The 62140-nt window shown below is 40.5% G+C and overlaps 3 protein-coding genes across 5 annotated transcripts in view; 2 read left to right on the forward strand and 1 right to left on the reverse strand.

The window, feature by feature from the left end:
- Positions 1 to 5637, forward strand: part of pax5 (paired box 5) — a 43508-nt gene extending 37871 nt beyond the window's left edge. For both annotated transcript variants that reach the window (XM_076294215.1, XM_076294216.1), the window contains exon 11: positions 2338 to 5637. In XM_076294215.1, coding sequence (XP_076150330.1) covers positions 2338 to 2420 — 83 coding nt within the window. In that variant the 3' untranslated portion in view covers positions 2421 to 5637. The remainder of the gene's footprint in view (positions 1 to 2337) is intronic.
- A 20877-nt stretch (positions 5638 to 26514) lies between these two features.
- On the reverse strand, positions 26515 to 35794 carry melk (maternal embryonic leucine zipper kinase). The gene is made up of 18 exons (XM_076295857.1): positions 35753 to 35794; positions 35198 to 35277; positions 35028 to 35113; positions 34757 to 34873; positions 34231 to 34374; positions 34082 to 34150; positions 33724 to 33816; positions 33102 to 33200; positions 32433 to 32501; positions 32198 to 32296; positions 31855 to 31941; positions 31565 to 31693; positions 31220 to 31351; positions 30737 to 30977; positions 29338 to 29431; positions 28664 to 28823; positions 28443 to 28546; positions 26515 to 27105 (listed from the first exon to the last, which is right to left on the reverse strand). Exons 2-18 carry the CDS (start codon positions 35271 to 35273, stop codon positions 26928 to 26930), a joined length of 1977 nt encoding a protein of 658 aa, XP_076151972.1. The 5' UTR covers positions 35274 to 35277; positions 35753 to 35794; the 3' UTR covers positions 26515 to 26927.
- A 448-nt stretch (positions 35795 to 36242) lies between these two features.
- mmaa (metabolism of cobalamin associated A) lies at positions 36243 to 59388 on the forward strand. Of its 2 annotated transcripts, none has more exons than XM_076294218.1 (7): positions 36243 to 36696; positions 36870 to 37273; positions 41484 to 41606; positions 43318 to 43488; positions 46983 to 47068; positions 52216 to 52365; positions 57201 to 59388. In XM_076294218.1, the coding sequence occupies exons 2-7, from the start codon at positions 36892 to 36894 to the stop codon at positions 57489 to 57491; spliced, it is 1203 nt and encodes a 400-aa protein (XP_076150333.1). In that variant the 5' UTR covers positions 36243 to 36696; positions 36870 to 36891; the 3' UTR covers positions 57492 to 59388. The 2 variants fall into 2 exon arrangements, with proteins under 2 accessions (XP_076150333.1, XP_076150334.1); XM_076294219.1 differs by having other exon boundaries at positions 36873 to 37273.
- The last annotated feature ends 2752 nt before the right edge of the window (positions 59389 to 62140 follow it).

The raw sequence follows: 62140 nt of genomic DNA on the forward strand, positions 1-62140 counted from the left end.
AGGAGATATCCGCTGAATGTAACAAAAAATGTTACGGGTTAGAAATCGCTTAGAATCACTTACAGTACCTTAAATGGATAGAAAGAGCATACACAGCTAACAATAAAAGTCCCTAATCTTACTATGGTAGTGGCCAATGGCAGTCTAAACCTCTGACATACAGTACTTGTCATTCTTAAAGAACTGCGTGTTGAACTTGAATGGTGTTGAACTTTAGCTGGTCATGATCACATAACTGTAACTCATTCTATTTGAATGTTTGTATGGGCTCTTGCGTTCCTTCAGAGCATAAATGTATCTCTGGAACATCTTCTCAATTCTGGTGTTTGGCCTCATAGGACTCCCTGTGTCCTCCATGTAATGTGCTGCTCTCACCTCTCATTGGTCCATTCTCATCATCACTTCTCTACTCTCTCCCCCTCCTCTTCCTGTTCTTGGCCTTAATGAAGAAAAATGATGTGCTTCTGGTTTGCTGTGATACTTAAAAGCCTTTTCATCTAAAGAGACCCATAGGCGGTAAACACCAAGATGCTATGATCAAGATTAATCTTTGTGTTTGCGTGAAAATATGTGTGTGTTTGTGTGTGTGTGTGTGTGTGTGTGTGTGTGTGTGTGTGTGTGTGTGTGTGTGTGTGAGATACATCGCAAATGGCCAGCTCAAGCTGAGAGACGGTGAAAGAGAATTACAAATGGCACCTGGATCATTGTCAACTAAGATAGCCCAGGTCAATAAAATGATATCATTATCCCGCTCTGCTGTAACACATCTCCACATCCCTAACCCACCATCCTCAATGACTCCCTTTCTCCTCCGCATCACAGACAGGGCACAGTTTCATTCATAAAATCCATCACCAGTAAAATAACTGTACACTGAAACTGTCTGATTTGCACTGCTCCTAAAACCACAGCACAGGGGGGAATTATCACACATGTAAGTTGTTTTGTGTGATAATTGGCTGCTGAGTCAATACTGCATGCATTCAACATTGCTGTGCTGACAAAAGTGAAGTAAAATGGAACTAAACTTAAATGCTTTTGGAATTGGAAGATGAATGCAATGTAATTTTCTCACAGATCTGTGCATTTGTTATCCTTTTTTAAAACTGCAAAAGCTTAACAGAGTGAATAATTATTTGAATTATGCTTATTGTGGTGAGCAGGTGTTCTTCCATCAGAAAAGAAGATCAGATGTTATTATCTCCGTAGTTGCTCCTAGGCAACAATAAGATTACAGTTTTTCTCAGTCGCTTTGGTGCATTTCTCAAATCATATAGAACATGTGCACAACAGTTAGTGCATTTCTCAAAACAATTAGTACAAACTGCACCACATAGCAGAAAACCTGCAAAATGTGTATCTTGCTCAAAATGCTTAGTTTATGCCTCAAAAGCAAATATGTATGCCATTGAAATGGTTAGTGCAATCAAAATGACATGTCATGATGCCATTGTTTATGTAAAGATAGTCAAACTGTTTTTTTTTGTTGTCAATATGACAGTTTACTCTGTAAGTATTTACAGTAATGCGCAAGGCAGCACTATTTTCTATTTCAAAACTGCAAAGTTATATGCATTATTGTGTGTGGAGGGGGTTGATTGCAAGATAGTGGATATGTTTCAACGTTTTTTTTCTGTTGACAAGACATTGTGACAATATAAAGAAAACAAAGGCTTTTACGGCATTGTGCAAATGAAAAATGGCCCATATACAGTAAAACACCCCTTGGTCAGCTGTGCACCACTGTACATCTTTCTATACATCCTGACGTTCCTGTCTGTCAAGTCACATACAGTATGCTAGACAGATTATGACAACTAGTTATGACAGCCAGTCCAACACATTTACTGTACATGTAATGACACAAGCGATGAAATAAGGCCAAATTGTTTTATGGGGTAGGACTATTCAACAGGGAACCAGTATAGTGCATTTTGACCAACATGCCATTGATTAGCAAGTGAAAATAATAATAATTTGTACAAAATCAGGTGCATGGACTTAAGAGCTTTATTATTTGTTCAAGATGGGGAGAAACTGCTTTAATGATGTGCACAAGTGATACGATTATTGAGAATTACAATTCTGATCTGAGAACTATGTGCTAAAAGTACATAGCCTGTGATGAGAACTTAGACTTAGACTTATACCTATTTGGGCTGCTTAGACTATGATAATTTTTATCACACAAGGTAGATTTTTATGATAAAGTGGCTCACTTCATTGTTAGGAGAAGTATATGTAATTGAATTGATATAAATGAAACCATAATGACAGTCACATCTACAGTATGTATTGAATTGATCCATCAGTAATATGGTCTTCTCCTCTTCCTAGGGTCTCCATACTACTACAGTGCTGCCACAAGAGGGACAGGCCCTGCTGCCACAGCTACTGCCAGCTCCTATGACCGCCATTAACTGCCAGTGAGGAGGATGAGGAGGAGGAGGAAGAGGAGGAGGAGGAGGGATTGAGGGTGATAACACCAGCGTTACTCCACGAGTACAGAGGATTGGAGAGGAGAGAGAGAGGAGAGTGAAGACACTGTTTGTACGTCCAAACTTACTTCTATGCCATTCTTCATGTTCTGCCAATAGCTCTATTCATGACTTTGTGCTGCCATGTTGAAAGGGTGAGAAACGCAGATGTTTCTTTGCTCTGCATCTTTCTCTCTTCCTCTGGTCTTTCAGCCTTTTGCATTGACCTCCCTGAGATGTGAACTCTGGGGTTTTAGTCTAAATAATAATGAATCTTTCATTGCAAACTCCTCCAGCGTTCAGTCATTGTTTTGTTTACAGTAGAACCTTTATTACTTGAGTTAAGTAATGAATTGAAGAAGCCCTGAAAAAGGTTTATGATTGATTTTGTTCTTTTGTCATGTCTTTTTATTTGATGTGTTGGGAAAAGAAAATTGCAAAATGTTCTCTATAGTTTACAACATAAGGAGAGCTGAGTTTTGATTTGGCTGAATGGACAATCTACCACTGGCTAGATTTAGGTTCACTCCCACTCGGGCAGTGATAATGGGGATGATGTGTTCATTGTCTCATCCGGTGCCTGTTCTTTAGTTTGTTAAAACCTGCATTTTTAAAACTCTTTACTTTTGTTCATTAATTCCAATCTTCCCGCTCTTTCCTTTTGTTGTTGTTTTGTAATATACTCTTTTAAAGAATATATGTTTGAGTGGTTGTTCATATAATATTTTTCTCAGGTTAGTAAACTGGCACTATTGAAAAGACGGCCTATAGACTTGATTAATTCTGATTCCAAGCTGAGAGAGAGGGAAGGTCATCACTGAATGCAAATTTAGAGTGCCTATGAAATGAAAGCACAACATCAGTACAAATCCTAAACGGAGACGTCAGCATGGACTACAGCGGAATGCTGAACTTCTTCCTCTCGATGTCTACCCAGTTTTCATCTGAAAGGCATGCTTTCCAGAGTGTGCTTGAAAGTCTAACACACTCATATGGGATATACAATAGCATAGGTGTACATTATGTGAAACATGTTCGTGTGTGTTTATGTGTGACTTTCTAATGCTGCACACACACGTAGCAATGTAGGTACAATAATCACCCACACTGAAGCACAGTAAACACATCCGGCCAGTAAATAGTGTACAGACACATCTCCCTCTCCCTGTGTACATAGAGGTGATCGGTGTGTGATGTGTATATGTGTGTGTATGCTGGACCTACGACCCAGCCCTCATATTGGGAATGTTGAAATAATTTAAAGATATTTATTGCTGGAGAGGCAGACTAATATATATGCTCTATAGGAGACTTGTTGCCAGTATCCAGTGCCAGTGGCTACATTTGAGCACTGCTCAGTTTTTAAAGGAATAACAGACTCTCATCAGACTTAGCCAGGGTTTGGTAGTGTGTTGTCAAAAGACGTGCCAGTCTCAGCCTCTGTACCCATTCCCAATGACGTTATCAAGCAGACTTACTAGACGTGAAATCATTGTGTGACAAAAACCTCCCCAAAGAAACTGACTCTCCTATAAAGCACAATGACACAATGAGTCAACACTGTTTTTTTTTTTCAATCAATCAACATTTCTATTTCTCTCTTTTTTATAACACTCTCTCTCTTTCTCTTCTTCAAGTATGTGTACTTTATTTCTGAGTAACTCCTTTCATCTGCAATGCGCTGAGACAATGCACGAAGTGGTGGAGGCCTTACCAAACCCTTTCTGTGTGTCAAAACTGTGTGTCAAAACTGTGAGTGTCTACCACTGTGTGTGTGTGTGTGTGTGTGTACAATTGATGCTGTACAGTATCCATTTCCAACAAAATATCCCCAATCAGAATTGATTGAGAATTCATATTTATTGTAGATGCTAGTGAATGAACACAGAGAAAATGGTGTGATTTATTTAGCTATTGTCCACCCGTGTAAAAACCTTTTTATGTCCGTTTGTTTTTGATACGCTGTGGTCTGCTCAGACTAGCTTTGAACTGAAGGAGTACTGTGTAGTTTCAATAGCCAATCAGAAGCACCAAAACTGCAATGGAAAGGTTAACAAAAGAAGAAGAAAATAAAAATATATGAGTATATCTTCAGAAAGTGTTAGTTTGATTATTAATCTGTAAAGTAGTTATAGAATGACTTCTTGTGTTTGTAGGCCTAAGTTGCTGCTTGGGCAACTCTAAAGAAACCCTTAATAAAAAATTCACCATAGTGCTACTGGTGAACTTTGTCCTTATCTAACCTTGTAGTTTGAGGCATTATGAACCTGAGGTGCACCAGCTGATATTAAGGACAGTGCCTTTATTTTTTCTACTGAGTCATCCAGTCTTGACCATGTGTCCCTAAAGCAACTGTCTACTCTGTCTACAGAAGGTCACTTATCTATAGACCAATCAATGCCGAGTGAACCACAGCAAACTAATTTGAATTCACAGGATTTGTATTTCTCTCTTACAAACCAAGGAAACCAGGTTGTTTAAAAGCCTAAACATATGTACACGAGATATTTATATGTTGTCATTATCAAGTTATCATGATATTAATTTGATGCCGTTCAGTTAGTATATCACCACATTTTAGTGGAATGATTAGATGTTGAACAAAGGCATGACTAGGGCCTACCACAGCTAAGATCTGGCCATATACACAATAAAAAAAAAAACAATAATTCTTAAATCTACCCTAGTCTCCAAAATATACACATTTGTATGACCACTTGTACAACTCAACTATCCCACATTAATATACTATATACCTTAGAATATCTGACAAATATCTTTTTTCAGACCATGTAGAATTATCAATGAGGTTACCAATGCCATTGAGAAGACCTTATTGGTTGAATAAGGTAGATGTGACTATCATTGGCTTAGAAACTTGGCTTGAAACGGACAGCGGTGATTAGCACCCGCCCCTCAGACACTCCCCCACTCGGTTCCTTTGTCCTCTGTGGGTCACGAGTCCCCCCTCCGTTCCCTCAGGGGGAATCAAACCTGCTGTGCCATCAAAACCCAACCTTGCCCTGTCTCACCCCCATCACTCTCTCTCATTCACTCTATCTTAATCTCATCAGAGCGCCAGCCTCTGTTCTCTCCTCACCTCTCACGTCTGCCATTTCACATCCAGAGGAACTGTTCCATTGATCACATTTCTTGGGGGTGGGGGGGGGGGGGGATCTCTCTTTGCCAATCGGAGGCAAAGGTGCTATTCCCAATACTCCACTTCCTTGGTAAATGCCGGTGATGTCATCTCAATGGCAAAGGAATGTCCTCTTCCTTGATACCCTGTAAAGTCATGTTTGATGTTTGTGCAGAAAGCAAAATCATCATTTCATTGACAAATGGAATATGATATTTGACATCATTATTTAACAATTCTTATCTTCATATGTCATATACGTATATTTTCAATGATCCTTGTATTTGGCCAGATGTTCTTGCATGCCTAAGGCAATGTACATTTCCTATTTTATGACGCACTAAATTCCTGTGGGGAAATTTGTACCACAGTGTGCTAAACTTTACAAACGGAAAGTAATTTATAAGAATTTCTAAAGCATACTTTTATACTGAGGTTTGCCCTCAATTGAAGCTCAGCAAGCAATTCTCCCAGTCTGACCATCATGTAGCAATTGAGTCCCTCCACCTAGGTTGGAGGGGCACATAAAAATAACAAAATCAAAGCAAATATATAAATAAACAAGCTTTCATGAACAATCAATCAAAGTATCTGTTTGCAAGCTTCTCATTGACAGTCAGTGTCTGTATATGAAAATATTATATTTGTCAGCTTCTAGACAAATGGTTCAAAAAGAGTTTGAGGTCAGATTCAAGATTAAGGTGAAAATCCACAGCATGTCAAATAGACTCAAATAGACTGCGCTGGTTGCTGGGCATAACATAAGTGCCATTACTAATTTCCATTTAGTTGTATTTAGACACACAGACTGTACTGCAACCTGTACAGAGACCCTCTTCAGAGGATCCCCCCTGAGTGCAACATCTGATCTACCCCTGGATGAGGATTAACAGATCAGAGACTGATCAGTCTACAGGAACACTTTCTGGTCCCAAAATAAACATGCAAAGATGTCTGCCATTATAGCGAGGGCTTTACTGTCTTAAACTCTGTAGTTACCCTCTACGACTCCTAATATTTTGAAATGACATGCTCATCTGCCAAGGGTTCCAAAAGCAAAAGAAAAGTGTGAGTATTTGGTAATGACCTTATAGTGGCCTTTTGCATACAATCTGAGAATCCGTGTGGATTACAACACTCCTTCACCCCTTGGTGTTGGTATTCTTTCTTTTCTACTTTCTTTTTTTAACAAACAGTGAAGTTTTTGGTATTAGTGGTTTGAAAAGTGGAAATAGTGCATTATTGCCAAGAGAATTTTAACAAATTACAGAAATAAACAACATATCTACTGTATAGCATCCACCAAAGCCTGACATGGCCATTTAACAAATTCAGTACAAGTAAAAAGCTAAAATCAACTAACCAATAATGCCAGGTGTCAAATGCTGAAATGCCTTCAAACAGATGGAGGAATGAAGAAACTATAAAATAAACAGGAGTAAATGAAAGAATGCTTCTTCGAGAATTGTGTATGTTTTTTATTCAATTTTCTAGTGGTTATGAAAAAGAAAAAAAATCATTGGTGTGTTTTTGCTCTCTTGTGTGTTGTGTCTTGTCTTAATATTTGAATGTATCGACTGCAGTGCCAATTTGCCAAAGATACCATTTCCTTTGAGTTCATTTTAAATTTCTTTGTTCATTTTTAGTTTATGTTTCTGGGATTTATTTTTTTCACACATGGTAAACAATTGTGACTTTGATATTATGCTTTTAATTTTTGTAAGCTTATTGTTACTGTTAATATTCTTCTTGTTATTATTACTGTTGTTGATGATAATTATTATGGTTTGTCACGTTTACAGGATGGCATCTCTCCACAGCTCTGTTCATAGCAGGGTGTGTTGACTAATCAGTGTATGTGCATCTGTCCCCCAGAGTGACTGTCCCCCAGTGAATTATCTTTCTCTGTACTTGTCAAGTGAATCTTAAGGAGTAATTATTTGTAAATATTTACCATAATTTTATTGGTTCTCCAGAATAAAAGTAATTTTTTAAGTTCACAGAGATTCGTGTAGTTATTTTAATATGCTTTTATGCTCCACCACCACACTTGAACCACACTAGCTTTTGATTTTGGATCTAGTGTCACTTGCTTCATCATGACATTATTGAATGTCTTGTTAGACATCAGTCTGTAGAGCCTGGAGTGTCACACCATATGAAAATAAATATCAGAAGGTGACTAAATTCCCTTGTATCTTCCTGTTAAGCTTGACTTGAACACTGCCCCATAGGAGCCAGAAGTTGAAACACATTTCTTGCCATAGAAAGATAATTGCATTCTTTCCCCAAAAGATAACCAAAGTTACAAGTACTTTATGAGTTATTTGGTGTTAGTGATTCTTATCCTGAGCACAATAGACTTATTGCTATTCAAAGCAGTTCATAATTTTGTAAGCTCTAATTATGGCATTCTACATTTTTGAACTTTAGAACTGTTGTCTGAAATTCAACATGTTCATAATTTTTGTTCTTACAAAAGTAACTCCCTATTAATTATCTGGATCCTATGTACACAGGCAATGGGCCTTCCAAATCGTGCACGCACGCACACATGCACTCACGCCTCACACACACACATGCTCACTAGTTTTGGACCAAATGTTTGCCTTAAATTAAGCTTATTGATTTTGTGGGGTTTTGTGTTGCAGAATCTGAGCCATTAGAGAGTGACAAACATCACTTTGTTCTGAATAATGTAGAGACAACAGGTGAAGAACACATGCAACTATAAAACAAATCATTTCAGTCGTCATAATCCCCAGTGCAAAGGTTACAGTTCATATGGAATGAGCAGATAGTGGCAACAAACACAATCACCCAAAGGACTTGCTGAGACTTCACTAATGGGGAGACGTTGGTGTTTTAGCCAGCTGGCGAGGATGTCACACGTGGGAAGAGCAGCTAAATTGAACTGATTAACAGCAGAAAGAAGTCTGACTTGGACCTGACACAATGCAATGTCTCATCACAATGATGATGAAAGTCTATAGTTTTGAACTGTGTGTAAAACTGCCACAGCATTCACTATGAACATCCGACTTGTTTACAAATCTCTCTAATATCCCTCAAACACAAACGGAACACATTTCCCCACTAAGGAGTTATATTGATGTGAGACAGCAGATACAGTATTGAGTGGTGTAAACCTGGGGCATACAACCCTCCTTTGACCACACTAGCCTCCAACTGCACTGCGACAGCCCTGTGCCTGCTGCCCTGTGCCCTGTGCCCTGCCCTGCGTCTTCATCCTCAGAGACAGACTGATCTGCTGCCCTGTGCCCTGCCCTGCATCTTCATCCTCAGAGACAGACTGATCTGCTGGCCGGCCCTGGGGCCCCCTCAGCCCCCTGCCTCGCTGCAGGAGAACGGCCCAGGCCTTGGCAGGGCTCTTGGCTTGTGGCCCAGGCCTTGGGGAGCAGGGGTGAAAAGGACATGATAATGGACCACAAGCAGCAACACAACTCTCATACACCATACATACATGGAAAACAGTTCACACCCAGCTTGATACATGAGCAGCCCCAGCCAGTGTTTGGATGGGTGCCAGGGTTTCCAAACACACACATGCACACTCCCTCTGCTCTGGGTCTTTGCCCAGACTCCCAGGTTGGTAGCGCTGTGCAGACAGGCGATAGTGCCAGTGTTTCAGTGCGTGCCCAGTCAAGTGTGGCACAGCCTGTGGCATAACGAGGGTAGTCCGCAGAGTTTGGGTCAGTGCCCACTACATGTCACCTGCCGATGGCATAAACTGATGGGTGGAGGGGGGAGGGGAGGGCTGCCTGCCCCTGGAGATGACCAGAGGAGGACAGTGGGCAAAAGGAAGCAGCAGTGGTGGGTATTCTGGTGCATATTCATCATTTAAAGATCATACAGATGTTCAGATGGTGTCTTCCAGCTATTTACAGTACTGGCATTCACAGACATTATTTTACATGGGCTTTTGGTGGTATTCTTTGTAGTGATATTTCATTATGGCTGGCACTGCCAGACAGCACAGACTCCGATTCTCCACAGGGGTTGGTAAACAATGAAGACTACAGCTAATGAACACACATGCTGGTGAGACAGTAGAGGTGCTCAAAAACGTCAAGAGGTTTGAGGTTATGATAAAACTCCACAAGAAGGAAGCAATTCTTTTCTGTAGATCAATTAATTCTGTATTTTAAAGTGACTAGTGTAGGTCATTCAGTTCATCTCTCAAGGTCTTGCACACAAAGTTGACTAAGACCAATCTACTATCAATGTATTTATTAATTATAACTAACTTTTATCCTCTGCCTCTGCTTACATGTCTGATGGAGAAAGAAGAAGACAACTGTAGTTAGAGGGCAGGAAGTCATACAAATTAGCGTCACTCACAGCAATACCGATTTTAGCCTGTGTGCCTTTATGTATGTATGTGCACGCGCACACACACGCGCACACACACACACACACACACACACACACACACACACACACAATAAATATGTTCTCATACAGAATCAGGGTAATTGCTCAAGGGGGTCTAGAGAAGGGGGCAGAGAGTCAAAGAGTTAAAAAACAAATGGCAAACATAATATGTATATGTTCATAATGGATGTGCATCAACACATGTGCATTAACATGGTAAATATAAAAATACTGTTTTCACAAAACACACGCACACACACACACACACACAGCACTCTTCTTACCAGAGACCTGAGGAGCAAGAGAGGTTCTCTTGAGACAGAACATCAAACTTTAATTAGTTTCAAAAAGAAAGGGAGAGAGAGGAGAAAAGTGGAAGAGAGAGAAAGTTTTTCCTTCCAGCACATGGACATCTGAAACACTAAATATGGCCCCACAGCCTTATTAAATGATTCAATCATTTGTTGAAGCTCACATACCAGTTAAATAAAATAATTTATTCATAGCCTATTTTTGTTAGTGGTTGTATTCTGTGTAAACACAGTAATTACTCAAACAATTCCCTTGTGGAAATTGCAGTAAATCGCAAGAGACAATTTCTCACGTTGAGCACACAAATGCATGTGTCGTTTATTTTATAGGAAAAACACTGAAATCAAAAATGGCGCTGTCCAGCAACAAAACAGGCATGGGGCTACACGTCATCACACATTTATAACATTTAAAGGGCCCGCGATCCCTGAACTGTCATACTTACATGAAGTAACTACAGAAAGAACAAAGTGCTGTGTTTAATATGAACGGTGTGTAGAACCACACTTAATAACAAAGGTGAATTATGCCTGTCACATTCACTACACACGTCCCCCCAGAATTCACCATATCAGAAGTCAAATCAACAGTCAACAGGGAGGTGGGCGTATTAACCGTCCACAACGACTGTGCTGTAGCGGAGGTCGATGAGACCACTGGCGCCTTAATGCAGGGGCTTACCTGGGCTTCAGCCCAGGGGCCTCGACCAATGAGGGGCCTCCTAATAATAATAATGATAATCAATAATAATAAACGGCGTGTCCGTATTCGCGGCGTCATTATACTCTGGAGCTAGCCTAAATAATTGAGCACATCGTACTGCTCTTACATCCATGCAGAGGCCCCCTTTGTCTTCTCCAATTCTAAAGTGTAACAAAATGTAACAAAACGTAATAAATTCCAACGGGTGTAGAGGAGCTAGAGGAGAGGCTGAAACTGACTGACAAACTTATCATACAAACTCTGGAGATAACGTGGGTAGGATTGAAGCAACGATAAACGAATGACGTGGATTCCTGTAACTGTCCATGAAAACAGAAGGCATAGCAGGTAAATATCGTAGCAAATAGCCTGGAAATGAAACGGCTTTAAAAACATGTATTTCACTTGTCTCATTGGAGTGAACGCAGAACATGGGCTGTGGCGCAAAGACATGAATTAGTGATCTGCATCTCCGTTCACCAACAGCTAAGTTTGTGCTAACCCATTCGCACATATAATAGTCTATGTTATGTTGTCTCCCTTGTTAACGTGAGATATGTCTCCATGTAGTGTAGTGATAATGCATAAGGTAGCCATGTTCACGTCACATGAGCCAGCTTGTTATAGGCTAAAAGTATTTCTGTCCCTCCCAAACTGCGTTAAACTGGTGTGTTAAGTAGACAGCATTTAAAAAAAAAACTCCTGGGGAACCCCCCGACACGACAAACGCATGCACTTTTGAAAAGCTTTTAAACGTCCATATGTGTAGCCTACCCATCTTAACTTAGCCTACAACATGTGTTGTAAAAGTTCAACACTTGTTTTCGTGCAGTAGGCTAGCCTTTTTGATAAGCGATGTCATGGGTAGGCTGACGTGATTCGAGGGCATTCTGTTCCTGTTTATGTAAAGGTTTTACATAGGCTGAATAATAGGTTACACTGCATATTATTAACCAAAAGCGCACGCTATGTGTCGGGTCAGATCGCGGGCCGGGTATCATTTAATCATAATTAATATTTGCGGTTGGGGGGGGGGGGGGGCCTTAAAAAACATATAGCCCAGGGGCCTCAGGTGGTATTAAGGCGCCCCTGGATGAGACCCAACTGCGGCAGGTGTTCTGTCATGACACGGGTGCGGGGCATGGAGTGTGAGGGGCTTGGGAGAGAGGGGAGTAGGGGGTGGGGGCAGAGCTGGAGGTCGTCCGCGTCGTAGGGGCTGAGCCAGGTCAACGGGCCTGGCCACATCCAAGTGAGCCGGTTTGAGGCGGTCAATGGAGAGTCGCTCAGGTTTGCCGTCCATGTCCACCACAAAATGTTTGTCTCCTGCGTCCAAAACACGGAATGGGCCCTCGTAGGGCGGGCGTTGCGGTCCTCTGTGGGCATCGTGGCGAATGAAATTATAGTCAGCCGTCTGAAGCCCAGTGGGAATGTGCGACTGAGGGAGGCCGTGACGGGTGGTAGGGACAGGTGCGCAGGGCAGCCTTCATTGACCTATGTAAACGTTCACAGAGTCCGTTAGCCTGCGGGTGATATGCAGTCGTGCGGTGGAGTTTCACTCCGAGGCTCTGTGCGACAGCATTCCACAGCTCAGAAGTGAACTGCGCGCCTCGGTCAGAGGATATATCCGAAGAGGGGTGCTGAAACGGGCAACCCAGGTTCCGATAAATGCCCGTGTCATCTCAACAGTCGCCACCGACGTCAGTGGCACAGCCTCAGGCCAGCAGGTGGTCCTGTCAACCATGGTTAACAGGTATGTGAAACCGTGAGAGGATGGCAGAGGGCCGACCAGATCTACATTCACATGGTCAAAACGTCTCTCTGGAACCGGGAACAGCTCTAGCGGGGCTTTAGTGTGACGGTGTACTTTGGCCCGTTGGCACTCAACACAGGTGTTAGTCTAATCCCTAACGTCCTTCTTGAGGCCGTGCCAGACAAACTTTGCTGCAACCAGTCTCTGTGACGCTTTCGAACCTGGGTGGGAGAGACCATGGATGGCATCAAAAACTTGCGCTGGGACGCAACTGGCCAATCGCAAGAGACAATTTCTCACTTTGAGCACACAAATGTGTGTGTCGTTTATTTTATAGGAAAAACACTGTCCAGCAACAAAACAGGCATGGGCCTACACGTCATCACACATTCATAACATTTAAAGGCCCCGCGATCCCTGAACTGTCATACTTACATGAAGTAACTACAGAAAGAACAAAGTGCTGCGTTTAATATGAACGGTGTGTAGAACCACACTTAAAGGGACACCAGGCAACATTTTCGTGTTAATTACTCATCTTCGCAAGTCGGTATATGGTTAAATGACTCATTACAGGGCGAATGAAGACTCTCTCGCCCGCCCCTACTGCCTGTAGGAAGAATATCCCGCTTGCAAGTTCAGTGTATCGTACCCGCCGACCGAAGCAGGATCAGTTTACATCCTGCATCCACAGCACAGAGGCAGGCTAACGAAACACTAGCGATTGTTGCAAACATGTGTATAATGGCAGAGCCGGCGAAGAAGCAGCGAAAATCCTTGACGGAAGATGCGAAGAAAAGGAAAAGAGCTTCAGACCGAGCTAGGGGGAGTTTCGTAGAGAAAAAGCATCAGGCTTGCCTGGTGTCCCTTTAATAACAAAGGTGAATTATGCATGTCACATTCATTACACCCTCTTGGTTTACACATGGATTTAAGCTTATGGACACTTGAATCCCTTATTTTGAGTCATATAAACCAGTGTTTCCCAAACTTTTTTTCTGGGGACCCACTTTTTAAAAATGACAGACCATCGCGACCCATTTCACTTCAAATCTACCCTTCAACCACCAATATTGTTTTAGGCCACAGGTTCTCCAACTTTTCTATGCCTTCCCCAACCATACATTGCTATAGGATCTAGATAGATAAATCCTGCTTTGAACACGGTTGTGTTGCATTTTGAGCACCATCAGCGTGAAAAGTTGGAAATGACTACTGAAAAGATACGTTTTAATGCACATCCGAGAGTTTTGGGAAATTCTCGCATGTCGTCATTCATCAGCATATAAGCTGTTCCTGTATTTCAAAAAAAAAAAAAAATGTTGTAGGCTACGTTGCGTTGCAGACAAATGGGTCCATAACACTGTGGACGTCAATTCCGATGTAAACAGCAAATAACTCAAGTCGTTATATTGAATTGTTGTATATAATATTATTACAATATTATATTCTATAGTCGTAGAACAAGAGGCTTTTGCGCAATATAGCCGGAAGAATGCGCCTTTACTTTGGAGTTAGCGAGGTAGAAAACGAGAGGAATAGTGTGTAAAATGTCCATTTAAATTGTAGCCTAATATAATGCACTGTTGTGCATTTTAAATCAGAAATAAGAATGTGAGGAGTTGCTATTAACTTTAAAGATTGCATCTACAATCGAAACTATCTACATGCAAATTGAATGGCCTTAATTATGTCCGGTCTATGAATGTCTGCTTTAGTTGACAGCACGGTCACTAGATTTGAATCGGTAAAGTTGAGGAGCTGGTATCTATTAATGTTCGTGCAAATAGGCGGATTCATGTCCCTTGCAGTTTGCAACTGCGAGGTACAGGTCATGGCAGGCGCCCCACAGAACGGTTTCATTTTGAGAGGTAGATATCCATGCTCTGGCTCCCCCTCTGCGATGCGTTCGTCCCCCAGTTCCATGCGCCAGTTTCATGAGCTTTTATGACAAAACCGTGACTGTGGTAGTTAACAAACTACATCCTAATAGAAAACTGTTAGCTTTCCTGGTATCAAATGACAAATGGTATCAGTAGGCCTATAACACAACATAGATTGTGCTGGCGACCCAAATAAAATCTCCTGCGACCCACCCGTGGGTCGTGACCCAGACTTTGGGAAACACTGATATAAACCATATTATGAGGGTTTTTTTCTGTGAATTTCCGTCAACGATTCTCGGGACACTGAAAGACTGGGCTGCACCGGACCCACCAAAAGGAGGGTAGGCTGGATACAGTCTTCTGTATATATCTCGAGAACCATAGGGCCTAGGACGACCAACTTTTTTTCACATATGTTGGTCTCAAGGGGCCATGTCAATCCATCCCATATCCACTCATTTGAGGCATAGCGCCCCCTAGTTAATTATGAAAAAGCAAAAACGAGGCGTTGTAATCACAGGTAGCTTTGGCTCACAAAATTTGAAAGGTAGGATCATTATGACACCCTCTGAATACATGCCAAGTTTTGTGGAATTCCGTTCATGGGGGGCCATACAATAAATTAATATATCTGTACATTTAGTGACTCAATCGGCCTGTAGATGGCCAGGTACAGTTTTCAGTGAATACCTCAAGAACCGTAGTGCCTAGGATGACCAAATTATTTTGTATGTTGGTCTCTACGGGTCATGTCAACACATTCCATATCCACTCATTTGAGGGATAGCGCCACCTAGTTAGAAATGAAAAGGCAAAAGTGAGGCAGTGTAATTGCAGGTATCTTTGGCTGACACACTCACACACACAGGCACGCACACACACACACAAACACACCTACACGCATACATACGCACTCACACACACACACACACCGACGCACACACACACACACATGCAAGCAGGCACACAGACACACACACACTCACAAGCAAACCCACACACACACACACACACACACACACAGAAGCACACATATACACAAAAACACACACACATATACACACACTATGCACACACTCATTTACATACACAAAAGTAGGAGATGGAGACAAATTGACAAGTGTGATTTATTTTTGCGGAGAGAATGTGCAGGACTGGGCAGCGGTAATATTTTGTACCGCTTTGCGGTACATCTCATTTAAATAGTTTCTATTCTGTCTTTCTAAAAATTCTTTCTTTCACTGTTTTCAAGCATAACCAAGTCTTTGGATTTATCAAACATGCAGGTCAAATGAAAACAATCTGAATGAATTTGTAATAAACTGTATCATTTAAAAAAGGTGGTGAACAAGTTGAACTTCTCAAAGAATGGCCACTCAATGTTCTCACACATGTTTTCACACAATTGGCATGGGGTGCTTTCCATTAGATCATTTCTCAATGCAAGTCAAACCAGCTATTAGGCTAACTGAAATAAAACCATGCCAATCTCTATCAGAAATGTTCATAGAGCAAATCATGTTTTTTTAAATCATGAAATGTTGCTTTCACCCAATACAGTGGATGCTGTAAACCTACGTATTCTTGTTTGATTTGTTCTTGTTTTTCTTTGATAATCATATTTATTAACACATTTAGGTTTAGTAGGTTTAGTTTGCTTGGTGCAGTTTAGTTTAGGTTTAGTAGGTTTAGTTTGCTTGGTGCCGTTTAGTTTAGGTTTAGTACAGTAGGTTTAGTTTGTGGTGCTTGGAGCAGTGGCACATGTAGTGCACAGTTGTTGGCCTGCTTTATGTGAGTACCAGGTAGACTCATCAGGTAGCGCATTCTACTGTAACCGACAGAGTGGAAGCCTGCGGTTGTGAATTGAGGTGAGGATGTGGTAAGAACAGGGTGGACGGAACACTGGACACTGTGGCATACTTGTTTTGTGTCGGTGCTGCGGTTTCATACACCATTACACTCATCAGCGGCCACAAAGCTCCACAGTTCTCTCACTCTCTTCCTCTCTGTTTACACAGAGGCTCACTTTTAAACATGATACACTGTGGGTGAAATGGTCAATTCATACTGCATTTTAGAGGACTCGAAAAGAGCCCAAAATCCAACCAATTCTGCCTTGACGTCTGTGATCAAACTGTGCTGAAAGACTGATCTAAACAAGGGTAAAGACATTTGTTTTGAAGTATATTTTAATTGGAGTGAGCAGCAAGTTTTTCCATCCAACCCCACCATCAACTGCTTAGCACAGCTGGGCATATGAAAAACAAGCAAACAGAACTCAAAGCTGAAGATCAGGTCAAGTGAGTTCATCAAGTCCCAGTCCTGGATAACAATGTCCCCATGATGATGCATGGTGGTGGCACCATCATGCCATGCCATTGCATCTGGGCATTCACCAGGCTCTTAAAGAAAATTTGTCTCATACATCTCAGGTGGCACATAACCTTGGACTGACCCAGGACAGACATTCACCTTACAACATGGCCACACTTAGCTAGGCCACAGGTGGCTCTGTTTTCATAATGAGATATTATTATTATTATGTGACTTCATGGAGAAACATGAAACATGTAAAAAGTGACTGTGTCAAAGTCATGTGTTCATTGTATGAGAATGTCTACCCTGTCATGTAACGGTCTATGTGTGTGCTAGAATGTAATTGGAATATTTCAGACTTGATGAACTAATAGGAAACTAATGCCACATATGTTAGACCACCCCCCACCACCACCACCACCACCCACCCACCCACACACACACACACACACACACACACTTTCTCATGGTGCTTGTAAAACTGACACTCAAGAGGGCCAAAAAAATAAAGCGGGAGAAAAAGAGGAGAATGAACTGACAGGGTTTCACCCAGCACTCTCTCCCCCTCCTTCTTCTCCTTCTCCCACTGGGTTTGTCTCTCAACATCGTGCCATGATGAATGGCCCTGTCTAAAGAAACTCACCCAAGACCCAATTAGAGAGGAGAGAGAAAGGGTGAGAGAGAGAGAGAGAGAGAGAGAGAAACAGAGTGCAGGAACATGAGCAGTAAAGGGTTTAAAAAAATTAGCTCTTCCTCCTACCACCTTCTTGAAGTGTTTACACTTTCATCTGACTCTTGTACTGACCTCTTTTACCCCTCCAACACAGACAGAGAGAAAGAGAGAATGAGAGAGAGAGAAAGAGAGAGAGAGAGAATGAGAGAGAGAGAGAAAGAGAGAGAGAAAAGCAGAGATTGGAATCCTTTGTGAAATGGATCGGGAGGTTTGGCAGTGAAGAGCATTCTTATTTTTTATTTATTAACTTTTTTCCTTCTCTCCTCTCTCCGCTCAATTTCCTCAGGGGTTTTGTCATTTTGTTGTGTTTGTTCTCGGTGTACAAGAGGGATTTCAGTGTGTGTGTGTGTTTATCGGTGGACTGTCACTCTTGTGGGACAGAGACACTCAGAGGGCTCAGACTCTTAACCTCGTCAGCTGATCTTGAGAGTGTTGTGACAGGAAGGACACACACGCAGCCAGACACCACGACCTGCTCCCTCTTCCCACACACACACACACACACACACACACCTACACACACACACAGACAGACACACACACACACACACACACACACACACACACACACACACACACACACACACACACACACACAGACACACACACAGAGACACACACACAGACACACACACACACAGAGACACACACAGACACACACACACAGAGAGACACACACACACAACCCCCCTCACAAACACATCTCTCCCTCCGGCTCCACAGCGCTGCATGTCTCCATGCCACATGCTTGCTCCCTCAGCTCTCCACCTCTCCCATCACAGACCTCTGTCTCTCCACCCACGCACCTTTCTCCTTCTGTCTGCTCCGTCCCTCCAACCCCTGGCACCTTGTTTTGTCCACTCTGCTGTTCTTTGTCTTTTGGGGCGGCACACTGAGAGAATGACAAAAATGAGAACTGGAGGTAGCATAGCAGACGTGCAGGACAATACAACACACTTCTCTTTAATATGAGACATGTAACGCAGAAGCACATTCATACAAAACAAAGGGTCAACCATGCCAAAGGTGACTCATGAAATATCTGGAAATATCTGGGAAATGTTTAGTGGACACTGCCAGGCAGTACCTACAGAGACGTTACCACCTATTTTGCGAGACCCAAAATATTATGATGGGTAAAGGCCTCCAGGTTTTTAGAAATGTTGTTGATGTTTAATGTTGATGTTTGATGTTTAAGTTTGAAAGACTAACCTGTTAGATGTAGACTATCTGCACTGAAGAAAGGATTTCCAGGCTGTGCAGGGATGTCATAATCTGAGAAAGAGAGAGAGAGAGAGAGAGTCCTACAAAATGCAGGCCAGCTGATTATTTGTTTGTTAGATGTTTAAAACAGGATTGAATAAATCCTGTTACTTTTAATGTCATTGTTAATCCTCTGTAGCAAAAACTATCCTTCAAGCATTAATTTCTGCCAGTGCTGCACCCAGAATTTGAATTTAGAATTTGCAGTGGAAGAAAGAGAAGTAACTGAATGAGAAAGAGTAAGAGAAGGAGAGACGAGGAGCAGGAGGAAGAGAGGAGAGGGCTAGAGAGCAAGGGTGACAGCACAATTAAGGTTTTTAATTCTCTGCTTGAGTGAGTTAGGCCAGTCTTTATGATAATTAGGAGTCCTCTAGTGTCATAAATCTCCCTGCATGTCTGTCTCTTTCCTTCTCTCAATGTGCATACAAACACACAGACACAGACACACACACGCACGCACACACACACTTTCAAGAACATCTTCAAATTACACAATAAGAGGTAAAACATTTTTTTCACATTTACTGATATTAGATGAAACGCGCACAAGGGAGCAAGATTTCTAAAGAACATCGGAAAACAATCAAAAAATCTTTGTCATAAAAAAACATTTTTACTTTTTTTGAAACAACCCACTCAAACAAACAACAAGCCCAACTCCTGACCCATATCCTTAGACTACACAATCCTTTGGAAGAGGGAGGATGGCTCTTGCACCATCCCAACAGCAGGCTTTGAAACTGACATTTTAAAATTGTTTATCCCATATTTAATGCAAATCAGACTCTCCGTTCAAAGGAATATTTTAGATAATAAAAAATGAAAATGCCATGGACAACATTGTGATGAAACAATCATTGCCAATAAGCATTTGTGTAGCTCTTAATGACACCTGCATCTGTCAATAGGTTGTTTGGCCCACTCTCCCTGAGTAGGCCAAGGTACAACTGGAGTTAGGCTAGTGAAACATGCTGAATGACAATAAATTGATTGAATTGAATTGAGTGAGACTTCTGACTTCCAATGTCTCAGCTCTGTCATAGTTTTCAATAGGAGTCACATCTCAAGGCCCAAGCGCAAGTGCGTTGAGTTGTGCGTTTTAGGTCATTATCCTGTGGAAAGATGCATTAGGCATGAGACAGAGCTTTCTAAAACTGGGCAGTATGTCTCACCCCAGGATGCCTTCTACTCTTGAGATTTCACTGTGCCCTGTACAGATTTAAGGCACTCCATGCCAGACGCAGTAAAGCAGGACATAACCCGGCCTCCATGTCTCACAGTATGTTCTTTTCTTTAAAAGTTTTTTTTTTATTTTGTTCATGTGAACATACTGGAGCTGATGTGATTTGCCAAAAAGCTACAGTTTTCCCTCATCAGTCCAAAAGTCATTTCTCCCAGAAGGATTGTGAATTAACAATTTTAATCACTTCCAGTCTGGCTTTTTAAATATTTTTCGCTCATCATCCTCCAGGGAGCCCACATTTGTCCAGAAAGCTACCAATGAGGCGATCAGACACAACGGTATGTTCACTCTGGTTCTTCGTCTTCCAATTCACACTATCCATCTATCTGTATGAGGTCAACTATAAAAGGAAGTTCCATGGACCTTAAGCTTCCTAATAATATCTGCAGCTGTAGTCACAGGGATATCAAGCTGTTATGAGATGGTCTTATAGCCTTTCCCTTTAACACGTGTATGAGATGGTCTAATAGCCTTTCCCTTTAACACGTGTATGAGATGGTCTTATAGCCTTTGCCTTTAACACGTGTATATTTTATTTTTGATTCGCTCAGACCCTTCCTTTGCTTTCATTTGACCAACATTTTTGTTCAGGCCATTTTAGAATATCTACGTAAAATAAGTAGTAAACTCTGTAAAGGCATTGTTCTATTGTCTGATGAACTTTCTTAGACTATAACAGAAATAGACTCACATCTGTCACGGAGCAGACAGAACTCACGTATATTAGAAATATGTATTGTGTACATGTTTGGACATGACTGTGCATGCGTGTGTTATACGGAACACCGGAGATGTCATTGCAAGATATTCTTTTGTGTATATCCAGAGAATGTGCGCTCATTTTACTAAATCATGCTCACATTTGACTAGATTGTGTTCTCAATTTAGTAAATTGTGCACACATTTTACTAAATCGAGCACACGTTTCACATAATTGTGCCCACGTTTTACTAAATCATGTGCATGTTTTACTGAATAGTGCACTTTTGTCAAATGAGCACACAATTTAGTAAAATCAGTGTAGGCCTACTATTTACTTCTAAACTTTTGTAAAAGTAAATAGTAGGCCTACTTTTACCTTTTACTAAACTTCTTAATCCAGACTTGTCACAAACACAAACAGAATAATTCAACGATGATGGTTACAGCACAGGGTTCTGTTGTTTGATAACTCAATCTACTGCTGGTCTGACATATGAGCAGCTCTCAGCTGGACTCAGTTCTGGCCATGCACTGTCCACACACACTCAATCCTGTCTTTATCTCCAATACTAATAAAGGAACACAAAGTCCAGCAGTGTATTTTGTACATTTCAATTCAGCTCTAGCCAAGACTGTGGAACTGTTTAGCTCTTAAGCCCTTTATTAGCTCCAATTCCAGACCAGAACACAGCCAGCACACCAAGAACAGCGACTATTAAGATCACATGTGCAAAATAGAGTCCAATCTGCAGGAAAACCCAGCTGACCGAGGATATCAGGCCAACGAAGAACCAGTGGAACACAAGCAGTGCGTAAAACACAGAGCTGAGAATCATCCATGGAGAGATGAGGAGGAATTTGAGAAGGTCAGCCAGCAGAGTCCAGCCGAAGAGCAGAGAGGACACCGAGAGGGACACCACTCTCACACCTCCAAGCCCCTGCTGCCACAAACACAAGACACAGTCACACACTGACTAGTAAACAGGAAGAGGTGCTACTGATACTGGTGTGTGTGTGTGTGAGAGCATGCATACCGATGTGCTGCGGCTGTGGATGTCCCGCGCTGCGTCAGAAGAGGACTGCACCTCAGATTTCCAATAGTCTTGAAACACTGGGACATAAAATGGATATACTGTAGCTACTACACTATGATGAATCCTGCTTTAGAGAAGGTGTCACCTCTACGGCTTTATGACAACTACTGCTAATAAAAACATAGCACCAAAAACATCATGTGATTCTCACACTGGTGACTGTTGGAATGATTTAAAGATTTATTTTGATTGTGTATATTTTCCTTCCTTTTTCAAGTGTTCAAGTGACCTCATATGCAATGCTAGACCAGATGAAGCATAAGAGAGATAAAGCACTCACACAGTATAAATGAAAAACAGAGCAGGACACATATAAATGCTTTCATTCCAGATATCCTGTAAAGGGGATAGAAATGCAGTCACAAATCTATTTTAATACCACTTTTCTTAGTAGTCAGGATATGTTGCACTCAATCTCCCATGAACTCAACTCACCTCAAGATGGATTTCACAAGGGAAGAATCAGAAAATCCACAATCCGCCTTGGAAAGCAAATCACGTGTTAGCAAAAGTGCTTTCAAAGACTGCCACACCTAAAGAATGCATAAGCTAACAGCAAATAATGTGGTCTCATCTCCAACACAACAAAGGGACATGGAAGAGTTTTTAACTCTTCAGGACTGAATGAAAATTACAAATGAGGGCAGTGAAGTCTGAATTCATTTGTTGGTATGCAAAGTCCTGCAACTTATCATAGGCGGGCTGCATGAGAAGTGCTGCCCCCTGCAGTGTTGGCATAACTGTAACATTTGCTTTTGACAAATACGGATGCACTCTCAAGTGGTTTTAAGCAATGCAATAGGGATGCACTCTCAAGTGGTTTTAAGCAATGCAATAGGGACCCACTCTCAAGTGGTTTTAAGCAATGCAATGCAATAGGGGGATGAAAGAGAAAATGAAAGACAAAATGACAAAGAAGTGAAGGAGACTGGCAAAGGGGTGGGGTTGTCAGTTATAGTAAGATGTGTGCGTCTCTCTCTCTCTCTTCGTGTGTGTGTGTGTGTGTGTGTGACAGGTACCGTCTGTTCTTGCATCTGGCTCACATTGACCCACCCACCCTGACCAGCAGGAGTCATTATTACTGCTGGAACAGCAGGGTAGAATTGAGTGGCGAGTTCACCCCCCACCATTACCCTAATAAAACACTCACATTTATTCACACACACACACACACACACACACACACACACACACACACACACACACACACACACACAGCACTCAAAGCATTAATCTAATAAGCAGACAATCTTCACTTTGCACACAACACTCCCAACAATGCCTAATAAACACACACACAACTACACACGCACCTCCATCATTGCCCTAATGTACACCCCCCCCCCCCTAATGTTTTCATAATACACACACACACACACACACACACACACACACACACAACTGATAAACTGACATTTTCACCACACACACACACACAAACACAACCCACCTTTAATTGTTATTTTATGCATGCATCACTAATGCTTAACTATCAATCAACAGCTGAATTTACATGAACACACAACATGGAGATGCTCCATGGACTTACTCACAGCATGGAGACAATAAGCCTGTGACACATATGCACATATGGCAGGAAAAGACACTGATCAATCACCATGCAAATACCTACCTCAAGGATCTGTCTCCATGCAACCCACATTGAACTTCTCAAGCTTCACATCCACAAAGCTTGTCAGACACAGTCCACTGAGAGACCAGCTTACAGAAATCGGCCACTTTTTCCAGCCTCAGAATCTTTTTGAAGAGAATCCAGCATACATGGACCTTCAGTTATTTTAGAATTTTCCCTCACCTTGCCCCAGTGCAGCTACAACATTTCCATGGCATATTCTTGCTTTCTTGCCCCAGTGCAGCTACAACATTTCCATTGCATATTCTTGCTTTCTTGTGTCCAGTCACAGTAGCTGCAGTCAGCTAACTTCCATTATTTGTCATGGTTGAGAACTGTTGTGTCCTAAGGTGCAAAATCAAAAGGGCTTGAATAAATTACATTTGGCTGTGTTCCCAAGCTTCCCTTCCAGTCTAAGTGAATTAGTTGAAGGTGGAAATACATAGTTAAGGCATATTTGGTATCATATTTTTATGTAGATTAAGAATATTAAGTGCCTACACCCCCCCCCCCCCCCCCCACACACACACACACAAATCGTGATTATTGGGCCAAGTTGCCAAGGTTCTCCTCTTAATCTTTTGCCATTAGCCACTGACTTTTTTTTTACTGAAAAAAGTGTCCAGTGCTTTTAAAAAAGGCATTGCCTTATGTAGACATGGTAGCATTGTTGGACTCTCTCCTCGTAATGAGGAAGAAGTTTCTTTATTTCTTCAGCAAAGTCCAAAACACACACATAAAACAAAACAGAAAATCACCAACAGAGCAGTCCTTGTGAGCATTACACTGCATGGCGTTTTCAAGCAGACTTCTCTCATCTGTGTTTTGTTGGTCCACAACACCTCCAGAAGGCTCAACAATGGTGTCTAGCGTCCTGGACACTCACCGCCCTCCACGAGTCTCCAGGTGAAGCGATCTTGGGTCAAACTAGTTTTATAGCCAGACAGAATAATGCTTTAAAGAGCCTTATTACACGGCTCTTCAGAGTGCTGCAGAAAGTTCCACTCACATGAATGGGCCTTCCCAACGTTCGGGCCTATGTTAAATCTACATAAATCACCGGCAAAGTATATAATCACCGCTGTCAATGTCTCTGCTGCGCGTCGGGGTTCTGTTCTCCCTGTCGGGACTTATTTTCTGATAGCCTAATTACCGGCGGACAATACATTATCCCTTACATGACCCAGCTTGCAGCTTCCATCTTCACCAGCCATTTCTGTAGAGTAGGAAGATCATAATAAGTGGCAATAAATGTAATGTGATCAGCATTCATCACCCATTGTTAATTCTCTTCAACTGATCTTCCTTTTCTCAATATGCCAGTTCATACATTGCCCTTGTTTCGCTTGAGACACAGCTATTAAACGTCTAGAAAGCTTCCTCTTCTTATTCACTGCCAAAAAATATCTCAATGCAGCAGTGTACCTTGAGCATGCTTAACTTCTTCCCGTGGATTCCACCTTTTCCCCGTTTTCACTGATGGAACAGTGTTATGGATGGCAGTCCTGCTTACAGTCATCTCCAGACTGGTCTTAGCACATCTGATCTACATGGGTAACTTAATATTCTCTTTCCATACAATACTATAGCCTACATGACAACGTGCCACCTCAAGCCATTTTTTTAACCTCATTATTAACAATTCTCTCACATTTCATCACCTCTGAAACGGCAATTTCAAAGGCCATTGGACACATGGCAAAATCCCTAACTGTAAGCACCAGAACTTAAGCTCACCAGGCAAGAAGGTTATCTCAATGGAACTCATAGGCTTAACAATGAATTCTCCAAACACATTTTCTCAGTTTCACCTTCACTTTCAGATGATGATTCAACTTGGCTAATGGTGAGATCATGAGGACTAGGAATAATGGAGAACATGTTTTTTCTCAACAGAAAAATCTTTGCAAACTCTACCTAACGTGGGAACAAAACCTGGGAAACTTGAGAAGATGACTGTTGTCCAGTTGTGGACTTTCATATCAAGCCATACTTGAGAAAATAGGCCTACATGCATTTATTTAGGATTCATGTGTGCATGTTTTAACCTTTGTTGTTTTTTCCACCACAAAGCATAATATATGAACGCGGGCCGTTGGAAGAACGATTTTTATGCATCATCTTTCAGTTGGAAAATGCTCATAAAGAAGTATGTTAAGATTAACTCCAGGGCCCAGTTTCCCGATAACATGAATCTTCATTATTATTAACTGTGTTCTAAGGAATGATCTAAGCAGTGATTAGTAATGAAGGATCTTCAATCTGCTTTCCATCGCAGTCTGAACGATGGCATCATTGGGAACGATCCCATTATTGCCAGACCCCACGAACACACCATCACAGCCGATAGGTACGCTGAGCGGTTGGTCATGTCACCCATAAGGCTGGATGGGTAGTAGCCAGGTTCCATCCAGTAGTATTTCACCAGCAAACCATTTCCATGTCCTTATATTATAATTACCGCCATAACACCCACCTTCAAATGCTGCCAGAATGTGGAGTTATTATTTGTGCACAACTGAATACCCTTAAAAAAATGTGCCCTAACTAATGAGATCTTCTCAGGGACCTGAAAGCTGACTTGCCATCCACAGCAGACTGAGGCAGATCCAAAGGCATTCGCAAGATCTGAAAAGAGAACCTGGATATCGCTGCCTTGTATCCCTTGGAACATCTCAAACCAATACTATTAAACAAAAAAATAAAAGGTTGTGTGGCAAGGAAGATCATATGGGGATCAATAAAGTCTATCTAGCTATCTACCTAAAATACTGGAGAGTTTCTCCAGTCCTTCATGACTCAGAATATATCCACACACTGTACTGTACACACATTTTATTCTTCACAAAGTATCCACAACATATTTTTATTTAACAGATGAATAAATGTAAAAAAATTAGTGAACGTACAAAGAAATGACATGATTTGCAAGGATGAATCACAACTATGTGGTAAGTACATATAAATGTGCATATAAATAAAATTGTTGCTACAAAAAAGATCTGTGTTCAAATTAACTCAGAGGTACCATGGGCTGGTTGAGAGCTTTAGGTAGTGCATTACACAGATACTTTTTGCAAGACATGCTTTGAACAGAGGAAGAAAGCAAATATGATACAATAAAACACATTGGGTCTCTAATTACCCTTCCATAAGATCTCCCTTAGCTCCATCTCTTTTTGGAATCAGCCCTAACAGTCAAGATGTCTAGCATCAACAGCCTAGGAGAAGAGTGTTGAGAGCAGAATAATGCATTTAAAATAAAGAGGGGACGGCTAGTGGTTAGACACTGCAGGTGGACAGAATGCTCTCAACCAGGTGTTTGTAGACCCAGGCATCACCCTTCAGCCGCTGCCGTCGAATGCCCACTACCTCAGGCTTCTGGAGCAGACACACCTCCAACTCAAAATGCAGAGTCACTTTCCCAAAGTCCGAGTGGGTCCTGCACGTTAGTTTGTATCTGATGGGGGGGAGAGAGAGAAGGACAGGGAGAGGAAAAGAAAGAGCATTATTTGTCATGGCAACCGCTCAGCTGGTACCCGAGAAGCAGTGATGCAAATACTGACCTGAAACACAAGAAGGTGTAGACCCATGTTTTCAAGTAAATAATAAAGAAATAAAATATTTGTAATGATATTCTTGTCATTTGTGGGAGGGTCAATGACAATCAAATAAGGAGTAGATAAGTCAAATATCAGCTACAGACTAATACCAGTATTACAGTAATAACTACAAGGGTAATCAGAGGCATAGAGAAGTTGAGCGACGAGTATGAATGAACGGTATGATAAGGGATCAGATTCCAAAGATAATTCCGTGGAAATGCATGGATTTCAGTTGCTGCTACTGGAAGCATCCATGCATGGATCCATGCATTTCCACAGAATTATCTTTGGAATCTGATCCCTTATCATACCTGTTCATTCGTACTTGTCGCTCGACTTATCGTGACTAAGTTCAAGATGCCGGCGAACGGTAAACTTCCTGAAGGCACTGACTTTATAAATCGTCTTGTACATAAACTACCAGTGCTTTTTCAAAGTTCTCAATGTCTCGTTTTAAATGTCAAGGCCCTTGGAAGTCTACCAATGAAGTATGGAGCTAGTTTGAGCCTTGTAAATGGTAAATGTAAAACAGTGATTTATTTGCATGGCTAGGCCGATGCCCGAGGCACCGGCATGCATGGTGAGGTTTGGAAGAGCACAGGCGTGCATGGTGTAGGTATAGTTTGAGAGCGCATAAAGACAGAATAAAGAAAAGTGAAGTATCAGAGGGAAGCTGTTAAGAAATCACTGTGATGGTTAAATGACCTGTTGTGGCGAGAATGGCGGCTTTCCCTGCTCCCTCTACCGTCTCCTAGCGGAAAACCAGCCTCGCAAGATGTGCACTAGCGTCCAGGCAGTGTCTGAACCCAGAAGCCCCGTGAGAAGCGAGAACGAGCGAGAAACACGAAATGCTTAGAATCCTCTGGACATACACACGCCCCATTCAAGCACCAGTTAGCCATGGCGGCTTCATTGACTTCATTTTTTTTTCATGATGGCAGAGCCAGCGGAAATACCAAAGAGAAGGTTGTGAAATACGCAGCCCAAAGCGGTAGGGGGAGCTCCATGGAGGAAGTTAGAATTAGTAGTTGTTAGAATTAACAGCTTTATAACAGGAACAAATTTGTCTGTTTTTATCCCGATAGAGAGAGAAAGAAAGAAAGAAATGAGCCAACTGTCAGAAACCGAGAAACAACTGATGAAAGAATGAGTGAAAGAGTGACGTGAGAAAAGACATTTAAAAAAATCTAACCCTTTCTGTACGAAGTCCACATTTTTCTCTGGAAGAATTCCGAGGATCTCGTTGAGCACCTGGTCAGCGCTGGTCTGGCTGGTTAGGGTCACATTATACTGGGCCTGTGGGAGTAAAGGGGCAGAGAGGGACAGTCAGATGGAGACCGCAGACACCAGTGGATCCGTAAGGGGGAAAGAGATCAGAACTGAAGAGAGACGAGAGGAGAAGCCGAGGCCCACCTTGATCTTACGGGGCCCGTCGCGAAGTGCCCTCTTCTTGCTGGGAGTGAGCATGGTGATGACCTTGTCCAGCCCACGCTCCAAACTGCCAAACACCTTTCCTCCCTTACGCTTCTGTGCACTGTCACTCTGGCAGCCAGCCGTGTCCAGTGAGCGAGACCTAAGACAGCAAGAGTGAGATGCAGGGGTTTTCCATTTGCTTTTAAAACCTTGAAGAGCTAATAAAGCCTTGGGCAGGTTCATTCCTTTCTCTAAGAACAAAGAGAATGAATCCTGAGGGGGTTCCTAGATAACTTGCATTACAATGAAGCCCAGGGGAGATCGGAGATAAAGTGCTTAAAGCTGCAGCAGAGAGGAAAAGTGTGATTAAAAGAGCACCTGTGATTAGTAGAACATGATCTTTATGTGCTGGATAACAATTGCCTACTACCATATAAAATAAGCTTCAGATTTGTCAAGTCTTAACATTTCCTTCAATCATTTCCAAATACAGAATAAATAAAATATATCAGTTTACATAGAATAAATGTAAATGTGGAATAAATTATCTTTAATGTCTTTGAACTCTTCATAAAACTGCACTTAAAGAGAATGCACCCTTTAAAATGGCTGACTGGTGTGATTGTGATTGTGCACCCTTCTCTTAATCCTCACTGGTGGGCACTTGTCCTTACCTCCTCTCTGGGCTGAGCACGAGGGCCTCGAGTTCTGTAGTGTAAAGTGGCAGGTCCAGTGCTCTCCCCCGAGACTGCTCCGTACAGGCACTGCCTACACACACGCATTCACAAGGAACATGGGTCACCAACCAGTACACTTCCACAGAGACACATGTTATCTGTCAACATGGGAGTGTGGGTCCCACACAAACAAACACACACACACACACACAAATCCCCAGTGCACTTCTCCAGACAGTGCTGTCGGAGGCTGCCTATGAGGACACAAATCATTGGTCACTCTTATGACAACCTGAACTCATGTCTCTGAACCTGTAGACCTTAGCCCATCAAGACCTGTCTGCACTACTTTAGTACAGAGGCTGCAGTAAAAGAAAATATACTGCTAATACTTCACTCCAGGAATGAAATTACACTTAATCCGGACTGAAGGTGAAACAACCCCATCTAAACATGAACTACATGTCCATCTAAACATGAACTACATTTTAGCACTGTACTTCAGTTTAGGAAAACCTACACAATAAAAATCAACAAACGATAAAACCTAATCAGCTTGAGACCTTATTATGTTTATCGCTCATCCTGTATGCACTACGTTGTCTAAAGCACAACAACCATTATAGTTACTATCTAATATGGCCATTATTGTGTCAGGTCAGACCATGCTGTAGGAATTCTATAGGATATTTCTCCTCTGAAAATGAGTATTTTCTAAAAAGCAATGAATTTGACTCCTTTTACTGTGAATATTGTCTCTCTTATTACCAGAGGAGAGGGGATCTCTCTGGCTCAGAGTCTCTTGGTGAAATATGACATTACCTCCACAGAAAAAAACCTTATCTGGGTGAAATTAAACAAGTCATTACATATTTCACCATTTAATGATAAAATGCATAATTGCTTTTATCGTCTCCTCACATGCAACGCGCTGCTTTCCCATTCTCATAATTGGAAAAGGGCACACCTGAGATGCCAGTGATAATCATCATAAACAGCTTCCTAATAAACACCACATCAAGAAATATCACTCAACTCCTCATAGAAAAACACTCAATTAATTTGGCCCGATTAGGAAATACAATTTATTTTCAAATGCGTGTATGACACATTGGAAATGATGACCGCTGACGAGGATGGAGAGTGGACTCTTACGGGCGTAGACTGCCTACCGCGCTAGCACACGCTACATTTCTGTGTCTATGTAGCGCACAGACTGCCTACCACGCTAGCACACGCTACATTTCTGTGTCTATGTAGCGCACAGACTGCCTACCGCGCTAGCACACGCTACATTTCTGTGTCTATGTAGCGCACAGACTGCCTACCGCTCTAGCACACGCTACATTTCTGTGTCTATGTAGCGCACCAGACTTGTCCCTGACTGTGACCATACCTGCATTACTGTTGCAAGTGTTTGGCGTGGCTGGGCCATTCTTTGAGCGGTTCTTCTTGCTGATAATTGGGGTTCTTGGGGCAGGTAGAGCAAACACATCCCCACTGTTATTGGTCACAGCCATGTTTTCCTTATTCTCTCTGGCCCTATTGTGTTGCTCCTGTTTGCGGGGGTGTAGCTTGTCTCTGGGGGAGTGATCTCGGTTATCCCGCCTTTTCTCTGCTGAGTGACTGATGGCCCCCTATGACAAAAAAAAACAAGCAAACAAAAAAGAACATCAATTTAGACAATATCTGATAAAAAATAAAATAAAAACACATATACAGACAATAAACTTTTACATTTAGTGAAAATAGTTGCTGTAGGAAAGTAATATATACACTAGTCTAAGAGAGCAAGAATGACTTCAATCAAGTGAGACAAGACAAGACAAAAGCAAGACTAAGTGACTGCAGAGGCAGAGTCTGTGAAAGACGTTCTGACCGGGTGCGGTGCGTGCGTTTTGTTGGGGGTGAGCCACTGCTTGTCCTTCTCAAACAAGCCAGTGGGACAGGAGCCCACCACCACCGGCTCAGTCGGATCCTCCTCCTCGTTGAAATGAAGGTTCCTCATGGTCTGAAGACAGAAGAGTCACACAAAGCTTTAAGGCTTCAATCACAGAGCACCTCTGACAAGAAAAAATGTCTCTTCACAGCAAAGACTATGATGCAAAGAGAGAAAGAAGATCAGTGGGACTGTTGTCCAGCACAACTGTTGACAATGATGCATGATGAATCATGGGGGTGAGGAGAGACACTGACAGCAAACTGAAAAAGATTTTCCTCTTACCCTGGTGTCTTGTTCAGGTGAGAAGAGAATGTCTTGAGGTGCTATGTCTGGCATGAGGCGTACAGGTCTACCACTGTGCTTTTTGGCCAGCAGCAACAGATATGTGGCTGTGGTCTGATCATACCTCCACTTCACATAGAATGACAACAATAAGGAGAAATCAGACAGAGGATACTGAGATGTGGGATGTGCAGATGTACAGGAGATTAGGTGCTGCCATCTAGTGGTCAATTTGACCCAAATCATTTACACCACAGGTCAACAGAAGAGGGTGAGGATGGAGAGAGTACCTCCGACACGAGCTGAATGGTGCTTTGTCTGGAACGCTTCATGTGAACAGCCATCTCTGTGATACAGTCATCATCTACATGACCCAACTGGACACACACACACACACACACACAGTGGAGAAAATGCTAAAAAAAACTTGCTAAAAACAAAACAATATACTGATAGCAACATGACCCTAAGAGATCAGACAGAGAGGCCAATGAAACTAAAGGTTACCAACACTACAATAGTCAGGATGTGAATACGAATACAAAATCTTTATCAAATAATGTGCATGGTTTTAGACTCATCAGAGGCTATAGAGGAGTGACTCTAAAAACAGAAAAATTGATTTGATCTTACTGGTCGTCTGCTGTGCCACTCCACAGGGGTGCTGTATCCTTCCATTACCCACGGGTGAGCCAGCAGCTGCCTGACTGTCAGACGGCGCTTGGGGTCCACCTAGAGGACAAATGCAGGAACAACGCTTCACAGTTACACCCTACAACATGTGCACTCTAGAAACATTAACAGGGTGAAGAGCTGTGAAATAAATCACACCAAATAAACACTGACACACTGCATTCAGAATACCTACCTGCATCATCTGATTCAGGAGTAAGATGCTGGCGGGTGAGAGCCAGGGAGGATTGTTATATCTACCCCTCTGAGAGAGGGAGGGGGAGAGAGAGAAAGAGAGAGTCAGTGCTTTCAAGTATTCATATCAGAGGCCTGGGGGGTATCCCAAGTACGTGGTTTAGTGACAAACCTGGGTAAATTAACTCAGAGAAAGTGGTAAACCTACTAAAACAAGAGCCCTATGGCATTGTTTTATTAGGAGACTGAAGTCATGCAGCTCCTCTATTAGGAGGTTTACCACTAAAGGCCCATTCACACCAAGAACAATAAGGTTAACTATAACTATAAATAAATATTGTTCTCGTTAATATGAATGACGACGTTCACACAAACTATAACGATAACGACATGAAGAACAATATTGTTCGGGATCACTTTCAGAGCGATTTTCAGAAAGATAAAAAGCTAATAGCCAATCAGAAGCCATCAAAATCATCGCATTCATTAACACAAGGAGAGACTTTGTTTATCGTTGTTCAGTGTGAATGCTTTTATCGTTAAGGTTATAGTTATCGTTCTTGGTGTGAATAGGCCTTTATTCTGAGTTAACTTACTCAGGTTTGTCACTAAGCCATGTTGGAATACCCCCCTGGGCGTTGCAAACAGCTGTTTTCATGAAAAGCCTTACTGTGATTTTTCGGTACAGGGCCATGCAGTTGTCGTCGTCAAAGGGGAGATAGCCACACATCAGTGCATACAGAAGCACCCCCATACTCCACACGTCAGCCTACAATCGTCAAAAGGGAAAATATTGGTAATGTTGGTAGTTTTCTTATGGCAGCATGTGTTTCTATAGCAGTGTTTCTCAAAGTGTGGTCCGCAAGCTATCCCAATTGGTCCGCGAGCAGACATGATAAAATATAGTATAGATGCAATATTGAACCAACTTATATGTAAATCCAAACAGTTCTGCAACACTGCCTATGCTATGCCAGTTTAAATCAAAATAATCCTCTGACACAATAAGCAAGGTGCAAAGACAATAAGCAAGGTGGTTCAGTGAGTAGGCCTATTGTGTAATATACTGTTAGGTACTACTCTTTTTTTAGTTAGGTGGTCCGTGAGTTTTTTTTATTGGTTAAGTGGTCCTTGGTATTAAAAGGTTTGAGAAACACTGTTCTATAGTGTAGGCTGAATTGCCATATATGAAGACCTGTGACAAACCCACACAGAACATAACACAAAATGAATACAAAGGTCAATCAGACTCAGATATCTTTCTGCCTTCAGGCGAGGGGGAATACACTCACCTCAGATCCAATATATGCTTTGCCCTGGATGAGTTCAGGGGCAGCATAGGCTGGGCTTCCACAGCAGGTCATTAGCTCATCTCCCAACCCTCCCTGAAATGACACAACCAACCACAAGCTCTGTCAGACGTAGTCCATAACACTCCTCGAACTCGACGATAGCGTAAAAAAAAAAAAAAAAAAAAAATAAAAATAAAAAAAAAATTAACGATAAGCAATAGGCTTACTGTTCATTCCACAGCAATATATAGCATCTTCTTACATTTTAATGTTGTCTGAAGCATTCAATGACAATTCCCATCCCTAATATTAACATCAGTCAAACTCAGTTGAAGACAATAAATCAAGCTCACAATACCTTGGGTTTGGCACACAAGCCAAAATCGATCAGCTTTAGGTTGTGATCCTCATCAATAAGCAGGTTTTCCTGTGTTAAAAAAAGTTAAATTGTAAAAACTGAAAAACAAGTTTAAAATAATTGCTTACGCAGCATGCCGACTGACTCACCGGTTTCAGATCTCTGTGAGCGTAGCCCTGGCTGTGAACATACGCAAGTGCAGACACAATCTGCCTGAAGAACACACGTGTCTCCTCCTCTGATAAACGATCTTTCGCAATGATGTAATCAAAAAGCTCCCCACCAGGACAATACTTCAGTCAATGTGTGTGACCATGGAAAAGAGTATATGTAAGATAAACAGATACAGTAAGACAGGGAGCAACAGATGAATTAACATTATGGCAAACATAACAGCCAGATCCTACATAGCAATGGTATGTTTCATCTACAGTACATTTATCACAAGAACAATTTCCAGTATCACACTCACATCACCAAATGAAAACATAACCTAAACTAGTTTTAAAAAGCGGTAGTGCACCATTAATCAGTGTTTATTTAAAGGTCAGACAGTAGTTATCAATTCAACTAAATATGAAAAAACACAGCGCAGTGCAATCAGTACAATTTAACAAAACAGTCTTCTCATAAGTAAATATGATCAAATACAGGTTAAGAGTGAGAGCAGCACACCTCCAGCACCATGTAGATTTTGCTGTTGGTCTCAATGACATGGTAGAGACGACACACATGTTGGTGACTCAGGTTTTTCATGGCTTCAATTTCAGTCTTCACACGAGGCAAATCATCCTGGAAACAAAAAGATGGAAAGCTGACGAGGAAGTACATTTCACCACCTTGGCTCCTGGACTTTACTATGATCAGTGAAAGAATATGTGGGCAGAATCCTCCACAGAACAGTAAACCAGCACAAAGCTCAAGTGAAAGCCCACATTCAACTCACCCCAAGGGTTTTCTTCTCCATGATTTTAATGGCCACTTTCTGTCCTGTCAGGATGTGCCGGCCAAGTTTAACCTTGGCAAAGCCACCTGCAAAATATTTTTGGTGTAACACATCTCAACCAAGTGAATTTACTGTCCACAATAGCATCCCATTCACTTAAAGATTCTCACCTGAACCAATAGTGTCGTAGACTTCATAGTACTTAAACAGCTGCGCAGCGTCTTCTGAAGGCATATTCCAAACCATAAAACTAGAACACAGAACACGAAATCCATTAATTAACAGTTAGGGCTCAAGGTTCGGGCTCGCAGGAACTGGTTAATTAACAATTATAATTTCAAAATATAATTTATTTAAAAACCCTAACGTTACTTGCCATATTCAGCAAAATGAGCAAACTTGCTGTAACAGTAACGTTAGAAGCTACCCATTGCCTCTCAAACAAATTAAATACCTTATGCGAATATAACCTAAACTCTTTCGGTAGCAGTTAAGGTTAGTAATCAAGGGTATTTGGTTGAAATTACGCTAACGTTAGCCAACGTTGCAAAGCTGGCTGGCTAGCGTGCCGTTAACTAACGAAGTCAGTATAATAACTCACATTTCTATGACACCAACAACACCCAAGTAAACAGTTAACAGTATCTTTGCTAGTGAGGTTAATAACACATAATTAAACAACATTTGACGGTTCTGTCATAAAAGGGAACAATGCATCTTTCTACCTTTTGCCTGCTTTCCCGTCTTGCAGAAGTTTGAATTTACCACTTTCTGACGCAACTTCCGGATACAGGGCATCTGGCATCTCTCAAGCAGAATAACTTCATAAAAGACCCTGGCCACGCCAACATTTAGTGAAAAGTGCAAGTTTTTTACCAACGCAGTACTTTGCTGAAAGATATCTGGATGCAACGTGGATGTCCAACACATTTTGTTTCGTGAAATTCGTTCGTTACGTGTTTCTAAAAAACTTTAATGTGGATAAAAACGCTGTTTGGCGCAAGCTACCGTAAGGGCTGTTTTGAGCTCAAGTATCACATTTTTTTGTTGTGGCTTGTGGTTTTGTTAATCCAGGCTTCTGTGCCACTGACTTCTTCTTAAGAACAATTCAATAAAAAGTTCACAGTTGCCTGTGCCTTTAATCTTAGTTGAGGACTTTTAGCTTACATGACATTCTAGAAACGGAAGTCTATCTTTCAGTGTCAGGTTCCGTAACCTACTCATGCTCGAATTTGGACAGTACAGCAGCTGTAGGGAAGGATAGATCTCTGTAGTAATGACCTGCATGGAAAGTCATCTTCATTAGGCTATACATTATAACGTTACATGTACAACGCAGATCTCAAATGCAGATTTTCTTGTATATGTTCTGGACTGCATGCATTTAGAAGCTGTCAAGACTCACTAGGATTGCAAATGTATGTTTACCTATTGTTATTTTGTTATCAATGTTTGCTAACAGTTAGCAGTTAGAAATGCAGGGATAGTCTACGGTTAATGTCAAGAAACTGACAGTTTCATAACAGTTGTGTTTACCAACGTAACTAGTTAGCTAATAATCACGACCGATTCAACAAAATATGGTAATAAGCTCATGACTACCCACTTGGCTGTTCACTTGGACTTGTTGGACGTCAACTTGTTCGTGGCTAGTAGCAGCTACATTTTGGTAAGTGCACCGGCTCTTCAATACGTGCATGCTAAGTGCATTTAACTGATTTGTCGTGAAACGTTTCGATTGTATGGCTTGTTGTGGTAGAACCTGCTACTTGATGTTGATCATATTACAAAAGATAGTGTATCAACCTCTTGTCTCTTATGTTGTTGTGTGTGTTCTTTCAGAAGGTAGTGCCAACACAACATTATGAGTCCCAGTGGTTTCTTAAAACTGTGCCAACGGCTGCCTTCTCTGTCAGCACTACGAAATGGAAGCATGTGGAGATGGAATTGTAGTGGCAACCTCATCACAAATGTCTGCCTATGGACCCACCCCTCAAAGAGATGTGTTTCCACAGCCCCCAGCCTCCATGTGGCAGACTTGACTGAAAGGGAGAAGAGAGTTTTGGATAAGCTTTATGATGGCCTTGTGAAGGGCCATAGGGCAGCACTTGCAGAGTCAATTACCCTGGTTGAGACGCAGCACCCAAGAAAGAAGGAGCTAGCCCAGGTCCTGCTGCAGAGAGTGCTGGCATATAGGCAGGAGCAGGAGAGAGCCAATGGAAACCAACCTGTGGCCTTCCGAATAGGTCAGTCGCTTGATTTATTGTTGTGGTAGTATTCACTTTGTGTAACTGATTAGCTGTTTTTGAGATTCAAAATGGTGAGCCATTTTTTTTGTAAAAAAAACCTTGTAACAATCAGTGCAGCCACTGCAGACAAGCCCTTATATATTGCCAGTAATGCATTAGCTATAGTTGTTAATTAATGTATACCTCTGTATTACTTATTTTGTGTATGCCATATTACCTTCAGATATCAGCATATTCATTGGTAGTGTTCAGCCTAAGTCAGCATATTCATTGGTAGTGTTCAATGCACTTGTAACCATACTCTGTCTGTCATCATACAAAGCCCGCCCCATCCCAGATAAGTGGTTATGATTAGTTCCTGGGTTTTGGGGGATTTGGAAATTGTCTTAAAAGGGAGGATAGCCAGACCAGATCTGCTGAGCAAATTTAAATGCGCTTAAAGATTTGTCTGGGTTCACACAGGCTACAACTAGACTGCATAAGAGAAAATTTTAACTGTAGTGAAAGTACTAACTGTAGTGGCGCATAACAAAGCCCTGGCTGTAGACCAGTGGGGTATACTACGAAGCACGTTAGACATATCTAGGCTATGTAGACATATCGAGGCTTCACAAAGCCTTGACTCCTTGGGGTATACGTTAAGTGATACTACGATAGCAGTTATGTGATATATTTGTCAAACTAGGCTTTCAGCTCAGATCTGTGCGCATTCTTGGTGTTGGGATGACGTTGGCCAATCGTGAAACGTGGAGACACACAAGACCGCCTCTATTTAAAAACAATTACTTCCGCATTCATCAGCGATAGCTTAATCTACACTGCGGTCTAACCTATAACATCAAATAAATCAATTGTCATCAGTTGTTGTATAGTATGCACGTCCATAGTGGGATATTTGCACGCACAGCACTATTAAAGCGCATTCGAGATCCAAAATGTTAGTAGAGGCGAGCTCCACCTGTAAGATATATGACAGAATCCTACACGTGAGATAACTTCGTTTTTAAGACAATTGATTGGTCAGTGGGCGGTAGATTACACGATTTGAGCTATAACTTACATAACCTCCTCCCGACCAGGTTTAGTTGCGAGCATAAGATACCATGGTGATATAGCGACGCTAAAACAGATCCACTTTCGTGTCACAGCATACCCTGGCTTTGAGCGCAACATACCTAATCGAGATTCGTAGTATACCCCACTGGGCTTTGTGGTCCAGGTTAAGCCCTGTTTTTAGGCCCAGCCCACAGGGGTGGAAATTAACTTACAAATAAATGGTAAAATTCACCAACCACTCAATAGCAAATCATTATTTTGTGTCTGAAATCTACCAGCCACTTTCGTATTTCACTAGCATCTGACTGGTGGCTGGATGCTCCAACCATGCTAGCCCAGTGCAGGGTAACACCCTGTAAAACCAGAATTGGCCCACGGTGTAAGTGGGGCTATTTCAAAAGACATGAAGGTAGCAGAGAGCTAAGTCAGGTGTTGTGGAAGAAAGTTCCATGACTTGGTCTGCACCTTACTATCTTAATTCTATGATCCAGCTCTGATGAGTGACTGATATTGCCAGTCCATCAACACTAAGAGGTCACACAAATACATTCTTCTGTGATTCCTTATTGGTGGATTGATTAACCTAATGTCTTTGTTCTAGCGATAGTTTTGGTATCTTCAAAAAGTTTCTAAAGACTTGTGGGTCATTCCGTGTCAAATCACCCAGTGGCTGGCAGGTCACCCTCTCCCAAAAAATCTGAAAAAAATCACAGGTGTTTGTAGACCAAACCTATGCATAAATCTTAAATAGTATATCTGTATCACTAATGGTTCCAAAACTACAGCCCTTTGAAGTTTCAAGTCATTTTAAGCATCGTGGTGAACAATCCTTTTTGTTCAACTTCCAACATTATTGGCTCTTTTGGTATTTCACACACATTAGTGAAACTATGTGAATAGAAGTACATTTTCCTGTTGAATTAAACAATCCAATCAAATCAGGTGTATCTTGTGTAATTTCCCCTCTGCAAAGCTCTGAAAATGGCTATAAATTCATTATGTGAAAAAACATCACCACCTTTGAGGGCTTGTCATTCAAAAAGTATGTGACACAAATTCATCAGATTTTTCCCCCACTCATGTATGGATTATAAGGTCATGTCCATGCATTAACTTTGGTTGTTAACATTATCATATTGTCAGAGCATTTTTATTAAATTGGGCTTGATTTTCAAAAAGCCTGTTTTCATCTTCTCATTTCACCACGTGGACAGTTAACAGGATTTTTTTAATTTTACCATATATCATTCTGTATGTGAGGATCATCTGCTTGTTGCTGAGTTTCTTCATTGAGATAAGATTTTTTACAAATATTGTCCATAAATCCACTGAATTTGTACTTTATCTGCAGTACCACTTTGCACCACATGTGGTGCTCTTTTAATACAATGGAAGTCAATGGAAGAGTAAGAGAGTCACTTGTTTGCTGCACATATCCAATCTAAACACACAGTTTAAGGTTCATATGGTTCAATTAAAAAGGGGTTTCTAAAATTCAGTGCATTGTCAGATGCAGAAAAATCAATACTAAAGATTCATCATCTTTTTACAAATGCCTCTTGCCACTGATAGGTTGAAGCTGGTGTAGAAACTCATTACAAAGATGGTAATTATGCTAAATCCTCTTGCTGCATGTATGATGACCAGTCTGTCTTATGTGTGTATAATTTACTTGATCAGTTTATTTTCTCTAAATAAGATTTATGTATGAGTAGTATGTTGTTCATGTTGCAATAATTATTTGGACCAATTCAACTATGAACCATAAACTGTGTGTTTAGATTTATGTGCAGCAAACAAGTGACTCTCTTACTCTTCCATTGACTTCCATTGTATTAAAAGAGCACCACATGTGGTGCAAAGTGGTACTGCAGATCCAGTACAAATTCAATGGATTTATAGACAATATTTTAAAAAAATCTTATCTCAATGAAGAAACTCAGCAACAAGCCCAAATTTTGGGCAGATGATCCTCACATACAGAATGATATATGGTAAAATTAAAAAAATCCTGTTAACTGTCCACGTGGTGAAATGAGAAGATGAAAACAGGCTTTTTGGAAATCAAGCCCAATTTAAAAAAAATGCTCTGAAAATATGAAAATGATAACAACCAAAGTTAATGCATGGACAGGACCGTATAATACATATATGTGTAGGAAAAAAATCTGATGAATTTGTGTCACATACTTTTTGAATGAGAAGCCCTCAAAGGTGATGATGTCTTTTCACATTATGAATTTATAGCCATTTTCAGAGCTTTGCAGAGGGGAAAGTATACAAGATACGTCTGATCCGATTGGATTTTTTAATTCAACAGGAAAATGTACTTCTATTTACATAGTTTCACTAATGTGTGTGAAATACCAAAAGAGCCAATAATGCTGGAAGTTGAACAAAAAGGATTGTTCACCACAATGCTTAAAATGACTTGAAGTTTCAAAGGGCTGTAGTTTTGCAACGATTAGGTATACAGATATACTATTTAAGATCTATGCATGGATTTGGTCTACAAACACCTGTGATTTTTTTCCGATTTTTTCGGAGAGGGTCACCTGCCAAATTGCGCTGAAATTGGGTGATTTCACACGGAATGACCCTTGTCTGTTTACTTTGTTTTTAACTAATTTTCCTTACAGAATCATAGTTTGTATGTTTTTATGGTGATTGTTATTATTCAGTTAATTAAATTGAGTCTATTGATGATTGTTGTTTTTCCAATATAATGTTAATAATGTTAAATGTAATTTTAAAATAAGTCACTTAGCGTTGGATAGTTTGCTTGGGTACAATAGTTCCGAAACGGATTCCTTTGGTTTACTGACTGTTTCAGATTCTATGCTTGCTAGATTGCCAGCTTGGTAGCTCTTCAGATAACATTTTATTTGGGCACATAATTCATCATATTTTACTACTTAGCAAAATGAGAGAATATGTTTATTTTGTTCGGTCATTACCTTGCCTGACTACACACACTATAGTAGCCTCTTGCTTTTCAATCAATTTCACCTGATGTACCTGATCATAGGAGTCCCATTATACAGAAATGCACTTATGCACTTATTAGCGGTCAGAAAAGGTATGTTGTGTTATGCACTTATTAGCGGGTATAATTAGGTATAATTGACAATTGTGTGTAATTGTGCTGCAGGGCTGTCAGGTCCTCCCGGTGCCGGCAAATCCTCCTTCATTGAGGTTTTGGGGAAGATGCTGACTGGACAAGACCATAGAGTGTCTGTCCTTGCCGTGGACCCGTCCTCGTGCACAACAGGAGGTGAGCTTTCACTCTGGAGAGCTAATAGAAATAAAAGGACTTTGCACAATATAATGAAAAATGTGTTTGATGCATGCTCAGGATGAGTCAAAAGCTTGGACACACCAACTCATTCATGTTTTATTTTTGTAGATATATATTTTATGTATTCTGACTATTTCTTTTTAAATAGAACAATAATGAAGTTCAACATTATAAAATGGCACACATGGAATTATGTAGTAAGCAAAAGTGTAAACAAAGTTAGTTTTCAACCAACCTCATTGAGTCACCTGGTATGGTCTTGAAGGTGTTACACTCATTTTAATTGAAAGGCATGAAGTTGACTTTAATAATGCCAAAACTGTCAGAAAGATTAACACTGAAGAATATAAAAACCGAAAACATAAAAAAAAAAAAAACTGTCTGGTTTTGTTTTTGTTTCTAGCAATCTATCAATTGTTTCTGGTTTTCGTTTTCAGTCCATGAACCAGGTCAAAGCCTTGGTTGAAAGGGACTATAGAATATAGATTGTTAAGTAAGACACACTTTATAAACATAATTAGATATAATGTAATATAGAATAGTATATAAAAGATGTAATATAGAATAGTATATAAAAGATAAACACACACTCTGTTCTGTCATTATTTAGATGTCCTCTGTACTGTTCTAGATGTAGGTAATAGTCAAAATAAAGAAAAAGCTAAAAGGAGTTTTTAGAACAAAAAGTTGCCTGATATAGAATTTCAGCTGCTCATTAGTCTGGTAATCGTGTTATTCCTTCCTTGTTGCACATAATTTGACAGGAATGGACTACAGGCTGGCCATTTTAGCAGAATTTCACATTTTGAATGGTCGGACCACAGGACAGTTTCCACTTTGCCCCAGTCTATCTAAATTGAGCTTGGGCCCAGATAAGACTGCTGCATTTCTGGATGTCTAAATATGGTCTCTCTAAATATGTTTTTTATATGGTAGAGTTTTAACCAGCATTTGTCGATGGAGTGTCAAACTGTGTTCATAGACAATGGTTACTGGATGTTTTCTTGAGCCCATACAATGATATCTTTACAGAATCAGGTCTGTTTTTAATTTAGTGCTATCTGAGGCTCTGATCTTCAGGCCATTCAATATTGTGTTATTGATGTACTATGTACATGTTGCCATTAAAGCTGCAGTTGGCAAGATTTTTTTGATCATATTCACTGAAACCGACACTACCGACAGAACAACATAAATCAGCTTGTTTTAGAAAGAAAAACACACACTTCTACCTCCACCTAGAGCCTGTTATTTGTTTTGCAAAAATCCACAGCTCTTGGTTCTTCTGGTCCAATCAGAGCAGGGCTGTGTGAGATCTGACTGTCAATCACAGTCTGGTGCAGTCTGGTGCGCACTGACGAGCACAAACTCAATGAGAGGGTGCTCGGTGGTAGTGGGGGAGGGGCATGAGAGTTGTAAACATTCACAATTTTGGCTAAGTCCCCTCAATCTGTCAGACTTGCCAGCTGCAGTCTGCAGCGCTTACTTTTCATGAAATGGTCAAATTTGTTTATTTTTTATTATTAATTTGATGTTATCTAAGTCCTTTGTACAAGTAAATATGGATTTGGGAGATTTACAGATTATCACATACTGTTTTTATTTACATTTAGAAGTGTCCCAATTTTTTTGCAAACTTTTGACTGGTACTGTATTTAATCTGAATCTGTCTTTCTATTCATACAAGGGTCATTGATGGGGGATAAAACGCGCATGACAGAACTATCCAGAGATATGAAAGCCTTCATCCGACCAAGCCCTACCTCAGGGACTCTCGGAGGTGTCACAAGGACCACCAATGAAGCCATTCTGCTATGCGAAGGAGCAGGTTATGATGTTGTTTTAGTTGAAACAGTTGGTAAGAACACACTTACAATTTTAAGAACACCTTCACTCTCTCACTCACATGCCATCTCTGTCATGTCTGTGCTACATTTGTAATACTGCAATTTTGTAAAGCCCTTGACAATGCAACACACGTCCTGACACATCCTCTCTCTCTCCAAAAGAACTACTATTGGTCTGCCTAACCCTCATTAGGTCCGGCAGAATGCACAAGTAATTGTCCCAGATAATGCAATCATCAGCGATGCAAGTGTAGTCAATCAAAATGGTAATATTTGAAAATGTAGTATTACAGTTGAAAATAAACAAATAAAAACATAGCCGTGGCGAGTGGCGATGATGGGCCCGAGCACCTAAGGATCCCCCCCCCCCCACCCCCCGTCCCAGCACCACGGAACTGACAACTGACACTTCGCTGCAACACAAACAATTATATTTATTAACCTCTATTCACACACTCTATTCAATGAGGCATTATTTTCAGTTGTGATTGAACTGTATTTTTGGAGAATCTACAACAGGTCTGCAAAATGAATTTTACAAGAAATTCTTCGTGGGGAAACCAAAATTCAAAGAAGCCTTGCTGTGCACATTTAATTTTTCTTTTGGAAAAATAACTCCAAGGCTTGGTTATAGGGGAATTCAGAAAGAGGTGGTCCATTGATGCTGAGTAGCATACATGCTGTTAGATCAGGGGTGGGCAAACTTTTTGGCTCAAGGGCCACCTTGGGTTTTGAAAATTGCCCCCCCACACATACATAAAAAACTATTGTTTTTATAGCCTATAATTTAGTATGAAAAGTATTTCTTTTAAAATATGAATTGCTTAAAAATACTGCTAATTTTATGCAGTTTAACAAATGTATAAATTGTGCACTGTCGCTTTAAGACAGTCGCTTTAATTCACGTTTATTTCTCAATGATCTTCTGCCTGCACCGCTATGGCTAGTGCTGTGCCTATGGCTGGGCCCTCTCACAGTTTTTAAATGGTCAGTAGTGGGAACTACTGTTGCCTTCATGATTTCCTTTTAAAAGTTTCTTATAAGAAGGAGATATCAATTATCAACAATGGCAAGCCAGCTAGAACCTGCGGCTCTCTCTCCCTCTCGTGAGTGCAGACGCGTTCCCAATTAAATGGATCGCATAACGTTCACATTAGATCTGCTGCAAAGGAGATAACTAAGAGTTAACTTAGTTTAACATGATGTTATCTCTATTTAACATGATGTTTTGACATTGACATTGCAAACGTTCTCTAAGGAGAATGAAAAGCAGTTTGCAGTAAGGCTAACCAACGTCGTCTCTATCGCAGGAAAAAAATAGCGAGCAGCCTGATAACCAAATGAAATGCTCGGCGGGCCGCGGGCCGCAGTTTGCCGACCCCTGTAGCCTAATTCGTTAGAAAATTTAAAAAATGGTTGCACTTCTTTTTGCTAATTTATTTTCACATTTAGCAACAAGGGTAACAAACGTTTAGGTCGTGCGGCCTTTGTGCGTCTGTGTAGCCCAAATCATTAAAAAATAAACTTTTCCGTGTCATACAACACAACTATTTACTTTAACATCATTACATCTATTACTACATCTATAGACTATTTCCAATTTGTATTATATTAGTGACTCACTTATCGTTTTAATGTTTCCAGATGTTTGATATCAGGACGTGAGCCAAGTTGAACGTTGTCTTATTAAAACGGACCCACCGCGGTGACGTTTTTGGTGGAGGTGTTGTTTAATAGTGACTCAGAAGAAAACAAACGTTTGGACAATAAGCACATCAACACACTATGTGGAGGTAAACTGGACAGCCCCAAACCTCTGAATAGTTCTGCTTGTTGTTAAATTGCAATGTTAGCGGCCGCCAGCGGGGGTGCATAATGTCGGCAGGATCATTTAAAAGGCAACTGCGACTATTGTGCGTCTGCCCCATTTCTGATATCGTGGGGGAAGAAAATTAAACCGTGGCGGGCCGCCACTACCAAATCAACATAGAGGAAACACTGCATTAATAAACTCACATGTACTGTGTGTATCAACTGTATACATCTGATGTGTGTACGGCAATTTTTTTTTTTGCTAGGTTTTTATACTCAGGAAGCACTTACTTCCTGTTAGATGTGACATTTGACACTGACGGTATTCAGTAGATGGCACTACACCAAACATATGTGAAGGCTGCAATGATGCACCTCAAACTGACCAATTTACTACATAAATGTTGTGATCTGCAGTGCAACGGTAGACAAGTTATCCTAACAAATGACATTCAGCCTACCTACTGGGGGGAGGAGGGACTGTTGTTGGAATTCTGCATTCTGATTGGCTGTTGGAATTCTGCATCTTGATTGGCTATCGGAATTCTGCTTTCTATTCTATTCTGCATCTATAATAATAAAAATCCTTACAGAAACGATAGGGCTTTGCACCTTCGGTGCTCCAGTGCTCGGGCCCTAATAAATAATGCCATTATTTCCACTGCGGTTAACAGGTAGACTACAGCGAAAGTTTAAACTGGAAAATACAAATGCAAGTCAGATCTTTTTGTCTGGAAGGATGATGACTGTTCAAAGACCAACAAATACAAACACTGCTTGCCTTTCTTCTTTCTTGGTAATTCGGGTAGAGTTCCAGAAAGTGTTTTGTTGCTGACAGTGCTGTCTGATTCATTGACAAGGGAGCTTTTGACAAACCAGCTTTTCTAAATGTACATATCTGGAAGACCGGTTTAGAAAAAAGTCTGTTTAAAGTCCAACATGTAGAGAGAAAGATGCAATTTTAAATGAACTCATGTGGATTATATATAGTGATAGAGAGGATGGGGTTTGTTCTTTGCATTCAGTGGAATCTTTTCCCAGTAGCCTGGTTTACATGCACATTTCTTTTCTAATCAGAATTCATTTATTGAGATCATTCGATTCGAATATAACATTTACAAAAGCCTCCTGTGCACATGATGGGCAATCTGATCATCATTCAGTCAATGGTCATGTAAACAGTATATTCAGATTGAATGATTGGAATAAATTAATTCGATAATGATCAGATTGCCCCTTGTGTGCACAGGAAGATGCCTCAAAGATACAAGTTACAATAAGTGAAGAATCCAGATAAGTGTATACATGGCTATTGAAACAGACTACACCACCCCTTTCAATCTGGCTGAAATTCCAATTGGATCGGGCAGTTTTATAGAAGTGTTTTTATTCAGATTGAGACCTGAAACCGATCCTATTCAGATTAAATGTTACCATGTAAACCCACATAATAAGAGCTATTTAGGCATTTTAGAAGGAAGTATATTGAGGTCAAAGTAGCTACAGAGGCACTGTTGTTCCAAACTCTTTATCAAAACAAGTTATACTGTATGTTCCCCAGCAGTTTAATCCATTTTGGTGGATTTAATTTGACATGGTTCCCTGACAATATGTATTCCCTGTTAATATTATTCTTTTTTATCTGATTTGTTTGTTTCATGTCAACATACCAGTTAATGCTTTCTCTGTTAAGGTGTTGGACAATCTGAGTTTGCTGTGGCAGATATGGTTGACATGTTTGTGTTACTGATACCACCAGCAGGGGGCGATGAGCTGCAGGTAAATGCCTTTTCTCACTGTAGAACACACACACACACACACACACACCAATACACCTACAACATTTGTGGTAAGATATGCAGTTTATACTAGAAATGTGCACTTGTATTGCTGAATTCCCATTGCCATCATTGATGTGGTTGCAATATTGAATTCACATGGATCACTAATATCCTATTCCAACAATTTCAGTTTTTTTTATCATTTTGGAAAAAAAAATCAATAGGTATTTATTTAGATGGTGGGTCATTCTGTGTCAAATCAGACAGAATATAGGAAAATATTGATATTATAGTGATATTAATGGTATTGTAAAGGTATATGTTTTTACCCATTCAGTGTGGCATTAATCAGTATTTTGTCTCCAAATAAAATACTTTATTAATGCTGTGACAATCTTTTAGGTCTCCACAACATATGAAATCGAAGATATAAGGAATAGACAAGGTGTCCTTGCATTTTTTGGTCATTTTCAAAGGACTAAAATGGTATGTAGGATAGCTAGTAGGAACATGTCAAACTGTGTGGGGACAGCTCAATGTGTGATCATTTAGTATACACAGAGGCAATGTTCCAAAAGTAAATGCATAGTTAATTATGGTTATGGATTTGGCAGACGCCTTTGTCCAAAGCGACACACAAATACAAAACAACATAATATTTAAAATTGAACAAGGAACAGATTAGAATGTTGGTCAAATATAATAAGGAGAAATAGTAATAATAAACAACAATAACAATTCAATCAATAGCCTAATAAAATAAGCAATGAAAATGAGAGGAAAAGCAATAATAAAACAATAATGTCTATTCAATCAATAATATAAAAACAATGACATGGTAAGACTACATTAAGGAGAATATCAATAATAAACAATAATGTCAAATTAATCAACAGCCTAATGAAAATAAAACAATATTATACAAACCATAACACATAAGTGCTTAAACAACTAAGTACATGTTGAACAGGAATGTCTTTAGACCCCTCTTAAACGACCCAAAGCTACCACAGGAACGGAGAGCACTGGGCAACTCATTCCACCAACATGGAACCACTGAGGAAGGAGAGTCTTGAATTAGACCTAGTTTTTATGACTGGTCGACATAACAGACGCTTATCAGAAGACCGCAGTGGGCGGTTGGGGATGTAAGGCTTGATTATTGAATTAAAAAAACTAGGAGCAGATCCAGTCAGTGTCCTATAGGCCAAAGTGAGAGATTTACATTTAATTACACTGTACCTATGCATACTATTTATCTATGGTACAACATTGGCACTTTATACACTAAATACCCATACAAAGGACTATTTCCATATAGATGTTAATGCTCTTAGTCCTTTGATGACTGAAAAACACTGAAATGACTGAAAATCACAACCTTGTTTTATCCTTACTGTGTTCATGTGCATGATTTTTTTGGCAAAACATGATTCAAATATATGCCTGGACAGCCAGCCCGAACCTAGCCTCGCTCGGCTAGACAACTTGATTGGTCCTAACAGCTCTGGTTCGGGCATAGTTGCTTCTCAACGGAACAAGTGTAGATCGAACTTCCTGACCTTAAATTTTTTGTGCAGGGTTAAGTTCGGTCTGGCTTTCCAGGCTAAGGGAACTCATTTGTTTGCCACAAATCACCCACAAGCTTGCCACAAATCTGTTGCAAACATTTTGGTTTTGTAAGGGTTGGGCTGGCTATGAATAATACTTTTTCAAGATGTTAATGCCCAATCATCGCTTACAATATAATTTTTCAGTCTGTTAAACTAAAATGATATAAAGGGCTAACAAATGGCTTTAGGTGCTCATTAGGGTGGTCCTTTTTAAAGTCTCCAATTGTCATGCTCTTAACCCTTCAAATTGTTCCTTTATATGAGAAAATACAGCATGCCAATTTTTATGCCAGTAACATAATAATTACTGGTAGCTCAATAGCTTTAAACTTTGAGATGATTTTCTGTTTAATGATTTTCATAAAAACAGATCATTTGAATTGGTATTGTAACTGGCTAATAAAATTTCAAAACAATCTCCATTAAAGCATCTAATGCACCATATATTCCTAAATATGTATTTTAGATACATATTTTAGATACATATCTCAGTTTACTTATTGTAGAAACTAAATCCAAATTAATCCATCCATGACCCGGTTTAGCAGATTTACCTTTCCTGGTGGAATCAATACATATTTCTATTGATGATCACCTTGGTTACTGTTTGGGTTTAGAGCACATTTTTTGGTCTTCATTAAAACATTTAAACAATTGTGTCCACGGAACCCCAAATATGTGCCACACAACTGTATGAGGAAAAGGCACCTTCACCATTCCTTGCTCAGCTTTGCTTGCAGTTGTGTTGTGTACCAAGAGCAAAATCATGGCAAAAACAAGAAGTGAAGTTTATTTGATTGGTTCCACCATACCAGAATTAGTTGGATCAAATATGCCATCTATTAGAATGGAAGATCACTGACGGATCTATCCAGACTGCAAAAAGTCAACACTGGCTGAGCATTGTTGTCATTGTTATCATGTCAGTGTTGCTCTGATTTCAATTAAATCTAGTTCATTTGCAGCAACTTTTAATATTACTTGCATATCACAATAACGCAGCACAGCTTAACATAGGCAATCTTTCACATGATTGAGCTACCTCTAAATATAATTTTTTGTCAAAATGTTTGCATATTTCTATTATATTTTGATGTTAAAAGGAACAGTTTTGTTGGACTTGCTAAGGACCACCCTAGGGCTCATTCAGGATAAAGACAATGAACAAAATCTGAGACAGTGCAGCAACAACCTTATCTGATTTGAAACAGAATGACCCAGATTTGTATTGGTCAGTACATGTGAATTCAGCATTTAGTGAGTTAACCAATGGTTTTAGCCACAATCATTTTTGAAGCACACTTAAATTGCTTTGGGTTTGTGGATGGCAGAGAGTCTCTGTTGGCAGCATTTATGGATATCAGTGGTGTGTTGACTCAATGCATTGTTGCATATTGGTTCATATGCAGCCATGACTCTGTAAATGGGGAAACAAGCATAGTGGCTCTGACTGATCCATAAACAATTTCAGAAAATCAGAACATTGTTTCAGGATCCTGAAAGGGACAGGTGCCATTTCACTGGCCTTTGAGCTTTGATATCAACAAGCTTCTCCCAGAACGTTCTTGTGGATCCTGCTCTAAAATAAATCCCATGCTACCCATAAAGACTAACTGTTTCAATTGGATTTATTTTTTGAAGAGGATGCTTTGTAAAATAATTACTATTATTCAAAAATATTTGTATTATTAATATTATGTATATATAATTATATAGTTGTAATTTAGTTACAGTACCCTCCAGAAGGATTGGCACCTTTGGTAAAGTTGACTGAAAACAGGTATAAAACAGATATTGTAATATTTTGGTGATTTATTGTAATCTCACAATGAAAACAATGATGAAAAATACTTTGAAGGGAAACAAGTTTATTCTGAGAAAAATGAAAATAGATTCTTTTGACAAAAGCATGTTGCCCGCAATTATTAGCACCCTAGAAAATCATACATACAAAATGTAACAGAAGCATTTTCCTATTTATATTCAACTCCTTTAAGTTAATCAGCGGTGTGTTTCCCAAAAGCATAGTTGCTAACTAAGTAAGCAACTTTTTTGGTTGCAATGCAATTTCCCATTGTCAACCAACTAAGTTGCTAACAGGTTAGCAACTATGCTTTTGGGAAACGCACCCCAGAGTGTCTGTGAACTTTCAGAAGTAGTTCATAACTTTCCTTTTCACTAGGGTATAAGAACCACTGTTGGAGAGTAACAGAAAAAAGGTATCATCTTGGGGTCACCAAGTCTCCCAAAAAATCTTCAAAAGTGACCTCACTACTAATATACCAGAGCATCACTAGGGCATACTATGCCTTTCCAGTCATTTAATTACAAATGTAAATGGCAGGAGTTACTGAATGGTACAGTGACTGGAATTATAAGTATATATACTTTTTTTGATCCCGTGAGTGAAATTTGGTCTCTGCATTTAACCCAATCGGTGAATTAGTGAAACACAAACAGCACACAGTGAACACACAGTGAGGTGAAGCACACACTAATCCCGGCGCAGTGAGCTGCCTGCTTCAACGGCGGCGCTCGGGGAGCAGTGAGGGGTTAGGTGCCTTGCTCAAGGGCACTTCAGCCGCGGCACATTGGTCGGGGCTCGAACCGGCAACCCTCCGGTCCAGAGTGCTAACCAGTAGGCCACGGCTGCCCTAATTTGCCCGAATTGTGGTCTATTGTCAGATTAAATGAAAATTGCGCTCTTTGGCAAGAATGGCTATACTGAAAAGAACCCCTAATGAGAATTATGGTGGAGGGGCTGTGATATTGTGGGACTGTTTTTATTCCCAAAGGCCTTGGGAACCTTATTAAGGTGCATGGTAACATGAACCCCAAGAAAAACCTGAACAGTTTCAATGAAAATCTGTAAAATCTCTGCCAAGACACTAAAAGTGGGTCATGATTGGATCATTCATCAGGTCAATGAACCAAAACAAAGTTCAGATCAAAACAAAAATGGTTTACTGAACACAAAATCAAGCTTCTGCCATCGCCATCTTAGTCCCCTGATCTAAACTCCATAAAAAAAAACAGTCAGGTGAGTCAGAAAGGAGAATGCACAAGTGTGGGCTTAAGAATCTGGGCGATCTGGGGAGATTTAGTCTCTTGGTTATGTCAAGAGAATATTACAAGCTGTTTTATTGTCAAAGGGGGGCTTAAGAAGGTATTACAAGCAGGGCTGCCAAAAATTGTGGGTGATGTGTTTTTGTTAAAACATATTTATTTCTTTATGAGATTTTCCTTTTTCTCTGAATAAATTTGCTTCTCTTCAAGGTTGGATTTTTCCTCATTGTTTTCATTGTGAGATTATAATAAATCACCAAAAGATTGTTTTGTATACCTGTTTTAGTCAACTTTCCCAAAGGTGCCAATAATTCTGGAGGGTACTGTAACTACAGTAGATGACATTGAAATGTGGACATAATCAGCACCCTCAGCTCTTTATTGCCATTGTCAGGAAAGTCCTGTGTTTCTGTCTATGATTAACTCTCTAAAATACCACACTTTTTCCTGTTAATTCATTACACAGGGAATAAAGAGGGGTATTATTGAAATGGCAGACTTGGTGGTAGTGACTAAGTACGATGGGGACCTAGTGGTTCCGGCTCGTCGGATACAAGCAGAATACACCAGTGCCCTGAAGCTGTTGAGGAAGAAGTCTAAGTCTTGGAACCCAAAGGTTTGATTCTCTCATCCACTTATTTAGTCCTGACCCTATTGAATTTTAGCTTTTCAGCTCATAGAAGAATTACCTCAGATCGGAAGTAACGGGTCACTTCACCTGAATGCTCTGTTTATTTTCACTATCACCATTAGCCATGCCATAAAATGTGGCATATGAAATATGTGTGAAATGATCCACATGATGGCCCATTTATCCATTATTTGAGCAAACACTGAAAAATCATTAATGCATTGCAATATACAGTATATATATATATATATTCCAGATTGAAACTGATTTCAGATGTGTACTTTTAAGGTCTGTGTAGATTGAAACTGATTTCAGATGTGTACTTTTAAGGTCTGTGTAGATTTAAACTGATTTCAGATGTGTACTTTTAAGGTCTGTGCAGATTTAAACTGATTTCAGATGTGTACTTTTAAGGTATGTGCAGATTTAAACTGATTTCAGATGTGTACTTTGAAGGTCTGTGCAGATTTAAACTGATTTCAGATGTGTACTTTGAAGGTCTGTGCAGATTTAAACTGATTTCAGATGTGTACTTTTAAGGTCTGTGTAGATTTAGATAGAAACCTGTTCCTGTATGCCTAAAATAGCTGCCCGAAGGTTGACTATTGTTATTTTGTTGTTATTGTGCAAGTATTGCTTTGTAATGCATCAGTTCAGTAAAACTTGAAGTAACCTGATGTGAAGCTATAGTCTCATACTAGTCATCGTTTTAGTCATCGTTTGCAGATCTTTTCTTCTTTTCTCTCTCTATCTACGGCTTCCTCCCACTCCCTCTTTCCCTGACTGCATCTGCTTTGCTGTGGCACAGAGCCAGCATGGCTGTCCGGCGAAGCAGAGTGCTGTGTCATGCGTTTAGCTGATTAGAGGGCCACCCACACAGAGCACAGCCTCTGGCCTCGTCTTGGCTGAGTGCTGGTGGATGCATTCCTTCTCACTGAAGGATGGTTTGTCGTCTGTATTGATTTTCACTTCTTTTTTCTTCCAAAAGTTCATGTCGGGAAAGAGACGAAGAGGAATTGTTTGTGTGGCTGTTACCTTTTAGCTTAAGGGTGAATGTTCGAGGCAGATTGATAGAGAAGAGAGGATGTATTTTAACACCTAGCTCCTTTCTTTAGCTGTTAGTCATTTACCATCCTTGCGTTTGTCCAGGTCTGGTCTCATATATGCAGTTATATTCAAATAAAAAGGGCAAGACATTCAACATTCCAAAGTCCATTTTGAACAACAGAAATTTTTCGTTATTAAAAATATATTATGTTATTATGCCACTGCACTGCAGGGTGGTCATATAGTGTTTGACAACATTTTCTTTTTTCTTTTTTTTGTGCTCAATGATGTTATGTAGGGGAAAGCTGACTTTTGTTTTTCCTAAGGTGACCTATAGCAAAGGGAATATGAGATCAAAATAAAAGTAATGCATGCAGAACAAGTTCAGGTTGTACCATCAAGCACAGGATGTGTCTCAGGAGTATGCCTGACTCCAATAGCAATAAAGACCTCAAAAGAGTGGTCTTGTGGCTCAACTTTTGAGCCATCTAAGAAATCAGTTGCTAACTTTGAACTTAAAGCTAAAATTTCAGAATATTTAGTCCATAGGATGTGCTGTAACTGATTTATTTTAATCTAATAGTCTGTCCCATTGTAAATGTTGTCACTCCACATTTAGTATTGTTTTCTAACATATTTTTGCCTTCAACTAATACATCACATGCATATTTTTCAAAATCTTGTAAAAAATTGGCAAGAACAGTAAAGTACAGTGAATGGCTGCTTACCATATGTATACATTTACAGTTAACAAAATTTGGCACAAGAATATATAACCTTATAGGATATAAGGTTATATAAAATCCTCGTCTTTCACTTCTTCGATCTCTCGTTATATGGACAAACATCTCTCATATTATGCACTGCTGTGCATGAAGTGCGTCTATACATTTATGTTAACAGTATTGTGTAGCATGTCTATACTCTCGATGGTGTTTTAAGCCCCCACTGTCGACTTCAAGGCAGCGCTGCGACCATCGAGTTCAAGGCACCTAACCCTAACCTTAACCCTAACCCTTGCCTAAGGGTCATTCCGTGTGAAATCACCCAATTTCAGCACAATTTGGCAGGTGACCCTCTCCGAAAAAATCTGAAAAAAATCACAGGTGTTTGTAGACCAAATCCATGCATAGATCTTAAATAGTATATCTGGATAACTAATCGTTGCAAAACTACAGCCCTTTGAAACTTCAAGTAATTTTAAGCATTGCGGTGAACAATCCTTTTTGTTCAACTTCCAGCATTATTGGCTCTTTTGGTATTTCACACACATTAGTGAAACTATGTGAATAGAAGTACATTTTCCTGTTGAATTAAAAAAATCCAATCGGATCAGACGTATCTTGTGTACTTTCCCCTCTGCAAAGCTCTGAAAATGGCTATAAATTCATAATGTGAAAAGACATCATCACTTTTGAGGGCTTCTCATTTAGAAAGTATGTGACACAAATTCATCAGATTTTTTTCCTACACATATATGTATTATAAGGTCCTATCCATGCATTAACTTTGGTTGTTATCATTTTCATATTTTCAGAGCATTTTTTTAAAATTGGGCCTGATTTTCAAAAAGCCTGTTTTCATCTTCTCATTTCACCTCGTGGACAGTTAACAGGATTTTTTTTAATTTTACCATATATCATTCTGTATGTGAGGATCATCTGCCCAAAATGTGGGCTTGTTGCTGAGTTTCTTCATTGAGATAAGATTTTTTTTAAATATTGTCTATAAATCCACTGAATTTGTACTGGATCTGCAGTACCACTTTGCACCACATGTGGTGCTCTTTTAATACAATGGAAGTCAATGGAAGAGTAAGAGAGTCACTTGTTTGCTGCACATATCCAATCTAAACACACAGTTTATGGTTCATAGTTGAATTGGTCCAAATAATTATTGCAACATGAACATACTACTCATACATAAATCTTATTTAAAGAAAATAAACTGATCAAGTAAATTATACACACATAAGACTGACTGGTCATCATACATGCAGCAAGAGGATTTAATTACCACCTTTTTAATGAGTTTTCTACACCAGCTTTAACCTATCAGTGCCTATGTGAGTACTTTAATAATTACTAGCCAACTGGTTAGGCAAAGTCTATATCCATCGTCATATGCATGGGATGCAGTCCTCTGTGATACATAGACAAAGAGTATCAAGATGGAGATCAGTGCTTTGTCTCCATGTGATCTGGGAAAGAAGTTGGAAAATGAATGTCATAAAGGAACATATTCAAGAAACAATGGGTTTCTAAAATTCAGTTCATCAAGGTATTTCACTTGATGAAGATGACCATGTGTGTTTTCATCACAAGTATTCATAACAAGGTTTGAGGACTCGTGGATCCAAGAGGCATTTGTAAAAAGATGATAAATCGTTAGCATTGATTTTTATGCATCTGACAATGCACTGAATTTTAGAAACCCCTTTTTACTTGAACCATATGAACCATAAACTGTGTGTTTAGATTGGATATGTGCAGCAAACAAGTGACTCTCTTACTCTTCCATTGACTTCCATTGTATTAAAAGAGCACCACATGTGGTGCAAAGTGGTACTGCAGATAAAGTACAAATTCAGTGGATTTATAGACAATATTTGTAAAAAATCTTATCTCAATGAAGAAACTGAGCAACAAGCCCACATTTTGGGCAGATGATCCTCACATACAGAATGATATATGGTAAAATAAAAAAAAATCCTGTTAACTGTCCACGTGGTGAAATGAGAAGATGAAAACGGGCTTTTTGAAAATCAAGGCCAATTTAATAAAAATGCTCTGACAATGTGATAATGTTAACAACCAAAGTTAATGCATGGACATGACCTTATAATCCATACATGAGTGGTAAAAAAATCTGATGAATTTGTGTCACATACTTTTTGAATGAGAAGCCCTCAAAGGTGGTGATGTTTTTTCACATTATGAATTTATAGCCATTTTCAGAGCTTTGCAGAGGGGGAATTACACAAGATACACCTGATTTGATTGGATTGTTAAATTCAACAGGGAAATGTACTTCTATTCACATAGTTTCACTAATGTGTGTGAAATACCAAAAGAGCCAATAATGTTGGAAGTTGAACAAAAAGGATTGTTCACCACGGTGCTTAAAATGACTTGAAACTTCAAAGGGCTGTAGTTTTGGAACCATTAGTGATACAGATATACTATTTAAGATTTATGCATAGGTTTGGTCTACAAACACCTGTGAGTTTTTTCAGATTTTTTGGGAGAGGGTGACCTGCCAGCCACTGGGTGATTTGACACGGAATGACCCCTAATCCTAGTGCCTTCCATGCAGCGCTGCCTGGAAGACGACATCAGGGGCTTAAAGCAACACCAAAGAGTTTTTTGTACCTGAAAATATTGTTTCCAAATGCACTTCTGCATTCTCTTCGCGACCCTCTATCGGCTATAACCGCACTATGCAAGTTTGCCAGATCGGGTAGCGGACTTGTAGTTCGATGGAATGAGACATAAGAAACTACAAATTTGACTTGCTTCTGATGTCGTAATACATCATACTTCCATAAAATCATGCAACGTACTCTACCTTTTCTGTAGACATTGTTATTTCCAAAGCCAGTGCTAGATAAACAAATAGCGTGCGTGCGACAGGAAAAGTGCTTTGGTGTTGCTTTAAAACACCAAACACCTGTCTATACTCAGTGGGATGTGCCAGACAGGTTTGCACTCCTCCCTCTAGTAGCGTCATCTCTCCTCCTCATGCCTCCTTGCTCTGTCTGCGTTGCTGTGCAGGTGGTCCGTGTGTCGTCCCAAACAGGAGAGGGTGTGACTGAGCTGTGGAGCACCATGCTGGCGTTCAGGTCGGCGGGCCTGCGCAGTGGAGAGCTGCAGACGCGCAGGCGCAGCCAGCAGAAGGTGTGGATGTGGAGCCTGATCCAGGAGAACGCGCTGAGGCACTTCCAGGAGCACCCCTCTGTGCGCTCAGCGCTGCCCCTGCTGGAGGAGAGGGTGACCCGCGGGGAGATCTCCCCCGGTCTGGCCGCAGACCTCCTCCTCAAGGCATTCACCTCCACTACCTCATGAGCAAGAGCAGGGCTCCAAAGCACTGCTGTCAGTCTAGCATGATGAGCACATCTCCTATGCTAGAGATTCACTTGAAGCGCTCGCTGCGCTGATTCTGCAGCTCAGATGAGAGTGTTGGGGAGCACACAGAGGCTGGTGGAGTTGTTAGAGTGAGACTGGACCTTCAGTGTGATGTGTGTGTCTTTGATCAGAATCCAGGTGGAGGCGTGTGTAATAACAGCTGCTCTTAGGGTGAACTATGATGTGAATATCTCATCCTCACTAATGGACAATCACTGTTAGAATTGAACCTTTTACTGAATTGAACCTTTTAATCACCATTTATGCTTGAGATTTCAAGGGATCACACGTGACGTACAGATACAATTCATCTTCTGTATGGCAAGTCATTTTGGATAAAATCCTTTCTTGAATCAATGTAAATAATTGTGTTGTTGTTTTGTAAGTCTTGTATCAGAACACTAGGAGGCAGCAAAGTCACAGAAAATAATGAGCTTTTATGTAAAAAGCACCTCCTGCCTCCTGGCCACCGTCATCTTGAAAGAATCTGTTTTGTTTGAGAGAGAGAGAGAGAGAGAGAGAGAGAGATATGTATGTATGCAGGATGGTAAGGACCAAGAGAGTATAAGTCTCAAGGCTCTGGTCAGTGTTGGTGACACTGCTCCATTGCTATGTCTGTCCTGCTGCTCTTGCATGGTCATTCGTGTTCATCGATTATTCCTGTCTGCCTGTGTGTGTTCGGAGGGAAATATGTGCCCTGCCTCCTGAGACCCTAAGCTCTGAGTCCTTGTCGTTTGCTTCTGTCTACCACCAGGAGCAAAGACGCTGTCTGAATACTGATGACTTCATTAGGTTTTGACTTCCCCCTTCAAGCAATACACTAACACTGACAGACTGGCCATGATCTCTTAGGGTGGGGAGCGCCTGCACACCCCCGCTCACAAAATCTGCCACAAATCACAAATCGTTTCGACATCCTTTTGTCCCAGTATATGCCAAAAAGTTGTCAATGGCCTTTTAAAAAAGAATAGCTAGGATTCTAGTCTGCCATTTCAGTCTCCTGGAAATTACTTCATTTACATGTTTAGCATTTAAAGTGATAATTTATTGTAAGCGATGCAAGGGCAAGGTCTTTGTTGATGAAGCTGGGAAGTTTTGTTTGTCAAAGCAATTTCAGTGGTTTTCTTTTGTTCCCTCTCCAACAAACCGTATTTGCATCAAACACACTTTTCAGCACGTTGCACAAATGGCTATGGTTCACTCACAGCTTGTCTCAATATGGTGCAAACACAGGCACATGTTGATGTGGTGTACCAGAGCTACAATAGCTGAGTATGAAATGGAATGGCTACGTTTCTACGGGAATCATAAAAACAGAGTGGCAAAAGAATGTATTGATCACTGTGGAGAGTGTTCCAAATGCTTTTATTTTTAGGACTCGTTTTAGGACGCATTTAGCTAGTATATGAAGGTGGTTGTTCAACTTAACTTTTGGGAAATGTACCCCTGAGTGTGAAGTGTTTTTGCATGTGTGTTGAGTGAAGTGTCACCCTCCCACCTTGCCAGTGAGCTGTGTTCAGAAGGAGGTTGCTGGTCACGCTCTGCGGCCTGACCAAGCCCCCTCTCCCTGCCGAGTTTGTTCTCCACACACACACACACACACACGCACGCACACACACACACACACACGCACAGAGAGAGAGAGAGAGAGTTTATATCTGTGATGGCTCGGCTCTCTCTGTCTTGCTGACAGATCAGTGTGCAAAGCATTTCCTCTAGGCCTCTTTTTCAAGACTGGCACCACAGCAGTAATCCAGCAAGTGACATGTTGGAGTGGGCAGAGAGCAGACTCTTTCCTATTCATGCAGCTGGAGATGTCACCTCTAGATGCCTTACAAATAAATACGGTCCTTACAAATAAATACGGTGGAGGTAGCTGACTCTGGCCAGTGCAAGGGTGGGTAATTATTGTTCATTGCCTGTGAGTTGTACTGCAGTCTCTAATAATAATACATGTAAAAATGGGAAAGCAAACTCAAACAGAATCTTTGAAATGGATTCATTTTCTTCTTTAGAGGGCCAGTGTAGAGGTTCCTGTAAAAATTATAATCTCAGTGGTATTAAGTGGGGGGGGGGGGGGGTGGAGGAGACCAGGGGAGCTTCAGTGGTCTCTGGTAATGTATTTGTGTGAATAATTATTTGTAGTTATGGTTTGAAGATGATATCAGAGCAGGATGAATCCCACCAAGTGATTTATTGGCATCTGAGGCAACGCTGACAGCATTCTTTTAATGAATTCCATCTGGTCTCACAGTGGGATTTGATCAGTCCAAGTTGCTATTTTGGGCACTTGATAACCATTGTCCAATCAACGTGTGCAATAACAATTAAGCCTGTTTTGCTCAATCATAGATAGAGACAAGTACATGATGTCTTGCCACGTCAAACTACTGCTGCCCATGGTTTAAAAAAGAAAACACAGCCAAAGATGGCAGCGAGCCCCCCTCGAGGCCATGAAAGGCATCCACTTGTAATCCTAATTGCCATAGGCCTACTTAACTGAGTTCAGCTGCACAACGACTGCAGGCCAGCATAGACCTCTGAAGTTCGCCTACAAAAAAGAACCAAAACGGCCATCTTTGCCCATATAAGGAGATCCGGTTGTTAATTGAAGCTAACTACCTATGGCAAGTTGCATTGAAAGTTAGCTCTGGGGTAGCAAAAATCTAAGTGTGCCGCCTTCACGTACCGGAGATCACAGTATCCACTCGAAGGCAGAGGACAAAAGTGCGTTCAGGAAAACGTCTGCATTTCAGACTTTTTCATCCCCGTGAGAGTTTAACAGGTGCGATAATTCAAAATCCCCATGTTATTTTCCCATAGGAAAAATCGCCAGATACCGGATGTCAAAGATGGCAGCTTTTTTGTAGGCGAACTTCAGAGGTCTATTCTTTCCTATGAGGTTTGTAACAACATCCTGTTGACAGATAAAAGTTGTTAGCTTGAAATCAAAAGTTAGAGTGCTAAGTAGTTATATGCCAGATACTACAGATCAGGTCAGGGCAAGCATTATGGTGTCTCTCTCTCAAACTGACTCTTGATCACATTTCCCTCATCTAAAAAAAAAATCTCAAGTGATGAGAGGTTTTCTGCCATGACTAGCTGATGTAACTCATGCTGTTCCAATCACCTCCAATCATAAATTCTTCATCGAGTTGCCATCAGGGTGCATGTACTGTACTGTTCATTGTCAGTCTCTCACATCTCTTGTAGTCAATGTTATGGTCGCAATATGCTGGACCAAGTGAAATGTTTTTTGGTTGTTTTGCTTTTCTAGCTTTTGTGATTTGTGTGTGTGATTTTAACACCGACACCAACTCTAATCCAATTAAGTATTTATGCAGTGTGGTAAATTGATTCAAATCAATCCTTGATTTAATTGAAAAATCTGAAGGGTAATTAGTTTGATTTGAAATTTTGAGAGGTTGTAAATTTGGTTGGTTAATGACTGATGCTCTTTCCTGACGTGTTTTCACATAGTTAAGTTTGAAAGATTACTAGATAGATAGATAGATAGATAGATAGATAGATAGATAGATAGATAGATAGATACTTTATTGATCCACAAGGGGAAATTCAAGGTCATTCTTAAGACATCACACACAACATACACTACAAGATATACAGGATGATGATACTAGGATAGATTTCAAAAGCTCACATTTTATGTTGAAACTTAAGGGTTATTTAAACAAAGGATTTATGAATATCAACATGAAAAGGAAATTTCCCTTCTGGACATAACAGCTCTCTAGACTCACCAAACATCACTACAGAAGACACCACAGTACTTGCACTTGAAATATTTCAGACTTTACTGACATTGTGTGGCCAGTGTTAATACTTTAGTTTATGTATTAGTTTAGTATTTGGTATAAGTTAATACTTCAATTATGTCCATTTAAGTATGGAGGAAGTATTTAAGTATTCAAGTATTTTATTTACCATTTGAGAAGTGATGTTGTTTGTTGCCAATGCCAATATCATTTCCTATCTGAGATAGGAATCTAAACTTGAAATTATCATCAGGCCAAGCCTGCTGGATTGCAGTAGTAGGCCTACCTGGGCGGAAACCACATGGCCTGACTGATCTCTTTGACAGGTGTGTGTGTGTGTGTGCATGCAGGTCATGACTAGAGAAGTGGGCTGGCGAGTGTAAGTGCCGTGGAGAGGGCAGTGTTGTCGCGCCAGGCTGACATGTCTGGGAGAAATGCCAGGGCTCAGCCGGAGTGCCCATTGGTTTGTTGCTGGACATGTGGAGAGAGGGCACTCTTACTGGTACGGGCAGATGGGTAAACTTTTGCTGACCACACGGCACCACTGGTCTGGCACAGGTGCCAACAAGCGAACACACTGCGTCTGGCAAGCTGGGACGGAGACAGGTGTTTTCCATTTCCCCATTCAGGCTTTTGCAAATGTATTCTCTGTGTTTGCTGTGTGCATGTACTGTATGTTAGAGCATTCTCACAGTTTTGTGAATATTTAGATAAAGCACTTGGAGCTACCTTTGATATGACTCCTGACCTGTGAGAATATTTCCAGGGCTCTGTACAATAAACAAAATTACTTTTTTTCCAAGGTGAGAATAG

Source organism: Alosa pseudoharengus, unplaced genomic scaffold (genome assembly GCF_046254945.1).
Source record: "Alosa pseudoharengus isolate Yale_2024_CS ecotype anadromous, Long Island Sound unplaced genomic scaffold, YU_APseudo_1.1 YU_APseudo_1.1_scf_2, whole genome shotgun sequence".
Lineage (NCBI taxonomy): Eukaryota > Metazoa > Chordata > Actinopteri > Clupeiformes > Clupeidae > Alosa > Alosa pseudoharengus.

Excerpts from the sequence above, each read along its gene's own strand:
- melk (XM_076295857.1), bottom strand. The coding sequence starts at position 35,273 with ATGGTTTGGAATATGCCTTCAGAAGACGCTGCGCAGCTGTTTAAGTAC. Across the intron at positions 34,375-34,756 it reads AAATCTACATGGTGCTGGAG|TATTGTCCTGGTGGGGAGCT; the intron begins GTGTGCTGCTCT and ends CATTGACTGAAG. Across the intron at positions 30,978-31,219 it reads AAACGCACGCACCGCACCCG|GGGGCCATCAGTCACTCAGC; the intron begins GTCAGAACGTCT and ends TTTTTGTCATAG.
- mmaa (XM_076294218.1), top strand. The coding sequence starts at position 36,892 with ATGAGTCCCAGTGGTTTCTTAAAACTGTGCCAACGGCTGCCTTCTCTG. Across the intron at positions 43,489-46,982 it reads TGTTTTAGTTGAAACAGTTG|GTGTTGGACAATCTGAGTTT; the intron begins GTAAGAACACAC and ends TTCTCTGTTAAG. Across the intron at positions 47,069-52,215 it reads CAGGGGGCGATGAGCTGCAG|GGAATAAAGAGGGGTATTAT; the intron begins GTAAATGCCTTT and ends TTCATTACACAG.